General features: G+C 47.2%; 2 protein-coding genes across 14 annotated transcripts; both read left to right on the top strand.

Annotated features, from left to right (window-relative positions):
* Nucleotides 1-44433: 44433 nt before the first annotated feature.
* LOC136486094 (putative disease resistance protein RGA3) lies at nt 44434-52487 on the top strand. Of its 10 annotated transcripts, XM_066482866.1 has the most exons (9): nt 44434-44542; nt 44636-44780; nt 44935-45023; nt 47118-47359; nt 47472-47676; nt 47804-47887; nt 48016-48102; nt 48350-52162; nt 52345-52487. In XM_066482866.1, exon 8 carries the CDS (start codon nt 48387-48389, stop codon nt 52098-52100), a length of 3714 nt encoding a protein of 1237 aa, XP_066338963.1. In that variant the 5' UTR covers nt 44434-44542; nt 44636-44780; nt 44935-45023; nt 47118-47359; nt 47472-47676; nt 47804-47887; nt 48016-48102; nt 48350-48386; the 3' UTR covers nt 52101-52162; nt 52345-52487. The 10 variants fall into 10 exon arrangements, with proteins under 10 accessions (XP_066338963.1, XP_066338972.1, XP_066338969.1 ...); XM_066482875.1 differs by lacking the exon at nt 44434-44542 and having other exon boundaries at nt 44557-44780; nt 44939-45023; nt 47250-47359; XM_066482872.1 differs by lacking the exon at nt 44434-44542 and having other exon boundaries at nt 44557-44780; nt 44939-45023; nt 47244-47359.
* Nucleotides 52488-56552: 4065 nt separating this feature from the next.
* LOC136486093 (putative disease resistance protein RGA1) lies at nt 56553-64774 on the top strand. 4 transcript variants are annotated; one of them, XR_010766662.1, is made up of 7 exons: nt 56553-56731; nt 56886-56974; nt 59091-59224; nt 59321-59435; nt 59567-59650; nt 59899-63769; nt 63952-64773. XR_010766662.1 is itself a non-coding variant. In XM_066482864.1 (5 exons), exon 5 carries the CDS (start codon nt 59936-59938, stop codon nt 63701-63703), a length of 3768 nt encoding a protein of 1255 aa, XP_066338961.1. In that variant the 5' UTR covers nt 56553-56731; nt 56886-56974; nt 59091-59224; nt 59321-59650; nt 59899-59935; the 3' UTR covers nt 63704-64774. The 4 variants fall into 4 exon arrangements, 1 of the variants encoding a protein (XP_066338961.1); XR_010766661.1 differs by having other exon boundaries at nt 59564-59650; XR_010766663.1 differs by having other exon boundaries at nt 56890-56974; nt 59321-59650.
* Nucleotides 64775-71689: the final 6915 nt, after the last annotated feature.

Raw genomic sequence — 71689 nt, 5'->3', positions numbered from 1 at the left:
ATCTGATATGAACGGATCTACAAACGCTCTGAATCTAATATGTTACCACCAACATTGAGGTTCGACCGGATCGATGGCAGCTATGATGATTGTAACAAACTAAAACCAAAGAATCCGCAAACACATCCATACTTCGATAGGCTTTCTGAAAGACATGCTATACGTGAAGGCTCGGATAAATTAGCTAAAATAGCCGATTTAGGTGAAAAGGACTACAGCGTGTGAACAATCGACTATTTCACACAAACAAACCTATGGACTCCTCAGACTCAATCCGCTATCTCTAACAGTGGGGTTCGACCGAATCGATGTAGCCGTGAAAAAGACAATGAATTAAGCCCTCGAAGCACACGGATCTATTCACGCTTAACAGAATCATAGACGCACACCGTAGAAGTTAACGCACAGGCGATCGGCTATTTAGCCGATGCAAGCATGGTAAACAGCTAAGGTCACGCCTAACCAAGAACAAATCTACTAACTAGCATCCTCCAATCTACAGTGCCATCAGTGGGGATCGACCGGATCGTTACAGCCATAATGGTGAACTATAAACCAGATTCAACTAGCCAGCAAACCTCTTCAAGATTATTCATGCCTCAACCGCATACTATGCATGATCAAAATTGAAGTAAAAATAGCCGATGAAGCATAAACCATCGTTCAAGGTAGATAACATCGTGTTGTAACAAAACGAACGACGGATCTAAAGGATATGAGGCCGATCTAATTCGATCTCGACTAGGTGAATTGATGTTGCTGTAAACTAATAACAATAGAAACATCAGCAAGATCGGTAACTTAATGAATCTACCCGAAGGACGCCACCCTTAGATAGAGCCGATAACTTGACCTTAATCTAGTTCGAGTAGTGGAGGTCAATCGGATCGATGTAGCCTTACTTGAACTAGACAAGAATCGATAACTAGCTTATAACAGAGTCGCAGTGGAGGTCGACTGGATCAATGCAGCCATACGAACAGAAGTATAAGCCATGACGGTACTTACACACAAGCCGAAGGCTGGCCGGACCAATGCAGCCCTGCTCATTGAAGAATTCGTCGAGATCTACTCTACTCCTACTCCTAAGGGTGGGCAGAGCTAAAAAAGTAAGTAACTTGTATTTGATTGATTGTGTATCCTTTACAATAGCCGGGGTCCAATATTTATACCCAGAACCTACGCATGAATCCTACTTAAGCACGACTCATTATAATTTTTAGCCTAAGAGAAAACATTCCTAATTTAAGATAACTTGGACCCTAATCTTTCCCTTTTTGTAGAGTCCAACATGTTTTTCCTAGCGCTGATTGTAGCCATTATAGTTATCTGCTGGCGCTATCTGAAGAGAGCTGATTCCGGTGCTGCATTCGAATAAGCTGATACCGACCTTTATGCAATTGATTCCTTGATGACATGATCTTGGGAGCTTTTGAGTTCCTGTAATCCTTCTTTCAAATTCTGGTGTAAACACATGCCCCCCAATTTTGGGATAAAAGTAATTTTATTCCAAAATTATCACGTCTGTACCCCCGATAGGTCCTGCAGTCACGGGTAGAGAATCTTGATCTGGGGTCTACTGTTTGTCACCATCTATGTCAGCTTATGAGCCCATGCTTCAAAACTTTTACGAGAGCATCATTGCTTCACAGGCGCTTGGATCCATCTTTCCAGGCCAACTATAAAATGTCTATCCAACTCTGGCGAGGGCAATTCAACAATTCAGCTATGTTTCTCTTCTATCTACTTCCTTGAGTGCCTCTAACTCCGCCAGACCCTCCATGGTCTATCTTTTTGCCATGAAGATCTTGAGTGGTTAGAAGAATTCTTGTGCATATGGTGATTGTGTCGCTCATCTTAGCGCCTTGTCGAGCAAGAGGATCAGCTACTGTGGTTAGAAGAATTCTTGTGATATCACCTGAGTCTTCTCTCCATGCTCGTAGAGCTATTCTAGTGTTTGCAAGGGCTAAATTGTGTGGACACCTTTCCCTTGTTCGCTCCATCAAATGCCCATCGAGAAAGCCACAAACTTCTTTCCCATAGTTTCCCAGTCACCGAGAAATCAGCTAGGCATCTATTTAAGCAGGCGGCCTTTCCCCTTCTCCTGGCATAATTTTATCAATGGGCCGATGTGACTTGGTTCATGATGACCTTCGGCCTTGTGGGGATCCGGACTCCCTTCAATCCAAAGAAGCCTTGGTGGGTTGATCGTTGGTCAATGTAAACTTTTCATATCCGTCCCATGATATTTTGTGATTATGGGAAGCAATAAGTCTGAATCTGTTATCTCTTCGTTATCTGTCCCCTAAATTTTCGGAGTGTCGATCTATTTCTGTATCTGACTTCAATTCCATAACCCCAGCGAATTCTATCTTCTCACCCTTCCCAGGCTATATATACGGGTCATGGCTGTGGATCGAAAACAACCTGCTCTGTCTCAAACCTTTCATGTCTTTAGTGCGGTTTCTGCTTTCCCATAGGTTAGAGATCATGGAGAACAGCAAGAGGTCTACTGAGGAAGCCCTCAACGGAGCTGCATCATCACGCCAGCGCCTTTGTCACCAGGAGGGTGCAACTTGTGATGCCCCAACTACCTCGGGGCATAGGGCTGACTCCATTCAGCCTTCGAGGTTCTCTTCGTCAACAGCTCACCGCCAGCTCCCCTGCTATTTGAGGAGATGGATCGACAACGACGATCTGCTCGCCTCCATTGATCGGGCTGGCCAGAACCTCGCCGACTGCCTCTCCCTCGCAGAATCGGCTCTAGCCATGGTTCGGTGCCGATCACCTCCCAAGGTTGTTTCGGTGGAGGACAGGTTGGCTGAGGCTAAGGCCAGGATCATGGGTGAGATGTCTACTACAACTTTCTATTTCTTCTTAATTTTATCTTCAAGATCCTGATCATCCCCCCTTTGAATCCTTTATATCTATTAGCTCAGCTGAAAAGCCTCCAATCAGCTGTGGAGTACGTAGCGGGATTCGTCAATGCCAGAGGTGCCATCCCAGTGGTCCACTTGTATGACATCCTGAACTGTGTCAAGGAGGTCGCTCTGCATGGCATTCATCATGGTGCTGCCATGGCATTGGCGGCTGTGCAAGCCTATTCTGGCCACAAGCTTTGGCTCCTTCCCCACGGTTTTCTAGCACGCGGCACACCCTGGGGATCATGAGCGCCTGGTCGAGGATTTCTCCAGCGCTGCCAACTCTGTAGCCCTTACTTCCTAGGCTGATGATATAGTAACCAAAGTGTTTTCTGGCCTGCAGTTTGTAATAGGTGATATTAGCAAACAATTTCTCCGTCTTGAGTGATTTTCTTTTGCTTCGTACTTCATATTCCATGCATCAATCTGTTCGTGTTTGCTTTGCTCCTATAGGCGATACACATCATACTGGCTTCTACCCCTTCGGGTTTATTTTTGTACTAGAGGCGATACCCTTCTGGTATCAGCTATTAGAGCCGACGACCGAACAAATCAGTTGTCAAGTATTAATCCAAATGCTAGGGTAATATTTCTTTAGATATTTCCCATTGATTGCTCTGCCAAATTCTTTCTCTCCTCTTAGTGTTTCCAAAATATAAGCATTACTAGGCGCATAACGTTTGATCCGATAAGGTCCTTCCCAATTAGGTGACCATTTGCTGAACTTGCTGTCCTTTGACCCGATCGGCAATTTCACTTTCCAGACCAAGTCTCCTTCAGAAAATTGCTTATTCTTGACTTTTTTATTGTAATATTTTGCAACCCTTAGTTTATTGGCTTCGATATTTTCAAGGGCACGTAGCCAAAAGCAACTCAAGTCCTCTAAGTCATCTATCATAAGATTCTTGTAGACTTCGGCTGACAAATCATTTTGCAACATAACACGCCTCGATCCAGTTTGAACTTCCCAAGGAAGGACTGCATTATGGCCATCCACAAGTTCATAAGGTGACATTTTAATCGATCCATGACAGCCCATCCTATATGCCCATAATGCCTCATTAAGCGTCGAATGCCACTTCCTTGGCTGCTCCTCAATCTTTTTCTTAATCAGCTTAATCATAATTTGATTGAACGCCTCTACCTAGCCATTAGCCTGAGCATAGTAAGGAGAAGAATTTAACAGCTTAATTCCCATACTGGCAACAAAATCTCCAAACTCCTCTGACGTGAACATTGTTCCTTGATCGGTAGTGATAGTTTGAGGAATCCCAAAATGATACACAATATGCTCTTTGAGAAAATCAACCATGTTCTTTGAGGTTATGGTGTTTAAAGCAATTGCCTCAACCCACTTAGTGAAGTAATCCATTGCTACCAATATGAACTTATGTCATTTACTTGAGGGCGGAAAAATTTGGCCAATTAAATCAATTCCCCAACCTCGAAATGGCCATGGTTTGATTATTGGATTCATAGCCGATGCAGGCGATTTCTGGACATTACCAAAACGTTGACAGTCCTGGCACCCCTTATAATATTCAAAACAGTCTTTCAATATTGTTGGCCAAAAATATATAGTTCTACGAATAATCCATTTCATCTTATAAGCCGATTGATGAGGCCCACATATCCCTTCATGCACTTCGCCCATCAACACCTTAGCTTCCTCTTGATCTATGCATTTGAGCAACACTCCATCGACTCTTTGGTAATATAGCTGATCATCCAGTAACACATACTTAGTCGATTTATATCTTAGCTTTCTGGCAACTTTCTATGATGGATTCCTAAGGTAATCGGCTATTTCAACTCTCCAATCGTCATTCGAGGTTTCCCTACTCAAGACTTCTTGAAACACTCAATAACCTGACGTACTTTGAGCTAAACGATTAGCCTCTTGATTCTGTGCTCTCGGAATATGTTGAAAAGAGACATAAAGAAATTCCTTGAGCAACTTTTGGCACTCATCATAGTATCCTCTCAAAGTATCTTCTTTGCACTCATATAGGCCGATCAACTAATTAATAATTAACTATGAATCTCCAAATATTTCAATTTCTTCGGCCTTTACTTCATGAAGAAGTTGAAGTCCTTTAAGAATAGCCTGATATTCCGCTTGGTTGTTGGTAATCATTGGTTCAGTTGGAAGAGCAAACTCAAAACTTGCCCCCCGAGGTGAAATAATAACAATACCAATGCCACCACCTTGCTTGCATGATGATCCATCAAAGAATAACGTCCTAGGTACCGGCTCTACATAATCAATGCTTGGCTTATGATGCTGGGTGACAAAATCGGCCATTACTTGTCCTTTGACTGCTTTAGTCGATTCATACTTCAAGTCAAATTCCGATGATGCGAGAATCCACTTTCCCACTCTCCAATTCAGTATTGGCATTGATAACATGTGCTTAATCACATCAGCCTTGGAAATAACCGTACATTCGGCCGATAATAAGTAGTGTCACAACTTAGTGCAAGAGAAATATAAGCACAAGCATAACTTTTTGGTGGGAGAATATGTTGTCTCTAGATCCAAGAGTCTTCCACTCAGATAGAAAACAACTCGCTCTTTTCCTTCAAACTCTTACATCAAGGCCGATCCAATTGTTTTGTCATCAGCCGATATGTACAACTTAAAAGGCTTACCTTGCTATGGAGGGACCAGCACAGGTGGATATTTCATATATTCTTTTATCTCCTCAAACACCTTTTATTGTATGTCACCCCACTTCAATTCTTGATCATTTTTCAACTTCAACAAGGGAGAAAATGGTAGAACACTTTCCGATAAATTTGAAATGAATCTTCTGATAAAATTATTCTTACCAAGCAAAGATTGTAACTCTATTTTAGTAGTCGGGGGAACTGCCTCATCAATTGCTTTTATGCTTTTTTGACCAACTTCGATTCCTCTCTCGTGGACCATGAAACCCAAGAATTGTCCAACTGACACTCCAAAAGCACACTTATTAGGATTCATCTTTAGACCATGTTTTCTTGTGCATTCCAGAGTCTCCCGCAAATCATCTAGATGCTCCTTGTACCCCTTGGATTTTATCATCACATCATCAATGTACATTTCAACAATCCTGCCAATCAACTTATGAAAAATATAATTCATTGCCCTTTGATAAGTTGCACCAGCATTCTTTAGACCAAAGGTCATCACAACCCACTCAAATAAACCGATTGCGCTAGTGCACCTAAAAGCGGTTTTTGCTATGTCTTCCTTAGCCATGAAAATTTGATTATATCTCGCATTATCGTCCATGAAGCTAATAACTTTGTGCCCGGCTGCTGCATCTACCAACATATCGGCTATTGGCATCGGATAACCATCCATGGGTGTAGAGTTGTTCAGATCTCTGAAATCCATGCAAACTCTTAATTTTCCATTCTTCTTATACACAGGGACAACATTCGATATCCACTCTGCATATCGGCACGGTCGGATAAACTTTGCATCCAGTAACCTTTCAGTCTCCTTTTTTATATCATCAAGCACATTTGGGTTGAATCTCCTCAGAGCTTGTTTAAACGGCCGATATCCAGGTTTGATTGGCAATTGATGTTCAACAATTGATCGGTCTAGACCAGGCATCTCATAGTATTCCCAAGCGAAACATTCTTTAAATTCCTTTAATAAATCGACTAACTCTTGCTTATACTCAGGATCCAACTTGGCACTTACATATGTCGGCCTGGGCCTATCTCCAGAACCAATATCTACTTCTTCTAACTCATTGGCCGACGTGAAGCCATGTCCTAGTTTGCCATCTAAACCATCTATTGGATTATCCATTAAAACAAATTTTCAAAGCCGACTGCTTGGATCGGCTGTTGGCTTTTATCACTGATTTTAATGAAGCCTCCTTCCCATAACTTGCTAGAAAAACACTCAAAGTCTTCTAGCTCCCAAAAGACTGGATTGGCTGTTGCGATACTCATAGACTCATCAGCGCAAACCAGCTCAACATCATCTCCATGCCATTGAATCAAACACTGATGCATGGTCGATGGCACACAATAGTTTGCATGAATCCAATCACGACCAAGGAGTAAATTGTATGACCCTTTTCCATCGATGACGAAGAACGTGGCAAGCAGAGTCTTACTCCCGATTGTTAGTTCGACATTCATTGCCCCCCGGGTCTTAGATGCATTACCCCCAAAGTCCTTAAGCATCATATCGGTCTCAATCAGATCTCCTGTTCCCTTGCCAAGTTTACAAAAAGTGGTGTAAGGCATAAGATTGACAGAAGCACCTCCATCCACCAATGTCTTGTTCATCGGCTTCCCATCAACAAAACATTTTACATATAAAGCCTTTAAGTGCTGATGCTTGACTGGTTTATCACATATAGCCTGCTGTATAACTGTCAACTTGGCAACTATCTCCTCATACTCTGATTCATCAAAATCTGAGTAAACTTCTTGATCTGCTGGAGCTCTGAACTCTGATGGCAACAGAAAAGCCATTTGAAAATTAGCCGACGGTTGCCTCCTATCGGCTGTTTGCTTAGCATGCCATACTTGAGGTCTACCAGATGCTTGAGCCTATTCTAGTTCTCTATTCCTTAGGCGTTGCAATCTTCGTTTCTGACTTCTTGTCAGACCTCTTGGACACCATTGACCTTCCTACCAAACATATTCTCTCTCGTTGCTTTCTTCCTCATAATCAGCCCAGTCTTGGTCAACAACTCATTTTTCAAGCCAATCATGACCACTTTTATTTTTTAAGCGCCGATCCATGTTATTATGATAGTACATGTCTTGAGCATGGACACACCGGCGGCTAGTTTGAGATTGCCTAAACTCCCAATATTGTTCGCTGCACTCTGGACAGTTATTCCTGGTAGGCAACTTCAAACCTTCGTTCCAGCAATGTCTGAAGAAAGGACAATTCCAATGTGATTTGACTTGTTTTCTTTCATACCTTTCTTCTTGCTATTGACGTTGGTATTCTTGCTCTTCTAACCAACGCCGATAATCCTTTTCCTTTTGCCGCTGCCATTTATTCAACAAAATTCGAGATGTAACACGCGGCTTGGTCGCCCCATCCTTTGATGTTTCTCTGTGCTCATATCGGCTCTTTTGCTCATCACGACGCCTTCTAATTTCTCTGTACTCATCAGCCGATATTTGCATCTTGGGATTGACTGATCTAGTTTCTTTAGATCTAACTGATGTTAGTACTTTAGTCTTCCCCTTGAATAGTCTAGCATCGGCCATGTTTTGATCTCCTAGGAAAGGATTATCATCAACTTTCATCTTCCGAGGCGTATCGAACTTGAGCCTTCCTTGCTGAATAGCCCTCTGTATATGCTGCCAGAAAACTCTGCATTCATTAGTGGAATGAGAGGTAGCACAAGTTCCTAGTTTCTCAGAACTAGTTTATCATTAGTTTTCTACCTTATAGTTTCTCAGAACTAGTTGATCCTAGTTTCTCACAAGTTCCTAGTTTCTCAGAACCTCTGAAGAAACTCAGTGCCCGATTCATTAGTTTTCTGCCTTATAGTTTCTCAGAACTAGTTGATCCTAGTTTCTCACAAGTTCCTAGTTTCTCAGAACCTCTAAAGAAACTCAGTGCCCGATTCATTAGTTTTCTGCCTTATAGTTGTCAAATCGGTTATCTTCTTTTCCCCAGTCCCAGTGTAAAAATATGTATGAAACTTCTTCTTTAGGTCAGCCCAATTGGCAATGGAATTGACTGGTAGTGATGAAAACCAAGTGAAGGCTGGCCCTGACAGGGACAAGGAGAAGAAACAAACTCAATGGGCATCCTCAACTGATGGTTCGCCCAATTGTGTAAGATACAGACTGACATGTTCTATCGTGCTTGTACTGTCTTGGCCAATGAACTTAGCGAACTCTGGGAGCCTGTAATTTGTGGGAAGAGCGACCAAATCATATCATTCTGGATATGGGCGTTTGTATGAGAAGGTCAGCCCTGTTGGCTTCAGACCGAACTGATTCTTCATCATCTCGGTCACCTTCAGCAGCAACTCATCAGCATTTGAATTTGGATTTCTCTGCACCTGCTGACCCATCTGTGGATTGAAATCCCGTGTGCCTTGGTACCCTAGATTCAGAATCATTTGAAGGGTGTTATAATCTGTGCCATAGTGATACCCTTGTGGAATCTCTATCTGCTGAGTCCTTTACTGGTTTGTTGCTTGAAGTCTCTGATTATAGACATAAGGATCTATATCTCTACGGATCCTTTGAATTGAGGGTGCTATTTTTTTAGCCGACAACGGTATGTGGCCTGATGTGCCAAAATTGATCACCTGGTTCTAACCTTGCCCCATCGGCTATTGCACATGCTATACTGATAGTCTAGGATTATACTGTATCTGATTCATAGTAGTTCCTTGAGCTTGTTCAGATGAACCCTGAACTGCCTGGACATCATTATTACCAGCTAGTGCTGCTTCTTGATGGCTGGTGCTGACTTGATTAGTCCCTTGGGTCGACGGATCTAGAATGTTGTAATAAGCCGGCCCACCTTGACCAACTGGAAACCCATGAATCGCCTCTTTCATGGCGTTGTGGAATATGTCCAAGAAAGCTTTGTTATGGCTTGATATGGCATCACGAACAGATTTGTCTACAACTTCCGTAAAGAAACGCCTATCTTCATATTCAGCTATATCTGTCTGCCCGTGTAATAGAACTCTTAGTAGTGGAAATTTCTGAACAATTGTGTTGTCACGTGTTTTGGTGTAGGACAACAAACACTTGTTCTGAAACTCTTCTATAGCTTTGCTGATGACACCTTTATCTCCATCAGGTAGATCTTCATAATATAGCATAAGGATGTCGTTGTTGTTGTGAACCACCATGACGATTGTGGTGGTCCCACCGGGCGTGCCAGAAACGTGTGTCAACACGGAATTTCGTCCCATGCCGAGGACACACGAGCAAGCCGGAAGGGTCCGCTCGATGGAGCTAGAGATCCGCTTAGCTTCAGCGTAGGGATGGTCGATCCTACGTGCTCCTCCTGAGATGTGCCAGTCAATTTGACCCTGCAATTGACAATGAGAGAAAGTTTATCAGTAATTTAGGGCGGAACGTGCCGGTGTTGCCAGACAGTCCCGAATGTGCGGCTCTGAGAGCCGATATAAAAGGAGATCGACTAAATAGTCGATTCCAGCATATTCATAAGAATAAATCAGTTAAAGCCCATGGGGTTGTTTAAGAAGAATCGGTTATCATTCTGGATGAATATCATTATTTAGACAAATATTGGTCACTAGCAAAAAGATATCAACAGTAATTAGTTCATGTTAAGCCAATGACTGCAAGTAACCGAACCCCTTTTATGTAAAAGAAATAGCTCATCATCATTCAACCATTTAATAAAGATAAATCTAATGAACATATTAGATCTCATCTATCGTTATGACCAGTGGGGCATGAGGCGGAATCATGCAGGCCGTAGAAACAACAATAGACTCGACGACCCTAACTTATTACTAATATCAGTGGGGCATTAGGCAGAATCATGCAGGCCATAATACAATAATAAGATCATGGGGTTAACACATCTTTCAACCTATCCCTACTTCAACGATCTTGTGATGTGAACTATTCATGAAAACGCTCGATATCGGCTAAAACAGCCGATTTAGGCATAGCGCACAGTTAAGGTCCTGCCCTCTCAGGAACAGATCTACCAAATAACGATCCCCACTCCACGGTGCTAATAGTGGGGTGTGAGGCAGAATCACACAGGCCGTGATAACGGGCCATGGAACGGTTTTCGCTAGCCAATAGATCTACTCGAGATCAGACATGCCTTAACCGCACGCTGTGCATGATTAAGATTGATATGAAACAGCAGATAAAAACATAACTCATCGTTTAAAGTGCAGATTAGATCAGTTTAGATTAACAAACGATGGGTTAAACAAGATATAAGGCCGATCTAGATCAATCCCAATCAGGCGAAGTGATATTGCTGTAATTAAATAAACAATGGAAGCAATAAGCAATATCAGTAACTTAATGAATCTATCCAAAGGAACGCCACCCTTAGATAGAGCCGATAACTTGACCTTAATCTAGTTCGAGCAGTGGAGGTCGACCGAATCGATGTAGCCGTACTTGAACTAGATAAGAGTCGATAACTAACTATACCAGAGTCACAGTGGAGGTTGACCAGATCGATGCAGCCGTACGAACAGAGGTATAAGCCATGACGGTACTTACAGACAAGCAGTGGAGGTCGACCGGATCGATGCAGCCATACTTGCTGAAGAACTCACCGAGATCTACTCTACTCCTACTCCTAAGGGGTGGCCAGAGCCGAAAAAAGTAAATAACTTGTATTTGATTGAGTGTGTATTTTTTACAATAGCCGGGGTTTGATATTTATACCCAAAGCCTAAAAATGAATCCTACTCGAGTACGACTCAGTACAATCTTTGGTACGAAGAAAACATTCCTATTTTAAGATAACTTGGACTCTAATCTTTCCCCTTTTGTAGAGTCTGATATGTATCTTCTCGATGCCAATCATATCTCATCATCGTTATCTGCTGACGTCATTCAGAGAGAACCGATTCCAGTGTCGCATCCGAACCGACAGATATCAATCCTTACACAATCGACTCCTTGATTGGCACAATCTTGGAAGCCTACGAGTCCCCGCGCTCTTCTCCCAAATTTTTGTGTAAACAATTGTATTGTTATTGTAATAATGATCTCTCATTTTTTGTTTTGCCCGCTTGCAGGTGGTGCTCCATGACATTACCTATGCTGCATTAGGCTTGTCGGCCATTTTAGACCAAGCTACGGAGAGACTCAGGTATGACTGGGAGTATTGTACTGGGAACCTCGGCCAGCACACTACTGTAGGACGCTAGTTCTGCATAAGATTTACTAATGGGGCCAATGGTCATTTAGTAGGTTACATCTATGGACGACCATGTCACCGGTCTTTTGAGGCATGAGAGATCGCAATCGTACGAGCATTGGCCTTCATCGATAGCTGTAGTTACAGAATCTGTGACATCAATTACCATGCTTGGATACAAATGTATGGTGTTACGCATCCACCCCCTCATTAGTGTTTGTTTAGGTTTAATTTGCAAGGTTTAAGTTTAATTCGGCTTGTGTTTGTCATGTAATTCATGTGCTGTGGAACAAAAACTCTAAATTCTGATGTCGTATTGGTCTCAAACTTTTTCTCAAACTTGCACGTGCCATGGGTGAATGAAACACCAAGTTTGAGATTTCTCTGAGATGGTTTGGTACCTTCTCCGATTTAATTGAATTTCCAAGTTATATCACCGATTAATTAGAGGTTGAACTGAGGCTACCCCCGAAATGATCTGTAATGGTGCCAAACTTTTTCATAGGTACTTATGTGCCCTAGAGACCAATTTTTGGTTGAGGTGGACGCAAAATTCTAGTGTGCCCAATATGTAATTGGGCCTCTTTTGTCCCTTTTAGCATAAACAAAAATATAATAATAAAGAAAATTATAAAAAAAACCTAAGATCTTGAGTGAGGCCATAATTTGGGTGTACATGCTTGCAAAAAAATTTGAAGCCATTTGGACATAGGAGGTACCTACCTGCTTCACAAACCTATAGAAGCCGTCGCATGTTACAATGATTAAACACCTGGGTTCCCAAGGTTTTTGTGGTTCGTATGCATTTCGGTGTTGTATTGGTCTTAAACTTTTCTCAGGCTTGCACGTGCCACAAGTGAAGGAACCACCAAGTTTGGGATTTTTCTTAGATGGTTTGGTACTTTCTGCTGTTTAATTGAATTTCCGCGCGACGTCACCGATTAATTAGAGGTTGAACTGAGCCTACCCCAAAACAATCCGGAATGGTGCCAAACTTTTCTACGGGGTCTTATGTTCCCTAGGGACCCATTTTTGGTCGAGGTGGATCCAAAATTCTAGTGTGCCCAACATGTAATTAGGACTCTTTTGTCCCTTTTAGCACAAAGAAAAATATAATAATAAAGAAAATGATTAGAAAAACCTAAGATCTTGTGTGGGGCCATAATTTGGGTGTACATGCTTGCAAAAAAAATTTTGAAGCCATTTAAACATAGGCGGTACATACCTGCTTCACAAACCTATAGAAGCCATCTCATGTTACAATGACTAAACACCTAGGTTCCCAATATTTCCGTGGTTCATATGCATTTCAGTGTCGTATTGGTCTCAAACTTTTTTCTCAGGCTTGCACATGCCACGGGTGAAGGAACCTCCAAGTTTGGGATTTTTCTGAGATGGTTTGGTACTCTCTGTTGTTTAATTGAATTTTTACGTGATATCACCGATTAATTAGAGGTTGAACTGAGCCTACCTCGGAAACGATCCGGAATGATGCCAAACTCTTCCACAGGGTATCTTGTGCCCTAGGGACCAATTTTTGGTCGAGGTGGATGCAAAATTCTAGTGTGTCCAACATGTAATTGGGCCTCTTTTGTCCCATCTAGTGGAAAGAAAAATATAATAATAAAGAAATTGATCAGAAAATCCTAAGATCTTGTGTGGGGCTGTAATTTGGATCTACATTCTTACAAAAAAAATTAAGTCATTTGGACATAGGTGCAATAGGAATATAAATACGTGAATTTATTCAGTTTGAAAAAGAAAAAAGATTATATATAATCATCATTGTCGGTTTCACAAAACCGACAGTGATGGACCCAAAACTGATAGTGATGACAAGTATCACGATCGGTTCCTTGTTGAAAACCGATAGTGATATCTATATTTTTAAAATCAAAATCAAAAATCGTGCCCAGCCTTAGGTTCGAGCACGTGTCTCGGGGAACAGAGTGTGCGGCATTAACCGCTGCGGTAGTCTAGGGAGTTCATTAGGTTTTGTATTTTTTTTCTTTTTTATCCTGTTATAACGCACTATTTAAATTAGAAAATAAAAAACCAAAAAGTTTGGCCTGCCTGGACTTCGAATGCGGGTCTCGGGATTGATAGTGCGCGGCCTTAACCGCTGCGGTAGTGTAGGGATTTCGTTGTGTTTAGGGTTGTTTTGTTTTTTATCCTGTTCAAACGCACTATTAAATTATAAAATGAAAAATAAAAAGCTTGGGCCACCTGCCATTGGAACGTAGGTCTCGGGGTTCAAAGTGCGTGGCCTTAACCACTGCGGTAGTGTAGGGAGTTCGTTAGGTTTTGGTTCTTTTTGTTTTTTATCCTATTCTAACGCACTATTAAATTATAAAATAAAAAACAAAAAGGTTTGGCCTGCCTAGGATTCGAACGCAGGTCACGGGGTCGAGAGTGCGTGGCCTTAACCGCTGCGCTAGGATATAGAGTTCGTTAGTATAGGTTCTCTTTTTATTTTTAAAATTTCAAATAAACTAGCAGTGGAGTTGCACATCACTATCGGTTTGCCTTGGCACCGGCAGTGATGTGCCATGAGTATATAGCCCGACGGTGCGGGGTTAAATTTTTCTAAGTCATTTGAACCTCGCGCCATCCACTTCCTCCAAGCCGACGGAGCACCGCCCCCCCCCCCCCCCCCCGCACCGTCGTTCGCCACCCCAACGCCACCGTCCGTAGCCCTCCTCTTCTTCAACATCGACGTCAGCGCGTCCCCTCATGGCCTGCGGTAGCGAGGAAGACGTGTGATGCCGTCCTCCACCCCGACGTCCCCCACCCCGCGGTCCTCCACATCGGCGTCCCCCACCCCCGGTCCTCCACGACCCCTCCCACCATGACGTCGGCAACTCCCAACACAGCGTGGATTTGAAGGACCATGTGGATAGTGGCGTCCCCAACCAACAGGGTGAGCACCTCCCTCACTACGCCCCTTAGGTGTTCGATGGATTGCCGCTAACCGTCGCTGTCGTCCCAGCCACACCCACGTTGTTGTCCTCCTCCACGCCGACGGAGCTCCACCACCACCCGTGCCGGTGTCCGAAGTCGTCGTGCCATCCTCTTCTTCAATGCCCGATGCCGTCCCTACCACGCGAGCACCCTCTTCTTCCTCGATGACACCAGAGCACCGCCATCGCCCTCGTCTTCCTCGTCCACCCCGCGGTACTCCACAACGCAGACCATGCCCCCATTCCCACGCCTGCATCTCCCAAGACCGAGGCCCTTAGGAGCGCGCGGAGAGCTGCTACCGCCCCCACGGTGAGTGTGTCCGGCACTGTCTCTTAGGTGTTCATTGAAATGCACGTGAGGATGACAACAGCCTATTTATCCCATTTCTCTAGATTTTGTGTAGAAACACTTTAAATTTCCTTAGTAGCAATGTTCATTGATCTATGGCGAACAAATTAGCTTAAAATACTATGGTCATTTGAAGCATGGTTGAATACATACTAGTGCTCAAACATACATTGAAATGAGTTAGATGTTGAAATTCATGATTTAGTTGTGTTGGAAATTGAAGTTTGAATATTTGAATATAGTCTACAACTTTGCTCGATACACTAAACCTAGTTTGCTTGGTCTATGACATGTTTGATTGACATAGCACTATCAACCTAATTTGGTTAAATGTATAGGCAACCATGGTGTGGTATGTAGTGCATGTTGGTCGGGTGCCTGGGATCTACCTGACCTGGGAAGATTGCTATGCTCAAGTCAATCATTACCCAAGTAATTGTTACAAAAAAATACAACACAAAAGCTGAAGCTTTGAGGGCATACTATGGTCCAATGAGTGCAAACCATGGCCATCCGTCGGCACTGGAGATTGAAGAGGAGCCACCCACCGGAGATATGAAGATTAGGAGAATTGCTCCTTGGTCTTGGAAAGATGCCATGTTTTATTTATGGCTCTGATCATTGCTTTTCTAATTAGGAAGTTGATGTAGGCTTTGTTTCATCGAACAGTAGGTGGACTTTGTTCTATGAAGCCAATCAAACAATGCATTTGTTATACGTGAATTGTATGTGGACTTATTATTAGACTTTTCATTAAATCTCTATTAGTTGGGTAATATATATATGCACAAATGCTACTAGTAGTTGTACACAGCCAAAACTGACCACGATCATGTCACATCCATGACTCGTCGTCGCCCGTTAACCCATCGCCCAAAAATTGATAGGCAACAAGAAGCCACTGATATCGGTGGGACGGGAGAGCCGCATGATCTGACAAACGGTGGCGGTAACAATTAGGACGATGAGAACGAGGTACCATGGACCCCTACCACTCTTCTCGAACTGGATCAAGATGACTAAGATGACCAGGTAACTTAGGTATCATGTGACTAGGTAGCCACACACGCTAATTAACTGAGAGTCCATTAGCTTACTTGGTGTCTCCAGTAGGAGGTTCAACCGACCGAGCAGCCAGATGGTTCAGATAGCAGCAAGGCCAGAACCAAGCGAGGCGTGTCATAGCTTCCTACTAGTAGGAATGCACTGTAACACCCTCGGTGTTACACCCTAAACAAACCACTAAACCATATCATGAGCATCATGTTTATATGATAAAGCATGTGATAAAGTGTGTAGATCAATTTCTTGTAGCCTAAAATGACTAATAAAAATGTTAAATGAAAGTTGTTTCAATAGCTCATGTATATCGAGTAGGGTTGAAAACCAATTTTTATTAAGAAAACATGTTATAAAACATGTATGTGACACTTAAATAAAGTTTGAAGTACAAACTTTGTAGATGACAATGCAACTTTTGTCTTAGGAAAATAATATTGCTAGCTAGTATTTCTAATGGCTTGGAAATGGAACTTGAAATCAAATTTAGCTCAAGACTTGGAAGAATTGTAAGTTTGAAAACAGTGTGACAATGCCATGTTGGTGAATTAATTTTAGAAAATTTAGCTAAAGGTCAGTGCTATGTTTTTGTTCCTTATGGTAGTTTGATGTACCCTCTTTAGCATAGTGAAGGCAGTTTAGTTTCAACTCCATTAGTTTAGTTTGAATCAACACTTTAAAGTTCACGCATGACACAACCTCATAATGTTTGGCGCCGTGCGCGCGGTCACCGCGCGGCCACCCCACATCGTGCACATGGGCACGTCCTGTGCGGCCACCCTATGCTACCACGCTGAGTTGGTCGAGCCCGCCTAGGCTTGGCCGAGGCTGGCCGTAGCGAGCCGCTAGCCACGCGCCCTGCTGTCCTGCCTCGCGCTGCCGCCATTGGTGCCGCCATGGCCATGCTGCGCTGTCGTCGCATCCGCACCTCCCCTATGGCTCTGCACTGCTGTCCGCCCTACTGGTGGCCCTACCACTACTGCGCGTGCTTGGTGTATCCATGGCATCGACACATGGCCGTACCCGCAACCGTCTCGCCCATAAAGGTGCGGTAGCTGCTCGTGCCGTGTCGGTCGCCTACGCGTGTGTGTCCTGATCATGCCGCTCACGTCCCGCTAAGGCGAGGATGAGCCGAGCGCTGACTGTCTCTGCCACCACGACCAACCGACCCCGCTCGCCCAATTCGGCATGGTTAGATCACCTCAACTAAATTCGACTCGTCCCTGGCTTCTCCATTAAGCCACCTGACCCCCGACCCCACCCAGCCTTGAATCTTGCATGGCCAAGCTCCAATTTGGAACTTTCCCCGCCGCCGTGCTGATAAGGATACGCTGGGCCATGGCCGAGGGTAGCCCTCCATAACTTCACCCTGAGCCAATTCCTGTGCACCACTAGATTTGCCTTCATCCCCTCCTTGCCCTGCGTGGCATAGCCAAACCTCTACCGCCTCCCTGTCGTCACTAACGTGACCATGCCGCCGTGGTGCTCCGCCGCACGGCTTCGTCGCATGTGGCCAGCCATTCTCCATCATCCTCCGCTCCAACCATCACCTTGACCTGGTCCACGGTGGCCTCCTGATGCTCGCGCGCTAACCAATTAGGTCTGTAGCTGCCCCAGCTCACTGGAACAATGGTGCCGCCATCGTGGATGGCCACGCGCCACTACAGCCTTCCCTAGTGAGCCTCGCCACCCCTCACCACCACTTAGCGTAGCCACTTGGGTTGGAGATGGTGACCGACCCGTTAGGAGGGTCAGCGCAGGTCCCAGGTGGCCGGCGTAGTCACCTGGTGCCACCGCTCACCGCACCATCATGCACAGAGTTGCCGAGGGTGTCGTGGGTGAATTAGGAAAAACTCAGGGGGTTAAATGAATTCGTTAGAGAGATGAAGAAATAGTGTTAGGACTTAGGTGTAGTTCAGGAGAAGTCCGAGGGCTCTTTTGCAAAAGCGCCAGTGCGCACGGGATTCCCCCACCGCGGGCTGTCTCGCGCGTGGGTCGGCGTCGCATGGGCTGCTTCAACGGGCTGCTGCGCGCGCGCTGCGTCACGCAGGCCGCGTGTGTGGGCCTTGTGGGAGATTCATTTTTCTTTTTCCTAGGAAATTAGTAATGGTTTTCTAATTTAATTTTTGAGCTGATCTTTGGTAATTAATATAAAATCGTGTAGGTGTCCAAAAAATATGAAACAAATTTTGTTAGGTTTCTAAAATTATGGTCTATCTGTTGGTGTATTTAGTTCATACTTATATGTGTTGATACTAGGATCTATTAAATCATTTGAGAATGCTTAATATTATTAAGTTAATCATTGTAGGAATTTTTATGGTAAATTGGTGATAACTTTAGTCCTAAAATTTTTATAGTAGCTTTATTGTATTATTATGTGCTCACTGTAATTTTTGTAGCCTTAGAATATACTAAGAATTAGGGTAGTTAAATACTCTTTGTTTCAATATACATTAAATCACTAGTAGAAATAAAGATATATCCTTAATTTGTCAAGCTAAGGGTTTGTTAGTTGAACCCAACACTTTGCTTGATGAAGATGATAGTTAGCTTAGTATCTTAGTCATTAGAGCTAGCTTAGTAGCTTGGTATGCGTATTCTTGTTTTAAGAGTTGTTGTTGCCTAAATGCTAAATTGTTGCATCTTCATCGCATGCATATAGAGAACGAGTCGGCGGAGATCGTGACCACCAGCGATCATGAGTTCAAGGAGATCATCGAGGAATACGAGGAGGAGGTCCTCATGAGGGAGGAGGCCCCGAAGCCACCCCTGACTGACGTAGTTGACACCCTGTGCCTGCCCAAGGCAAGCCCCGGTGCATAACCTCTATTTTTCATATCCACCATGTATATATGTGTGTGTGTGTGTTGTGCATTTACATTGCAGGAATTTTATGGAAACCACATGCATATATATATCTACCCTATGAGTCCTACTAGTGCAGGTTCAAGTAGCTGCTATGCTTAGGTTATCGGTAGCGTGAGTAACCTGTCGTTGTTCACAATAGGTGATTATTATTACTCTCATAATAAAATGATGAAGAGAAAATGGAGACCAGGCAGGGATATGGTAATGGTATCGGTGGGTGTAACGAGTTGTCCCATAGTCATGGGGCTTAGCTTGGTTACACTATTTTCCCTGTCCGTGTCGATTGAGGACCGTCCATTGCTATGGATGGTAGTCAGGTCACAGACTTATTATCCTAAGCACATACTTGCTTATGGGAGGGGAAAGGCTCGTTGCGCTCTTGTCATGGTTTCCAACTCTTTCCGGACCGACTTATTGGAGGTGGGGAAAGGTGGAGGTCTAAGCACCATGCTGAGACTAGGTCTCAAGTGTGGGGGCTTGGAGTCTAAGTTTGGACAGGGACCTGGACCCCTCGATAGGAGTGAATTGGGTTGGTCTCGTTTGTGCCTGGGGTGCAAGCGAGGCATGTGTTTTGGGGTACCTAGCTGGGATACATTGGTTTGCAAATTGCTATTTCTGTGAGATAGTACGACTTGACTATGGTCTAGCACCATAGTAAGAACTGGAATATGAAAGATGGTAAATTGGTTCTGATTGCTCAACCCTTACTTAAAAGTAGAACAAGTGCTTACCTAGAATGGTTAGTTAATGAAGTAATCTTGATTGCTAATTAAACTTGATCTTAAGGACGTACTTCTAGTAATGCTTTTCGCAAACAAAAAGAAAATAGCAAACCCATATTGCCTATCATACCCCTTGGAGTCAGGAAACTATTCTCACTAGTCGGGTAAGTCTTGAGAGTACATTGTGTACTCAGAGTTTATTTTACCATGTTGTAGGTGTAGCTTGAGGAGTAGCTCTCGTGTGGAGGATTCTTCTGGTGGACACAGACGAATCCTTGTATCATTTTCGCTAGATGTTTATTTTCTTTCCGCTGTTTAATTATCGCTCTCTAAACCCTAGTATTGTAATAAATAATTTCCAAGAACTCTTATTATATGAAATGGACTAAGTATTGTAAGCTTGTACTTATTATTGGATTCTTGAGGTAAAATGTGGATTGATTCGAGTTCTCCCGTGGGGTGTGCTCGATGGAACTGTCCGATGTAGCTAACTTTTGGGGTGCTTAGTGTCTATTGGAAGGCGAGCGCCTCTGAAAGCATGTTATTTCAGGAGGTTCTGCCACATGAACACTGGCACATCACTGAGTTTGACCAAGTCGGGGAGCCGCTCGCACCTAAAAAAGTTGCGGCCAAATACAGGACTATCATTGGGGCACTTGTAAGGGACTACATCCCGATTAAGTACAGGAAGTGGATTGGGAAAGATGATGACCCATGGAGAGTTCCCGAAAGTGAGAAGGATGACATATGGGAGAAATGGATCCCACAGTATTTCACTTTTCCACAGGACTATGACAAGGAGCAAGTCAAGCAAAAAGCAAAAGAAATCATGGGGACATGCTTCAAGACTTTCAAGGGGATATTGTACAAGAAATTTATCCTCGAGGATAAAGAGCCAAATTGGGATGGTGGACATTTTGCCAAGCAGAAGGACTTCTGGTAGGAATTTAAGCAATACAAGCAATCTGAGGAGTACTTGAATCTGAGCAGGAAGAATAAGGAGAACTCGCTTAAAGCGATGAATGCTCATAAACTCGGCTCTCCTGGCTATGCCAGTAAGATGGATGCAATTGAAAGGGAACTTTAGGAGGTGGAACACCTTGGCGTTGAGCCTGAGACTGCCAATTAGGAGCCTAGATCGATATATTTCTATATGGCGAGGTGGGTACACCACGGCCCAGATGGGAGCTTTAGCTCCACAAATCTAGCCATGAGTAGCCTCATCCAGAGGATCTCTGAGGTAAATGATGAGGTGAGGAAAGGGACCCGTAGTACTAATAGGGAGAATGACGTGCTCACCCAAGCACACGGAAATAAGGAGCACCCTGGTCGCACTAGAGGAGCCGGTCTTGTTCCTTGGAAAATAGCATTCGAGGAAGAATCTTCCACTTATCGGAGCTGCTCGAGGTAGAGCGGCACAAAAGGCAGAGTATATGAGGGTTCTGAAAGAGATGGAAGACAAATTCAAAAAATAGATTGATGAGAGGGTTCTACAAAAAGTCAATGTACTTATGGTGCCCATGGGATCAGGAGTAGTACCACAAGAACCTATTCTGACTAGCTTTAGCCCATAGTTCAGGGGTCGCAGCTGCTGCAGATCGACCCCGCTCGACGACGAAGAGGCGAATGCGCCTCATCTGATGGACAGCATCACCGAACCCATCAATGTCAGGTTGTACATCCGTTAGCAATGGACAACTGACAAGGTGGCGGTCAGCCAGGCCTGGCCTGTGGGAGATGGGACCATTAATGGCCACCCAATTCCAATGGGGTATGCCCATGTCAGCATTGATACTATACTTGATAAGAAGTATAACAAGATGCACATTGATTACCCCGCACAGGAAGACAGGCAATGCCTTGTTCAAAACAAGGGCGCTCATGTGGCCTGGTGCAAGCGCTTCATTAAGCTTGATCACTAGTTGTCTTCGGATGATGATGAGGACGACGATGAATCTTTGCTGCCTAGAGATGATCACTCACCATCTCCCAACAGAGGAGATCACACTACATTCCCTGGTTCCTTGCCATCTCCCCCGAGAAGACAGAAGTCTCCTTCTCGTCCTCCATCTTCATCAACCCCAACAAAAGAGAAGACTCCTCCTCCTCCTCCTCCTCCCTCTTCATCACCCCCGAGAAAACATAATTCTCGTCCTCCTCCTCCTCCTCCACAACAGCCCAAAACAAGATCTAAGGCATCCTCGCAGTCGCAGAAAAGGTCCTCGGATTCGGTCGCTGATGCTCCCAAAGTGGACCAACAAAAAAAGAAAAGGACGATGAGTGGCAGCGTTACAAACTTGATGAACCAACAAAAGCCAGAAGTAGCCTCCAAGGAAGATAAAGTTAGATTCTAGAATCTATTTGCCTCACTGCCTAAGTGGAGGGTGCCGTCCGAATTCAATAGGCAAATAGAGAGTAAGCACAATCAATTAATAGTCAAAGAAATACACCATGAAGATCAAAGGAAGATAAACAAGATTGTTGAAGACAACCTCGGATTAACCAGGGATGATGCTGCAAATATCTATTATGATTCACTATATGAGACGGCAAGACCGGTAATGCAGTTTCAAAGAGGCAATTTCTTGGTGGACAAGGAGGACTATAAAAATTTGACAACATATTACATGGCCCAAGCCCTTGAGATGGGGCAGGCGAGCTTCAAATATATTATCCGCCCACCGCATGTTTTCCATTATCCTAATGAAGAGAAGCACTTTGTCGGTTGGGATCACTTATTTCATCTATTCTAGAGACGCGATCTCGATACACAAATGTTGATGCTGTGGACTATGTAAGTACCCTACTCATACAATATTATAATCAACTACTCTTTCAATACACAAGTAGTTAATGACTGCACATTCCCCATGAATTATGTAGGTGTGTAGCAAAACATTGCTTCAAAACAAAGTATGCTCATATGTCTTTCCTGGACCCTGAGCTAGTCAACGAGAGAACATGTGGAGGCATGCATGGAAATAAAGTGGATGATCTGACGGAGACACTGACAAAAATTGTATCAAGGTGTGGGACTCGAAGAAAAAGCCACTTTCTTTGCTCGATCCCCTAGTCGAAGTGCATAATGCGTAAGCGAACCTAATAACATATTATTTTCTAATCGCACATAGCATATTCTAATATTGCCCCTTTTCACACTTTATAATGTGGCACAGTGTCCAAGCAAGAATGGTCGGTGGGACGAAGGTCCCATTCTAGGTTGCACCAATGCAATTGGAGACCCTAGGCTAGCCGGCGGGAAACAATGAATGCGGGTTCTACATAATGTGAGCAATGCTTCGCTACCTCGGCGTAAAATCAGAGGCAGTAGATGCTTTGGTATGTATAATCCCCATTTCATTTATATCTATTAATTCAACAAAATGATCCCCCTTTCGAAACCGGTTTTTTTGAATGACAGCGCAAGAAATTTAAATACAATAGGCTATTAGAAATGGAGGTCATAGCACTGTCATCGGAGCTAGCAGCCTTCATCGTATCAGAGTGCTTGGAAAAAAAGGAACATTCTCCTTTGCACAGTCCGTGAAATATAAGGCGCAGTACGGGCCAGAGCGACTCGCTAGACTATTGTAATTTCTTTTTTATTTCAAGGGATCGAGAGCTTCATAAGTACATTTGAACTATAACTGTAACATTTATAATGTTTAATGTCGAAGGACCTGTCGTCTACGTAGTGAATATAAAGCGAAGACTGATTCCACCCAAAAAAATAAAATAAAATAAAATAAATTATAAAATAGTAAAATACGAAAAGGAATTCACTGCCGGTTAACACAAAACCGACAGTGATGGTAAAGAGGGCACTGCCGGTTCATGGCACGAACCGGCAGTGTTGGTTGAGCCATCACTGTTGGCTTGAAATCCAAACCGGCAGCGTTGCTGAAGACAACACTGTCAGTTTGAGCCACCAGCCAGTAGTGATGGTTCGACCAACACAGCCGGCTTGAGCCATGAACCGACAGTGATGGCTTGCTCAACACTGCTGGCTTGAGACACAAGCTGACAGTATAGGCTTGCTCAACACTGTAGGTTTGAGCCAAGAACCGACACACTTGAAGCAAACATCACTGTCGGTTGGGTCTACAAACCGGCAATGTTGTTCAACTGGAAACTACTGGGTTGAGTCAGGAACCGACACTGTTGCTTGTAGATTAGTGTCGGTTTTTAGGAATCGGCAGTGTTGTCAACCTCCATCACTACCGGTATGCCACTGTCGGTGCAAAATCCGGCAGTGAAGGGGGTTTTGAACCAACAGTGATGATAAGATCTAGGGTAGTGAGCACTTCAGTTGGAGAGTTCATCAACTTCTAGCCACCATTATCCTTGTGCAGATTCACTAGTGAACCTATTTCATGATTCATCTAATTTCATTGGTGGTGTTCGAGGTACATGTGCAGTATTGATTTGCAACGGCAATTTTCAGGTTTTATATATATTTGGTAGTGACTGTAAGGACATGCTCACTACACGGTGCAACTGACAGACACCCATTGTCGGTACAGAAAGTGACCAACTAGTGAATATTTGTAGTTTTGTTGTACGTTGTGATCGGAGGTGGCCTAGCACTCAATGACACAGGATTTAGACTGGTTCAAGCAACGTGCCCTACGTCCAGTGTGGGTCTATTGGTGACTTTATTCCTGAGTCCAGGTGCTCGAAGTCTGTAGTGGGGTTACAAACGAGAAGGAGAAAGGAGGGGTGTACGAGTGACCTAGTCGGGTCCGACCGGAAGGGCCGAGGGCGATCGGAACTCCACTATGAGCTAGGTGTTCAAGCGTGTGCTTGAGGGGTCTCTGAGCTATCGATCTAGTGAGCCTGAGCTTGAAGAAGCGGACCTCTGGGAAATCGATCCCCTTTGTTGGAGGGAGCGCATCCCCTTTTATAGATAAAGGGGGTGGCTTTACAGGTGAGAGGGAGAGAGTTTGGATGTTTCTAAGTCTTATTGCCCATGCCGAATGAGGGTAGTGATGATGGTTGGCACGCATAACACTGTTGATGTCGCTGTAGAATGTCAGGTGCACATGGGGGGTTGCGTTGGCTTCTTCAGGAAGGGTGAACGTCGGTACCTGTGAAATGTTGTTAGTATATGAGGAGCCCCACCACGTGTACCAGGTATGGTGAATCCTGGTGCCCACTATCGATGCCTAGAGGCATGTGGGGGGCCTTTTTGCCGTATGGCAGCCCCAACGGCTTCTACAATACTGTAGACATAAATGTCGGCGCCTACAATACTGTAGACACAAATGTCGGTACCTCCCATACTGTTTGTGTCAGGTCGGTTGTGGAGCACTGTTCCCACAGGCATATAGGGTATGGTCCTGGTACCGTGTTTTGACTTTGTGCGCTGCTTTCTCCGTTCGCCCCTAGTCCCTTCCGAGTGGGAATCCCCGGTCGGATGGCTCTAGTCGGTACTAGCCATGCCAGTCGGAGAAGAGCGGTAAGCAGGCTTCATACGAGCCTTCGGTCAGAGACGCGGGATCAGAGTAGGAAGCAGCATTTTGGGCCAGGCCTTCCGATCAGGGAGTCCGCCCGGAGGCGGCCGGCGCCCGAGGCGAGCGCTCCGGTCGGAGAGGTGGGCCGAAGAAGTTGTCGAGCGGGCATTCGTTCTTTCAGTGGACCTTCTGGTCGGCGACCGGTCTGTCCCCCCGGCCCGTTGTTTTTTAGACTTTTTGGGCCGGCCTATGAGCTACAGGCTGTTCTCCTGGGCCGAGCCTGGGCGTCGAAGTCGGTCCCCGAGGGACCCTGGGTTTATGAACCCGACAGGAGCCCCCGAGCCCCCAGGTGATTTGAGCTGAATCATCCGGGGTATTTTTGTCTTGCTACCAGGTGCGCGCGAGCGCACCCGCGGGTGTAGCCCCCGAGCCCCCGGGCGGTTCGGGCAGAACCGGCTGGGGGGTTTTCTGTGTTGTGTCGGCGGGTGCGCGCGAGCGCACCCACGGGTGTAGCCTCCGAGCCCCCAGACGGTTCGGGCAGAACAGGCTGGGGGTGTTATTTTATCGAGCGTGTGTGTATGTTTAGTTTTGAGACGTTTTGTTTAATCAAGGTGTCGTTGCGTAGCCAAGGCGTTTTTTAGGTGTAGGGTTTGAGACGATCTTGGCGTCGGTGCGTGCCGTTGATTGGGTGAGAAGGTTAGTTCGGATAAACCGCTGGCATCGGTGCGTGCCACGGACAATGATGGCTCGGTCGTGTCAGCGCTTACTGATCTTTGGCGTCGATGCACGCTGTGGGATCGAGCGGGGTAGGATCGTGAACGGACCCAGGTGTCGATGCGTGCCGTGGATCACGGGAGTTATTTTAGTTAGTTCAGGAATCGGACGAGCCAAAACTCGTGGACCCTGAGTGAAGCCATTCGCGAGTTTAGGAGTCGCGGTCCCAGGAGCTGTAGCCGGATGTCAAAGATCCTGTCGACGCGAATTCGGGGTCACGGTCCCAAGAGCCGTAGCCAGATGTCAAAAGATCCTATCAACGCATATTCGGGGTCTCAGTCCCAAGGTTTTTTCGAGCGTAGTGAAGCCGTCTGAAGCCAAAGCATAGTTAGTTGGTTAAAGATCGGACGAGGCGATGCTCGTGGACCCTGGCGTCGGTGCGCGCTGCGGGATCGGGCGAGTCGGAGTCGTGGATCTAGCGATTTCGAGGTCGCCGTCCTTTGGCATTTTTCTTGAGCCCCCGAGCCCTGTTGGGCCTTCATGGGGGTTGATGTGAGCATTGTGCGTTACCCCATCCTCGGTTCCTCACGACTGGAGGGGCTAAGTTTCGTCGCCTGTCCTGATCGCTCGGGCTCGAAGACTAGCTCGGTGAGTTCGCTAACGGGTGTGATCAAGTGGAATCCGGGTCTGTCGTTCGTGACGGGGTCAGCATAGCCCTCTTATGACATTCCACTACTCCTTTACCTGCAACCCGACAGATGCCTAGGTCGTTCCAGAGACCGACCTGGGTGGCCTAATGGCCTCCCCTTCGATGGAGATTCTGTGGGTATGGCGAGAGGTTCAGGATCGAACAAGAAGGTTGAGATGACCTAGTCTGCCAGACCGAGCGAGGGCTGCACGGTGCTCATCTATGGTTTTCTCCCCTAGTTTTGTTGGTTGCCCATATCGAATGAGGCAACCCCGCTTCATGACACAACACAGAGCGTTCTGATGCATTTCGCAGCACGTGCGATGCTTTAGTTCTCGAGCCCCCAGGCGGTTCATGCCCTAACCGTCCGAGGGGTTCAGGCATATGGAATCAGTGCACGTATGGATGTATGAATGTTTTAAAGAAACAAACGGGGTTTTGATAGTGTTTACCTTGGCGACTGGAGTGACGGAGCTCGGAGAGCTTCAGTCAGAGACGTTCGACCAGGACCCGTGCTCGTCGCTTAGGACAGAGTCAGCATGGCCCATATGGGGCATCCCTTAGCTTCCTACTTCTGTCTTGGTGTGGATACTGAGCGACTCGATCGACTCAGGGGGCCGGTCGGTCTTCTGGCGGAGATTTCGTTTTAGGTCTCACCTGGCCTGGGGGAGGCGGGAAGCCGCTCGCGTGCGGTGGCGCTTTGGTTTTCATGCCCTGTCGTGCGATAGTGGTGGGGCATACCCTGGCCACGCTACGCCCTGCCCGGTGGCGTTCTGTCTGACCTGGCGTTACTCCATCGGTCAGTGCGTGTCCCATCATTTCCCATTCGTATGGGGATAGGCGGAGAGTTTCATGCTCGCTTACCTTTTTCCTTTAAATAGGGGGAGGGAGAGGGTTCTCCATCACGGTGCTTTGCCTGTTCTCCAACTATTGTCCCTCTTCTTTCTTCCTTATCACCGAGGGTGCCTGAATGCCGCGGTGGTTCCTAAGTGAGAGAGAGTGAGCGAGGGGGAGGACTTACAGATCCTTCTGTGAACCCAGAGCGTGATGTCGAACTAGAGGTGATGCTGGTCTACGAGGCCTTCTTCGAGATGGAGCCGTGTGTAGATTCTCTCCGGTGGATCTGTACCGGACGAGCCTTGTCGGAGGGGAGGTTACTCATGATTGCGCTGGTGGAGAGTTTCGTGCCTACAACTGCTCAAGTCGGCTAGTTCATAAAGTTTGATGAGATTTCTTTCGGCCATGGTGACCATACCTCGGGAGCGGCGCCCCTAACCAGGAGCTGTCTCGGCTGCATGAGAAGGCCAGGAGCTCCATGTTCTTCTGTTGAGCATCCATAGGTGCGACGCCCTTGAGGTACCCGTTGTGTTTTTCCAAAGTTTTGAAGGGGCGGGACCGAGCGGTTTTCTGGCGTTTCAGGCGAAGTCGTCGAGTAGCCGTAGTAGTATTTGTAATAGAAAATGTAATAGTTAAGTTTTGTGGGTAAGTCCCCATGTAAATGGTTTCTTTGTATCAATGAATACACCCGTACAGCCTCTGTGATGAAAGCGCCATATCTGTTTCCTTGTTTTTGTCCTAACATGACCTTTGTTTTTACCCCTTTCTTTCTCGTACCTGCCTGTTCGTCCCGTAGGGTGCGATTTTGGGAGCCCGGGGCGTGGCCCTCGAGGCTCGGTTGTTCGTATCCGTAGGGAAAGACGGGGTGCGTTCGGTTTGGGAGTAAGAACAAGGTTACGTATGGAAATCAAAGAAATGAAATGTGTTCCCGTTTCGGGGAGAAAAGGTTGTATACCATGTGATAGTAAAGAAAAAGAGAGGTGATACTCAATATTTGTATACTTATGGAGCCCCCGAGCGACCCGGGTTGAAAGTGTTCGGGCGGGGGCGCTCTTATAGGAGCATGTGTTTTAAGCGAAAGTGTTTAGACTAAATCTAAGGGAAGAAACGACGTAGCTGTTCAATGTTCCAAGTGTTGTTGAGAGCATTGCCGTTGTTGTCCTTCAGTCGGTAGGTGCCCGGTCGGATTACTTCGGTTACCGTGTAGGGTCCTTCCTAGGGCGGAGAAAGCTTGTGTTTTTCCTTTGTCGATTGGGTCCTTCGGAGCACGAGATCGCCGACTTCGAGTATCCTTCCTTTGATCTTCCTTTCGTGGTACCTGTGGAGGGTTTGTTGGTAGTGAGCGGAGCGGACGACGGTTGTCTCACGGGCCTCTTCGAGCAGGTCGACTGCGTCTTGTTGAGCTTCCGTGGCTCAGTCGTAGTCGAAAGCTTTTACTCTTGGTGCGCCATGGTCGAGGTCGGAGGGCAACACGGCTTCTGCACCGTAAGCCAGGAAAAAGGGCGTGAATCCCGTGGATCAGTTTGGGGTCATTCTTAGGCTCCAGAGGATCACTGGGACCTCTGTAACCCATCGCCCGACATATTTGTTGAGCCGGTCGAAGACGCATGATTTGAGTCCCTAGAGGACCATGCCATTGGCGCGTTCGACCTGACCGTTAGTTCATGGATATCCGACCGAATCCCAGTCGATTCTGATGCTGTACCCATCGCTGAAGTCTAGGAACTTCTTTCCGGTGAAGTTAGTCCCGTGGTCCGTGATGATACAGTTAGGAACACCGAATCGGTAGATGATGTCGAGGAAGAATTTGACCGCCTCTTCCGAGCGGAGATTGGTGATGGGCTTGGCCTCTATCCATTTGGTAAACTTGTCGACTGCTACGAGCAGGTGAGTGAAACCGCCTGGGCCTTTTTTGAGAGGTCCTGCCATGTCGAGGCCCCAGACCACGAATGGCCAGGTTATTGAGATGGTTTGGAGTTCTTGTGCTGGTAGTTGGGTTTGCCGAGCGTAGAACTGGCATCCTTCGCACCTGCGGACGATCTCCTCTACGTCTCGTAGCGCGGTGGGCCAATAAAAACCTTGGCAAAAGGTTTTTCCGACCAGAGACCTTGGGGCCGCATGATGCCCACAGATCCCGGCATGGACCTCGAGGAGGATCTGCTTTCCCCGACTGGTGGGGACGCACTTCATGAGCACTCCTGACGGACTCCATTTGTAGAGTTCGCTACCGACCGCGACGAAGGTCTTGGTGCATCGAGCGATTCATCGGGCTTCACTCTTTTAGGTGGGAGAACCTCCTCGAGGAGGTAGGCGAGCAGTGGTGCTCGCTAGTCGGTTTGATCGAGTGCCAATACGGCGACGTCCGCGGGTGCGTCGTCCTAGAGGTACCAGGATCGGAGCCCTCGAGCGCCAGCTTGGCGTCGGGGTCGGAGCCCCCGAGCGCCGACCGGGTGTCGAGGTCGCAGCCTTCGAGAGCCGGCTGCCCGTTGGGGCGTGTTTGGTCTGGACCTTCCGAGATGCGGGCTGACGACTTGTGGACGTCGTTGATGAAGACCCCGCTTGGGGATGGATCCCGCCTGGCGGCTAGTTTTGCATGGAAATCGGCGGCGGCATTGTCCCTTCGAGGGACGTGATGCAGTTCGATTCCCTAGAATTTGTCCTCAAGCTTGCGCACCTCTTGGCAGTATGCTGTGATGAGGGGGCTTTTGCAGGAGGACTCCTTCATGACATGATCAACGACTAGTTCCGAGTCGCCGTGGACGTAGAGTCGCGTAGCCCCGAGCTCGATGGCGATGCGTAGTCCGTTGATAAGCACCTCGTATTCCATGGCGTTGTTTGAAGCCGAGAAGTGGAGGTGGATGGCATAGCAGAGCCTACTCCCGTCTGGGGAGATAAGAACCACTCCAGCCCCCGAGCCTGGGGCCATTACGGACCCGTCGAAGTACATAGTCCAGTACTCATGGGAGACGTCCGGGGTCGGTAGCTAGACCTCCGTCCACTCAGCGACAAAGTCCGTGAGAGCCTAGGACTTAATTGCGGTGTGGGGGGTAGACCTGATGTCATGGCCCATGAGTTCAAGGGCCCACTTAGAGATTCATCCCGCGGCGTCGCGGTTGCGGATGATGTCTCCGAGTGGGTATGAAGTGACGACTATGACCTCGTGGTCGGTGAAGTAGTGTAGGAGCTTCCTAGTGGCCACTAGCACGGCGTATAGGAGTTTCTGCACCTGGGGGTACCGGACCTTGGGGTCGGTAAGTACTTCTCCGACGAAGTATACGGGTCGCTGTACGTTGAGATGGTGTCCTGGTTCCTCCCTTTCGACGACCAGGGCGGCACTCACCACATGGTTACTTGCCGCGACGTAGAGGAGGGGTTTTCCCCGTTCGGGAGCGACGGGCTGACATCAGGGATGTTTTGAGGCTTTCGAGAGCCTACTGGGCTTCCTCAGTCCACACGAAGGCGTCCGTCTTTTTGAGGAGCTTATAGAGTGGCATCCCCCGTTCGCCGAGCCGGGAGATGAAGCGACCAAGGGCCGCCAGGCAGCCGGTGAGCCTTTGTACGCCCTTTACGTTGCGTATGGGGCCCATGTTGGAGATGGCTGCGATCTTTTTGGGGTTGGCCTCGATGCCACGCTCGGATACAATGTATCCAAGCAGCTTCCCCTTTGGAACCCCGAAAATGCATTTTTCGGGATTCAGCTTGATGTTGAACCTTCAGAGGTTCGTGAACGTTGCGGCCAAGTCTACGATCATGTCGCAAGCTCGAGCCGTTTTGACCACTATGTCATCAACATAGACGGCGATTGTTGGTTTCGGCCGTTCAGCCTGATCAGGCTGATCAGGCAGGTCGATTTGGTTGGCGAAGCATTGCTGCATGCACCTTTGGTAGGTGGCGCCAGCGTTCTTCATACCAAAAGGCATGGTCACGTAGCAGTACGAACCATACGGAGTGATAAACGAGGTCGCGAGCTGATCAGAATCTTTCATTACGATCTGGTGATAGCCGGAGTAGGCATCCAGAAAGGAGAGGATCTCACAACCTGAGGTGGAGTCAATTATCTGGTCTATGCGTGGTAAAGGAAAGTTTTCCTTTGGGCACGCTTTATTAAGTCCCGTATAATCGACGCACATTCTCCACTTCCCTGTCTTTTTTCTGACAAGGACGGGATTAGCGAGCCAGTCGGAGTGGAAAACCTCCCTGATGAATCCGGCTGTCAGGAGCTTGGCGATCCCTTCGCCTATGGCCCTACGTCTCTCATCGTCGAAATGACACAGGCGTTGCTTGGCGGGCTTTGAGCCCGGGATAAGGCGTAGTGCATGCTCGGCGACCTCCCGCGGTATCCCCGGCATGTCAGAGGGCTGCCATGCGAAGACATCACGATTGTCGCGCAGGAAGTCGATGAGCTCGCATTCCTATTTGGCCAGGAGCTGGGTCCTGATTCATACCGTTTTGGCTGGATCAGCGGGGTCGACACCCATCGCCTAGGTTTCCTCGAGCAGGTGGAAGGCCGTCGAGGCCGGTTTGCTGCAGTCTAGGACTGCTAGGGTTGACGATTCCCCGAGCCATGGGAGCTCGGATGAGTTGACGACCGCGGTGGCGAGCTCGTAGTGCTCGCGGTCGCACGCGAAGGCATGCGAAAAGGCGCTACTTACGGTGATGACGCCGTTCGGCCCCGGCATCTTCAGCTTGAGGTAGGTGTAGTTGGGAATGGCCATGAACTTTGCGTAGCATGGCCATCCCAAGATGGCGTGGTAGAACCCTGGAAAGTGCACCACCTCGAAGGTGAGGACCTCCGAGCAGAAGTTGGCCCGACTGCCGAACATGACGGGCAGATCGATCTATCCGAGCAGGTATGCCTATGCTCCCGGGACCACCCCGTGGAAGGGAGAGCCCACCGGGCGGAGCTCCGACCAGGGGATGCGCATGGCATCGAGGGTGTCAATGTACAGGATGTTGAGGTCGCTCCCTTCGTCCATCAACACCTTGGTGAGGCGCTTATTGAGGATAATGGGGTCGACGACGAGCGGGTAGCGTCCTGGTCTTGCGATGCAGGAGGGATGGTCCCTCTGATCAAAGGTGATCGGGGACACCGACCAGCTGAGGAAGGAGGGGACGGCCGTCTCGGCGGCGCAAGCCTCCCTGTAGCGTACCTTATGCTGGCGTTTAGTCCAAATGGCATTGGACCCTCCAAAGATCATGATGCACTCCTCGGGCTCGAGGAAACCGTCTCCGTCCTTGCCTGTCGTGCCTCCTCTCTTGGCTATCGGGTCCTTGCCGTCTCCCTCCTTTGACCCACCGACCTGTCAAAGGAAGCGTTTGAGGAGCTCGCACTCCTTATAGAGGTGTTTGACAGGGTAGGCATGGTTGGGGCACGGACCATCCATGAGTTTGTTGAAGTGGTCAGGCAGTCCCTGTTGGGGCTGCCTGGGCATGCGATCAGCCACGGCGACCAGTGCGGCATTGTCTGACCGGCGCCGATCCTTCTTGTTCTTCTTGCCCCTCTAAGTGGAGGGGCCTTCGTCTGGATCCGCGCGCTTGGGCTTGCCTTGGTCCCGGCCTCCGTTGAAGACCGCTCTGACTGCCTCCTCGCCGGAGGCATGGTTGGTGGCAACGTCGAGCAGATCACGGGTGGTGCGGGGTTTTAGGTAGCCAAGCTTGTGGATCAGGGACTCACAGTTAGTCTCAGAAAGGAATGCGCTGATGACGTCCACGTCAACGACATCAGTGAGGGAGTTGCATCGTTGAGAGAACCTGCGGATGTAATCCCACAGGGACTCGCTGGGCTCCTGCTGATAGCTCTTGAGGTCCCAGGAGTTCCCCGGGCGGACATACGTCCCCTGGAAATTCCCGACGAAGACCCCCTTGAGGTCCGCCCAGTCGCGGATGCTGTCGTGTGGAAGGAATTCAAGCCATGCCCGAACATGTTCCCCCACGCAAATGGGAAGGTATTGGATGATGAAATAGTCATCGTCCACTCCTCTAGCTCGATAGGCAAGCCGAAAGTCTTTGAGCCAAATGTCTGGGTTTGTCTCCCCAGTGTATTTGGTGATGTTGGAGGGAGGTCAGAAACATTGTGGGAACGGTGCCCTCAGGGCTGGGGCTCCGGTCATCCGGCCAGCGACTGCGCCTGGGGCGTGTTTCACCGCTTCCCTCAATGGTTTGGCCGGGATCTATGTCGCCCGCCACCGTGTGGCGGTCGTTGTTGCCGCGTCGGGCCCGATGCCGGTCACTGATGACGCTACGAGCGTGCTGGTGCGGGTCGGGCCGCTCGCGTGCCGGTGGTCGATGTGGAGCAGGCGCCTGGTCGGACCGTGGCGCGGCTGCCGCACCCCGAGCTGAGCCTGATGGCTGTGGCGGCGAGCGCACAGAGCGATCCGGTTGGCGCGTCCCCGTCCCCCCGGTGGGGAGAGAGGGCGCGGGTCGGAGTCACGACGCGGAGCTTTCCACCTGCTGGACGACGGCGGCCTCTACTAGAACCTGGAGGTTCTGGTAGATGGCTTGTTCCTGGGTGTCGACGGGCTCGGGAACACCACGCAGGAGCATTGCCACGGCAGCGATGTTCTGGCCGGCTCGGGCGAATTGCGGGATGTCATTTCCCTCGTTCAAAATGTCGCGCTGGACCTGTCGAGCGTGTCCCTGGGCGCCGCCCGCCGGGCCATGCGCATGGGGCGCAACATGCCGTGGTGATCATGCCAGCGTAGGTGGCGGGTTCTGTCGTCGTTGTCGTAGTTCCTCGGCATGTGCTTGCGCAGACGCGAGGGCCTCCGCACGCGTGTCCGGAGGGTGTGAGTTTGCGTGGACTCGGCAACCACCGGTGGTTGTGCTGGATGATCCGCCATGGTGCATTCCCAGGATGGATGGTGGCGGGACGCCACATCACCGATGCTGGAACCATCGCTCTCGCCCTCGTTATCTAGGAGTTCGTGGGAGGCGGCAGGAGCGGAGCCTGCCATTCCTACGAATTTGGACGTGAGGGGGGATGGCGCCAGCGTTCTTTGGAGCCCCCGAGCGTAAGCATCCACGGAGGACACGAGGCCGTGGGGGAACCAAACGTACGGTGTTCGTGGCATGGGTGGTGCGGTTGGTGGGAGGTAGTAAATAAAGGGCGAATAAAGGTACGCGTATTACTTACAGTGGGGTTTGAGCAGGGAGTTTGCTCGGAATGAAGCGCAGATGCCGTGCCATTGAGGTCGCGCGTCCCGGAGTTGACGGAGAACGTCACTCCAATGGGTGCCGGGTCGCGAGTTTCCTCGTAGAGGTGGAGTACGCCGAGCCGGTCGGCGACGAAGTCCAGGCTTCCGAAGAGGAAGGCCTGGGATGGCTTGAAAACAAGTGGAACCCGCATGCCCGTAGGCGAGAGTGCGGGATACTCTAGTGAGCCGAGGCGAATTGCATCGCCCGAGCCCCCCGCGGTGGGGGTGGCGGAAAAATAGGTCATCCGATGACCAAAAAGTGTTGAACGTACAACGTCTTCCCCACGGACGGCGCCAACTGTCGGTACAGAAAGTGACCAACTACTGAATATTTGTAGTTTTGCTGTACGTTGTGATCGGAGGTGGCCTAGCACTCAATGACACAGGATTTAGACTGGTTCAGGCAACGTGCCCTACATCCAGTGTGGGTCTGTTGGTGACTTTATTCCTGAGCCCAGGTGCTCGAAGTCTATAGTGGGGTTACAAACGAGAAGGAGAAAGGATGGGTGTACGAGTGGCCCAGTCAGGTCCGACCGGAAGGGCCGAGGGCGACCGGAACTCCGCTATGAGCTAGGTGTTCAAGCGTGTGCTTGAGGGGTTTCTGAGCTATCGATCTAGTGAGCCTGAGCTTGAAGAAGCGGACCTCTGGGAAATCGATCCCCTTTGTTGGAGGGAGCGCATCCCCTTTTATAGATAAATGGGGTGGCTTTATAGGTGAGAGGGAGAGAGTTCGGATGTTTCTAAGTCTTATTGCCCACGCCGAATGAGGGTAGTGATGATGGTTGGCACGCATAACACCGTTGATGTCGCTGTAGAATGTCAGGTGCACATGGGGGGTTGCGTTGGCTTCTTCAGGAAGGGTGGACGTCGGTACCTGTGAAATGTTGTTAGTATATGAGGAGCCCCACCACGTGTACCAGGTATGGTGAATCCTGGTGCCCACTATCGATGCCTACAGGCATGTGGGGGGCCTTTTTGCCGTATGGGAGCCCCAACGGCGCCTACAATACTGTAGACATAAATGTCGGCGCCTACAATACTATAAACACAAATGTTGGTACCTCCCATACTGTTTGTGTCAGGTCGGTTGTGGAGCACTGTTCTCGCAGGCGTACAGGGTATGGTCCTGGTACCGTGTTTTGACTTTGTGCGCTGCTTTCTCCATTCGCCCCTGGTCCCTTCCGAGTGGTAATCCTCGGTCGGATGGCTCCAGTCGGTACTGGCCATGCTAGTCGGAGAAGAGCGATAAGCTGGCTTCCTACGAGCCTCTGGTCGGAGACGCGGGGTCGGAGTAGGAAGCAGCGTTTTGGGCCAGGCCTTCCGATCGGGGAGTCCGCCCGGAGGCGGCTGGCGCCCGAGGCGAGCGCTCCGGTCGGAGAGGTGGGCCGAAGAAGTTGTTGAGCGGGAGTTCGTTCTTTCGGTGGACCTTCCGGTCGGCGACCGGTCTGTCCCCCCTGCCCGTTGGTTTTTAGACTTTTTAGGCCGGCCTATGAGCTACAGGCTGTTCTCCTGGGCCGAGCCCGGGCGTCGAAGTCGGTCCCCGAGGGACCCCGGGTTTTTGAACCCGACACCCATTGTTGTTATTTGTCAGACCTGCACACCAATAGGTCAACTGATTGCAGCAAGCAAAGCACATTTAAAACAGGTTATTTCTCGTTCCATAATTTCCTTTTCTTTTCTTTTTGGTAACATACAAAAGCATCCTTGTACCTTCACAGAAAAGGTCATAACTTATAGCGTGTGCATGTGTGAGTAGGCTATGCTAAATTGAACTCTGGTTTCTAGTACATGCATAGAGATGGTCCTAACTTCAGATGTGATGTGAGAATGTGTCACAATCTTCTGTTGTATATAAAATTTATTCTGGAGAATGCTTCACATGACACATTTGTGTGCTAGTTGTCATGTTCAGAAAAGGAATATTGAGCAGTTTTAATGTTTAGAAAAAAAATATAAAGTAGTTCAAATCTGTAAGCACCACACGTAGTTATGATTGGTTTGCTTTAGTAATGGCTCTGCAGCTGATGCAAATGCTACAAAACAAGAGAAAATTTTGCAGTGCTTCCTTTCTTGAATAATTTGAATGAGGATGTAGTGTTGACTTTTAAGTACTTTCCTGTTATTGCAGGTCCACTGCACTTGGCAGTCCATGATTAGCCTCAGTCAAGGTGAAAGACCTGCATGGTTGAAAAAAAGTAAATAAAGATCTTAAGGCTATATGATGTAAACAAATTCGTTTAAGTCTTTGTGCTCTTGTAGCCCATACCAGTGGAGAACCATTTTTTTTAAGACGTCACCAGGGGGGCCGAAAAGACCCCACCTAAATAATTTTTCCCTGATACCGGCGAAGCCGTGAATGGAGGGTGCCGAGCATCTAATATAGAGATGACCCTTAAAGGTCAGAGAAGTACATGATATGTATCCATGTAAGCAGCCCAAAATGCTACGGCCTACAGGGGCATCCTCGAGCTCTGCTTTGCAATGAACAAATGCTTTAGTTACTTACGCTGCACTACTTGCATGTTGCCTGTACTCAGGCCAGCGGCTGCAAATTTCCTTTGCTACTTACCTGAGCCGTGAAGTAAAAATTAAATTGTTGCACTGCACCGTTCATTCTCCACCGGGTATGGAGCATTCAGTTGTATTAAGCGGACGACTCTGCTTTGTCAGGCACACCCAGCGTTTTGATCAGAATATGCAGCGTTTGTTTGATCTCCTATGCATATGAAAAATTCAGTTTTCAGAATTTTGTTCTACTGTACAGTTAATATGTGGAACTACTAGGAGTGATGCACGATGCGTTTTTCTTCCTTGCATGATTTCAGCCTTGTATCTTGAGTTTTACTCGGCTTGTCCTTGCATGATTTCAATCTGGTCCACCAGGCTCGTTTGGCTGTAGGTGCGCTGCATTGCCATTTGTCAAACTGATAACACACCTTTGCAGGCTTGCACAAAGTGTGCACTGTGCTACTAGCTGCCAGTGGACACCTCGGAAATATTCCAGCGCCATGGGAGTGCGAGGGAACCGCTGCCTGGCCGTATCCATTGGCTATGGCGTGCCGCCCTGCCGCTGGGCCTGCGCGTGCGCATGGTGACGCAGCCGCGCGCGGCGGGCAACGGACGTGCCCGCGGGCCTTCATTTAGTTTGGTCAGTCTTAGTGGGAGTTTATGTCCCGGTTTCTAACACTCTCATGTATTGCAAACAATGCAGAAGAGTTTCATCTCCGTAAAACTCTCTTTATTCCCACGAAACTTTTATATCTTTTTCTTCGTAAATACAGTGCCATGTCAGCAAACTTAATGTCCATGAAACTCTATCAAATTCCCATTGAGCTTGTCCTTAACAATCTCATACTCTAGCTTCTTTTAACAATGTTAATTAATATAAAGGATCCCAAAAGAGCATAACCAGCCTCATAGTCACCTAGCCTAATTTAATCTCAACGGACACGTCACAACTTTTCCAAAACAATGCAAAGAAAAGTGACACGTCATCGAAACACGCTTGAGACGTTTAACAACCTCAATCATGTTGTGCAAGTGGGCAGACAAATAGCAGTTGAATACAAGTTTTGGTGGTAGGCATACCCGATCGATACCGCTTTCCTCTTGTGCAGTGTGCCCTAATCGAATTCTAAATTAATCTACGCCAGGCCTTATTCCATGGTCCAAGAACAAGTGGATCAATTTTTATTGTGGCTCAAGTTTTGAGCTCCAATCTTCTTTATTTGTAAATTAAATTATGTATGCCTGGCCCATCACGATGCAACAAATCATCAAGTCTTCGTCAACAAAACCTACTCTGTCATTATCTATAATATCGGCCAAGTGGGCATGTGCACATTATTTCTGACTAGGCATCACATGCTGGCCACATGATTAGATTCCCCGACAAAACACCAGAAAGGGCGCATCTTACTGTTGTATACGTTGGGGAACCTGGCTCAATTCCATCATGCGAGCGTTTTTAGTTGGCACGCCCGTAAGCTGCTGTCACAGTTTTTGTGCGATCCATTACGGCCCATTTAAGTTTGACGGCTCAAACTTCCAGGGTACGAACAGACTCGAACAAAGAAATTAAACTACTCATCATTGATCATCGGTCTCGTTGCAAGCTGGTATTGCTGGATATCTTCTTTGCAAGTAAAGAGCTACTCCGTACTTGGCATGGTTGAAGTGATTTTTATTGGAAGATTCTTCTATTTATTTCTTTCCAAACATTGCACCAGAGGTATATGATGATTCCATCTCCCGCCAACAGCGGCCGAGTCCGAAGGCGCGACGGGCAGGTTCCAGGGCCATAAAACGCAAGCCCCCGGCGCGGCGAGAGGCACAAACACACGACAAATCCAGCACTGTCGAGGCATATTAAAACGAAATATTGACAAATAGACACATGCATGTGGTGGCATCAAAATTGCAGCTTTCTGAACATGAACGCGACAATTGCTAGTTTCCAAGTTGCTTGGGCGTACGCGTACCCTACAAGCAAGCTGATGCTGATGTGAATAGTTGATGAATCCGGTGGCCTGAAACTGTCGATTAGGCAGCGCACAGCCAAGGAGTGTCTGTTATCGAACAATACAAAGAGGTCCCAATCATGTCAGCAGTGTTCTGGCCCAGCTGCCTGCCGTGCTCCGTGCTCGTGGTGCCCGACTGCCCGGTGCCCCCTTCCGTGCCCGAGCGCGCACGCACGGGGAAAGGACAAGCATCAAGCAGGCACTGGCCGAGCTGCCGGTGGCCGGTGCCGGGTGGGACTGGGGCGGCGGGCGATAGGATGAATCCGATCGAGATCATATCGGACGCTACGTCAGATTTGCATATCACTGCAGCTGCGGATCGACCCCGCTTGACGAAGAAGAGGCGAATGTGTCTCATCCGGTGGATGACATCACTGAACCCGTCAATATCAGGTTGTACATCCGTCAGGAATGACAAAGGACAAGGTGGCGCTCGGCCAGGCCTGGCTTGCGGGAGACTTGACAATTAATGGTCGTCCAATTCCACTGGGATACGCTCGCGTCACCATTGACAGAATACTTGATAAGAAGTATAACAAGATACCCATTGAGTACCCCGTAGCGGAAGACAGGCCGAAACTTGGTCAAAACAATGGCTCTCAAGTGGCCTAGCGTAAGCCTGGACGAAAAACTCGAAGCTCGTTAGCTCGCTCGGCTCGTGGCTGGCTCGGCTCGGCTCAGCTCGGCTCGTTACGATAACGAGCCGAGCCGAGCCAAGATTTTAGCTCGTTAGCTATAACAAGCCAACTCGAGCCAGCTCGCGAGCCGCTCGCGAGCTAAACGAGCCAACCTTTCAGGAAAAAAGTATCAAAACTTATATTAGTTTTTGTATTACTTCATGTCTTGCACTTTATAATTGACTGGTAACTGGTCTAGACCCTATAAATTAACTGGTAATTGATCTAGATGCATTTCTTTTGTATTATTATTATTCTCAAACTTTAGATAAATGTAAATATTATATTTTGTGTATTTTTTATACCTGGCTCGCGAGCTTAACGAGCCAACTCGAGCTTTTTAACGAGCCGAGCCGAGCTGGCTTTCTGGCTCGTTAGGATAACGAGCCGAGCCGAGCTAGCTCGTTATCTTAACGAGCCAGAACGAGCCGAGCCCTAACGAGCTGAGCCGGCTCGTTATCCAGCCTTAGCCTAACGCAAGCGCTTCATTAAGCTTGACCATCAATTGTCTTCTGATGATGAGGGCGACTGCGAGTCTTCGCCCACCCACGATGATCACTCACCATCTCCCAACAGAGATCACTCCCCTCCTCATCCGGAGCCATCACCCCCGAGAAGATAGAGGTCTCCTTCTATTCCTCCTCGTCCGACTCCATCTTCATCAGCCCCGAGAAAAGAGACTCCTCCTCCTCCTCCATCTTCATCAGCGCCGGGAAAACAGAATTCTCATTGTCATCCTCCTCCTCCACCTCAGCCCAAAACAAGATCAAGGACATCCTCGCAGTCGCAGAAAAGGTCCTTGGATTCGGTCACTAATGCTCCCAAAGTGGACCAACGGAAGAGAAAAAGGCCATTCAGTGGCAGCATTACCACCTTGATGAAAGAAAAATTTATAGCACACATCTCGAAGAAAGATTGTGTTAGTTTCTTCAATCTCTGTGCCTCACTGCCTTCGTATTTGTTGAAGTCCGAATTCGAAAGGCAAACACAGAATAAATACGCTACAACAAGAGATGAAGAAATACACAATAAAGATTTAAATAACATACAGAAGTACGTCGAAGACAACCTAGGATTAACCATGGAAGAGGCCGCGACCATCTATTATGATGTATAAGGAACGGCAACACTGGCAATGAAGTATGAAAGGGACAATCTTTTGGTTCTCGATCATGAGTATAAAAATCTGACAACATATATGCGACAGTTACATGAATATTACATGGCTCAAGCAACAGAGACGGACGACTTTGGTTTTGAGGTTATTATCCGTTCGCCACATGTTTTCCATTATCCTGAAGAAGAGAAGTTCGATGTCAAGTGGGAGTGCTTGTTCCAGCTATACCAGAAACGCTCTCTCGATGTTCAAATGTTGACGCTGTGGACTATGTAAGTACCTACACGCACGATTTTACAATTAACTACTCTCTCGAGACACAAATTGTTAACTTTTGAGCACTTCACATGATTTTATGTAGGTGTATAGCAAAATTTTGCATTCTAAAAAGCAAATGAGATTACATAGGCTTCTTGGACCCCTTGCGAGTCAATGAGATGACATGTCTAGGCCTTTATGGATGTGACGTGGAAGACCTAAAATAGAGATTGATTGTTGTTTTCGACGAATTCACGATGAAGAAGAAAACCCACATACTTCTAGCCTACAACCGCGAGTATGTGTTCTCGGCTTTTAATTTTATGCTTCTTTTTTCGTTAAGATTATTCAATAATTAGGATTCTGTGATTGTAACAACCATTTCATCTTCATTTGTGTCAATCTTGTCAAAAATCTGATCGATGTGTGGGACTCGAAGAAAAAACCGTTTGATCATCTAGATGCACCGGTGGTAGTGCTGAATTAGTAAGCGATCCTAATAACATATTATCTTCTAATCACACATACCGCTTTCTAATGTTTTTCCCTTTAATGTTGCTCAGTGTCCGAAGAAGACATATCGGTGGGACGCCGGTCCCATTCAAGATTGTCGAAATAGAGGGGAAGTACCTGTCACAGCCGGCGGGAAACAATGAATGCGGGTTTTATGTAATGTGGGCAATGCTTCGCTACATCGGCAGGAAATCGGAAGAAGCCGATAAGTTGGTGTGTATAATCCACATTTCATTTATGTCTGTTAATAATTCAACAAAATGATTTACTGTTCCTCTTTGGATATCATCTTTTTTGAACAACAGCGCAAGAAATATAACCACCAAAGGCTGTTAGACATGGAGATCGTCGCACTGCAATCGGAGCTCGCAAAATTCATCTTAGCCGAGGTATTGAAAAAAGATAGAGTATTTTCTATTGCACAATCCGTGAGGTACAAGGACCAGTATGGCCCAGAGCTCGCAAGATTATTATAAGAAGTCCGAGAAGCATGTGTGAAGTCCAAGAACATTTCTTTTTTATTTTTAGGGATCGAGATGTGGATAAGAACATTTGAATTGTAATTGTAATATTTGTAATGTTTAATATTGATGGACCTGTCGTCTACGTAGCGTATATAAAGCGAAACCCGATTCCACGAAAAAATATAAATTAAAATAAATTATAAAACGATAAAATACAAACATGCCATCACCGTCGATTAGCAACAAACCGGCAGTGTTGTCGTAACCGTCACTGTCGGCTCAACATTGCCGGCTTGAACCATGAACCGACACTGATAGTTACGACAACACTACCAGTTTGATTCATGAACCGACACTGATATTTACTACAACACTGCCGGTTTGATGCATGAACCGACAGTGTAGGCTTGCTCAACACTGCTGGCTTGAGCCAAGAACCGACACTCTTGAAGCAACCGTCACTGTCGGTTGGCACTACAAACCAGCAGTGTTGTTCAACTGTACACTGCCGGGTGGAGCCAGGAACCGACACTGTTCCTGTAGATCAGTGTCTGTTTTTAAGGACCGACAGTGATGTCAACTCCCCATCACTGCTGGTATGCCACTGTCGGTTCAAAATCCGACAATGAAGTGGGTTTTTGAACCGACAGTGATGTCCAAATCTGGAGTAGTGAGAGCGAGAGAAGATGCATGCATCGACTTGCTTGATTGGTTGCATCTTGCACGCCACTGCTTGGAGCCACAGGGGAGTAGCAAACTATTCGTCTCGGATGCCACCGTAGCGTCTCCATCGGCGGAAACTCGTCCGCCGGCGTGGGCACGGCAGGAGCCAGCAGGTCAATGCGTGCGGCCTGACCATGCCGGGCACTGTCCACAGCAGTATGCAAGCCTGCACGTGGAACGCCTCCGAATGTGGAAACTAAACAAGAAAACTAATTTAGAAAAAATATTTACTCCGCAGAAGAGAGACTTAATAAGGCCCCGTTCGCTGGTCTGAAACTTGGCTGTAACTAGCTGAAAAACACTGTTCCGGCTAAATTGTTGTAAGAGAAAAACACTGTTCCGACTGAAAAAAGAAGCCGAACAAGCTGAATATAAGGTAAGCCGAACATGGCATTAGATTGTATTTATTCTCGTACAATAGAGCAATTGGATAAAGAAGCGCTAGGTAGAGTTTTTATAATAAAAAATTAGCTGAATTAGTAGCATGTTTAGAGATAATCATTTAGACCAATATCATTGTATCAACTTCTTGTTCTTCTAAAACTAATTAGCAAATGTATCCATGAATTACAAAGGAACATAATACGTCTTTAAATAAAACTCGATGGTATCATTGGACGTGAGTTATTTTAGCTCATATAAGCATAGGTCATGTGTCCGGATCACATACGAAACATGAAGAGCATGAGAGCATTTTAGTAAGTAAAAGATGAATAGAAGAATCACTTTGGTTTTTAATATTATATTATTATCATTGATACGCATTAAGCATTAATTGGTGTATATAAGATCAGGTAATTACAGCGACCTTAGCCTCTTCACAAAGTTTATTTCACCATGCTCCTATGCGAGCACCTTTAGGAGTATAACATAACGGAACAAGTATATACATAATATTAGGAGGAAGCTCATTCATTTAGGTTTGAGTTCTCGACTTCATGTTGAAACTTGAATGCAGCACTCCACCTGGCGGCGAGAGCATGCAGCGGCAACAGCGACGGCACAGCAACCCAACAGTGGCCAGTGCGCGCAACCCGTTCGACGGTAGGTGCGCCATCTCGTCATCGCCGAAAAGCGTGTGCAATCTTGGCTCGCTGGTCTCCATGCACGGTACGTGCATTGCATCACAACTCCGCGGTAGCTTCCCGGAAGGTTCCACTTTGCTTGTTGGGCCCCTCCATCCTGTGGCATGAACCATTCATGGAAGACCACTTTTTTTCTCCAAGTTCTGGCAACCCCTGTTCGGCATGCACAATTGCACAACCGCACACTAGTACTATGCTCTTTCTTGGCACGCGTTTCCACCTCAAAGTCATTTTTTCTTTTCTTTTCACTCTATCTTTGCACTTCATCGAAGACTCCCTATTCGCTTGAACTTATTAGCCCGGCTTATCAATTATAATACAGTATTTTTCTCTCACAACAAATCAGTATCGGTCCATCACTCTCGGCTCTGCTTGTCTCTTTGTTCCCTAGAACAGTGCAGCACGTCAACTTTTGCAATGACAAACACCTTATTCCGGAATAATCATATTCCAATATTTTTAAGATAATGACAAACATCACAACTCCGCGGCAGCTTCCCGGAAGGTTCCTCTTTGCTTTAGGGAATCTATATATGCGATGCACTTTGCCGGGTAATTTACTTTAGCCGTCCACATCTGCTTTTGCTTGTACTCCTAGAGACGACTACACCTTGCTTTAGCAGTTGCTGCCCTCCCTTGCTTCAGAACCTAGCAGTGCAGAAGCAGAACCCTGCCCTCGACTCGAGGTCAGGAGATAAGTTGATGCGCCTGCGTTGTGCAAACCAAGGCCGGCGCCCAAACTTTCCGTCTTGCTGTACACACAAGCAACGGCAACACATCTGAGCTGCAGGTATTTTGCTCTACTACTCTGCCACCTCTTCGATCATTCAGTCGTCGACCACCCTATATATTTCCTTGTACTCCTTCGCCTGCTATATATACTTTCTGCTTGCACCTGTAATTTCTTGGGTAAATAACATGAGCTTTCTTCTAACTGGTCTCAGCTAGGTACTGAACTGAAGGCCGAACACTCCCTAGTCATAGATCATGGCAACTACAAGGATGCTGTCCTATTGATTCTTCTCTTCTTGTGGTATGTTCATCTTACCCTGGTTCACTGGTTTTCATGTTTCTTATCTCTATTCGACCGACTCAAGGGAGGAGGCTACCTTCCTTGGCTTAGGGGCACTAAAACTTGATCTGCTCTGAGGGCTCTTGTTTTGACACAACCTCTGGGTTTTCTCAAGCTTCTCAGGTTCTGCCAAGTGTACATGATATACATTCATCTCTGCTTTGCCGGGCAATTCAGAATTATATATAGATGTAATTTATGGGTTTTAAATTATTTTTCATAATAATAGATGTTTTAATTTAGTTGTAGATTTATGGGGAAATTTTAGTTTCTCTAATAATGACATAAGTGGATTTTTTTGAAGTGTCACCGGGGGACAATCCCCACTTGAATAGTTTTGATATAATGTCAACAGCCTCGTTTCTGGGGAACGAGGCAAAACCCTTTAGTCCGGTTAATTATCAAAAACCGGACTAAAACCATACAATGGCCCTAGCACAAGGGCGAGGTTGTGGCATATCCACTAATAAGGAAAATAAAACAACAACAACAAATGCCCCGGCCCTAGGGAACGGTGGCACAAACACAAAAATACCAGGAAGAAGAGAAAAGCAACACCACCATACCACCAAGGCACATGAGCTCTTAGGCGATGCCTCAGCGAGGTAAATGAATTCAAAACAAAATCATCATCGGCCAAGCAGGAGCTTAGCAAGGCTTTCGCCCAAGTCTGGTGCCGAGAAGAACTACACATTGACCTGGCTGACCAAGGAGAGAAGGTCGCAAGAGGTTCCTTAGCGACGACTTCAAGAAGGAAATCCACTCGAGGCCGATCGTTGTCGTTGGTCCAGCGTAGAGTTGGGCTGGCCAGAACCCCGACACGCATGGTATGGCGGGTGCACTGGGGGCGGGGCGCCGGCCGCCACCACATGGGGAAGGCAATATCGGGGCTCGTGGACACAACCGCGGCAGGTCATGGTGAGCTGCGCAGGGGGAGTGGCGTTGGCCACCGCAACATGGGGATGACGGATCCGGGCCCGGGGCGTCGGCACGCAGTGCGCCGCGCTGGGGATCAGTGGCGCCGGCCGCTGCCACACAAGGACAGCACATCCATTTCTGGGAAGTCCATAAAGGGGGCTTGGGGACATGACCGCGTCGACTCACGGTGCGCCGCAGGACGGAGGGGTGCCAGTGGCCACACAAGGGTGGAGTATCCAGGCCCGAGAAGCCTAGAAGAGGGGGGGCTTAGTATTGTGACCGTGGTGGGTCACGATGCTCCACGCTGGGGTTAGTGGCGCCGGCCGCCGCCACACGGGGATGGTGGACCGTGACCGGGAAGCTCAGAAGGGGGGCTCAGGGACGTGACCGCGTCGGCTCACGGTGCGACGCGCTGGAGGAGGTGCGTCGGCCGCCACACGTGGACAGCAGATCCAGGCCCAGGAAGCCTAGAATGGGGCTCAGTGACGCGACCGCGGGGGGTCACGGTGCGCCACGCTGGGGGTAGAGGCGCCGGCCATCGCCACACGAGGACGACAGATCCAGGCCCAGGGCGTTGGGTCGCGATGCACCACGTTGGAGGGAGGGCTGCCATCAGCCGCCACCACATGGGGATTCTGTTGAGAGAAATGAATGCTAAAAAGAAGAAGGTATCTCAAGAAAACAAATTAAGGGGAGAATGTTGGAATTAATTTATTTTCTTGAGATGAGAAAAAAAATAAATTGATTAGTGGATGCTATGCACTGGTTGATCCTTGAAGTTTCTAACAAAGTCCGAAGAAGTGAAACCAGACGCAAGTATGAGTTGAAAAGATGCAAGTCAAAAGCAAATTGAGTTTTGCTAGTTAAGAGGTGCTTGATACTACTAAAAGCTACTGGATTGTTCATGCACCATGAAATGTGATAGCCTTGAGCTGTGTATGTGTGTGAGAGAAGAGATAATGAAGATATTAGTTTGAAGAATAACACATCCCACTGATTTTGCCGTATTCAATTCCTAACACAAATGCCTGTATTTACCCATCCTTGACAAATTGACAATGTTTGAAAGCATAACATTTTGTTCGATATTTTGATTTGTTCCAAAACAGAGGGGTAAAATCTAATTTCTCCTTTCAGTTGTGTGGGTCCTCTACATTATTGTGACTATGGTCCATGTGGGTCCTTGAGCCCATTTGGCCATATAGATCTCTCCATGATTCCATCCATCATGCTTATCTCCTTGTTACGACTGGCCATGGTCAGCAGCAGTTGATAGCTTACCTTCACAAGGAAGCTGCCACAACTCACAATTAAGCAGAGGCAACCCCGGAAGCTTTGGTGTGTATACATAGCAAAGGCAGCGGATCCCTGAGCTCCAGGTATGTGTAGCATCCCATTTTATTTTGTTTCTTGCTCCGTGCACATCCATTCATTTCATCTCTGATACCTGCCTTAAGCTTTCTGCGCTACTCCTTGTGTCTTTGTTTCTAGCTGTTGATTAGTTCGCTACGAAGCATCACAAGCCAGCAGAAGATCCCAAGTACTCTCATCACTGGCCGTCAAGATCTAGGCTCCATCCCGCACTGTGCAACACAAATTTGGAGGTCTGGTACTCTGGTGCGCACGTTGTAGAGGAGAAAAAGGAAGACCACATTTGGAGATGTCATAGCAACAGCAGCAAATCCCTGAGCTCCAGGTATTTAGTTTATTTCTGATAAATAATATACATCCTATTTGATTTTCATGCTTGCTCTAGTCAAGAATTTGTTTATTTCGTCCCTGATGCCTGTACTTTTTCCATCACATAAATCTGTATACTAAAGGTACTTAATACTGGAGTACTCATCGGTCATGGATCATAATCTGGGCAAAGGACTGCTATTTATTTGTCAGTTCTAGAGGCAGTGGTATGTTAATGTTGGCATCGTTGAATAGTTCATGTTCATGTACTTTGTATCTTGTACTCTCCTATATCCTGCTCTCTAATTTTCGGACATAGATGACACTTCTTATGTCGAGTTCACTGTTATGTTAGAAGGAATTCTACATTGTTTGTAAAGGAGCACTTCAGCAACCCGAAGACCGAAAGGCGGGATGCGTACTTGAGCACCTGTTTACCCAGGTAAGATATCTCAAATATACCGGCTACTATTTCGTACACTTCTATCAGATTATTATTTGAATGAAATCTTCTCTGACATTGGCGTTGGTACTGTTCATGCATTAATGCAGCAGAAAAAACTAATACTCACATCACAGCACAATAGGAATGATGTAGTTTCATCATGCATGTGGAGCCATATTTGGTACAGCTCATTTTTTAATTCTGGCCTCATGTTTGGCTGCTCACTGCGAATTCATTTTTGCAGGAAATTAATATCTGGCACAGGAGAATCTATAAGAAAAATGACCGGGGTAGAAGCTGCTGCCATATCTGCTTTAGTATCTGGAACCTTGAAGGTTGTGGGCAACAAATTAGCTCCACTACTAATCAAAGAGTACAGCTGTATAGTGGGTGTCAAGGAAGATCTCCAGGAGCTCCATGATCTTGTTGAGGGGATCAACTTTTGGCTGGAAAAAACAGCAGAAAATTCTATTGGAAGTACACAATCATTTGCTTGGCTGAAAAAGTTGAAAGATATTTCTTATGATGTTGATGATGTTGTTGATGAGTTCCAGCTAAAGGCTGAAAAACATGACTCCAATGGTGACAGTGGTATTGTGTCCAAATACCTGTGCACAATACCAAAATCATTTGTTTTTCAATGCAACTCATCCAGCAAGATCAAGGCAATCAAGAAGAGATTTGCTGCAATCGTGAAGCAAAGAACTGACTACCTAGCAATAACAAATAGTGTGGATCCTCCTGTTCGACTTACGAACATGAGAACAAAGGATGTGACAACATTGCCTAATGTTGACGAGGCATTAGTAGTTGGAAGAGATAGAGATAAGCAGGAGATAATATCCATGCTTGAAGAGAATGATGATCAACAGAAAATTAAGATAGTTTCGGTCATCGGGCTTGGTGGGTCAGGGAAGACTACCTTGGCTAAACTGGTTTTCAATGATGGTAACATTATAGAGAGGCATTTATTTGAAGTTAGACTATGGGTTCATGTGTCAAAAGAATTTGTTGTCAATGATCTCATCAAAAAATTGTTTGAAGCTTTTTCTGACAATAATCCAGGAACCCATGCCTTGCCTTATATGAACCAAACTATCTCGGACAAGTTGAAGGGCAAAAGGTTTCTTCTTGTATTGGATGATGTTTGGACCAACTCACGAGATGAGTGGGAAGAATTCATGGTATGTCTAAAGGTTGGCGCACCTAAAAGCAGGATTTTACTTACTACTCGGAACAGAGAAGTTGCGGTAATAGTGGGATCCACCAACCAATTTTACTTACCATTCTTGTCTCCAGATGACAGCTGGAAACTATTCCAACAAAGCTTGGTAACACCTCCTACTGGTTGGGATTTTGAAGAGGTTGGGAAAGCGATTGTGGACAAATGTGGTGGGGTGCCACTAGCAATTAAAGTACTTGCAGGTGCTCTCCATGGGAAGGAGCGGATAGAAGAGTGGCAGGATGTGAGAGAGAAAAATTTATTGAATGTTGATGGTAAAGAAGATAGAGTAGCCTCATGCTTAAGGTTAAGCTATTCCCATCTGCCATTTAATCTCAAGCAGTGTTTTAAAATATGTTCATTGTTTCCTAAAGGTCATAGGATTGATATAGAACAATTGATTGACCTATGGATTGCTCATGATATGATCGCTGTAGAGGATGGTGTTGATTGCTTGGACTTGGAGGATGTTGGCCACAACCACTTTGAGTCTCTTCTGCAAGTGTATTTCCTACAAAACGTCGACGTAACAGCTGGGAGAATGACATGTGGGATGCATGATTTGGTTCATGATCTTGCCTTGTCCATCTTGGGTGATGAAATTTCACTTGACATGCCAAACGAGGCAAGCAGCAGTACCACAAAGAGCTATAGATATTTTTCTTTGATTAAACAGACAGAACATATGGCACCTAAATTTTTTTTTAGAAAAGCACGTGCTGTATATATGCCTAAGTATGAAGATTACATATATGCCATGGCATTGAAGCATGCAAAGCACTTGCGCAGTGTTACGGTGGGATATCTCAATGCAGAAGGAGCTAACACCATATCTCAAGTTAAGTATCTGAAATATCTTGCCGTTTCAGAACTAGATTGTGAAAAACTTCCTGAGACTATGTCAGATGTTTGGAGCCTGCAAGCACTTCATGTAGCACGCAGCTATTCACTTGTTGAGATACCCAAATCCATTTGTAAGATGAAAATGTTAAGAACACTAAACTTGTCGGACTGTACAAAGCTAAAGAGTTTGCCAGATTCTATTGGTGATTGTCATATGATTTCAAGTATTGATCTTTACAGTTGCATTAAGCTTACAGTGTTGCCAGACTCTATTGGTAAGTTGCAGAAGTTAAGAACATTGAACCTATCATTGTGTACAGAGCTGAAATGCTTGCCAGATTCCATTGGCAGAAACAAAATGCTAAGATTGTTGAGACTAGGGTACAGCAAAGTTGTGAGGCTACCATCAAGTATGACAAAACTGGAAAATCTGGAGTGTTTGGACCTTCATGACTGTCGTGAGCTAGTAGAGCTGCCTGAAGGCATCGGCAACTTGGATAAACTTCAAGTTTTGTACCTAAATTATTGTACAAAATTGGTAGGAATGCCTGTAGGCATTGGACAGCTCAGTCGACTACGAAAGTTGGGCTTATTTGCTATTGGTAAGGGAGAAAAGTTTGCGGGAATATCAGAGCTTGCAAATGTATCTAGGATTGGTGAGCAACTAACAATCAGAGGTATTCAACATGTGATGGATACGAATGATGCACACGTGGCATGCTTGAAACAGATGACAAACTTACAGAGGTTGTACCTAGAGTGGATGGCAGATTACACAAAAGAGGTAAACACTGAGTTGGAGCAGGCTGTCCTTGATGGTCTGGAACCACCACCTGGTATTAAAATGCTGGACATTCATGGGTATTCAGGTAGACAATATGCAGGGTGGATGCAAAGTCAAGTTGGTGGTGGAGTACAGGGCCCTTCTCCCTTCCCATTTTTGAGGGAGATGTGGCTATGTGATTTGCCGAACTTGAAGCATCTAGATGGGCTTGTCGAGCTACCTTGTTTGGAGGTGCTTTGGCTGGTAAGGATGCCTTCTCTTGAGAGCATAAGTGGAGGCCCATTTCCTTCACTGGTGAAGTTGGAGATGCGTGAACTGCCTCGTTTGAGAGAGGTGTGGATGGTACCAGAGACGACCATGCCCGATGTAGATGATGGGGGAGGCTGCTACAACTACAATTTAACACCTCACTTGGGACAAGTCCGAGTTGGTAGCTGCTTAACAGAGTTAGAGTTTAGTGATTGTCCTAAGTTGGAGGTGATGCCGCGCCTTCCTCCGTCGCTGCAGCGCTTGAGCTTGGAGGGCAGTGAGAAGGTGCTGCAGTCACCAGGCCAATGCCAGGTGTCTTCTTCGTCCCCCAGTTTTAACAAACTGAAGAAGCTTCTACTATGGAATGTGACAGGATTAGGATCTGGGCATGGGTGGGAACTGCTGCAACATATGGCGGCACTCGAGTCACTGGAGATTCGTGTCTTCTCTGGAGTGCAAACCGAGGTGCCTGAGAGCTTGTGGAGCCTCACATCCCTCCGGTCCCTGAAAGTGGACGGTTGGTCTAATATCCGCACGCTGCCCGAGTCGATGGGAAAACTCACATCCCTCCAGGAGCTCCTGATAGGATGGTGCGAAGCACTTCACCAGTTGCCCGACTGCCTCGGAGAACTCTGCTCTCTCCGCAAACTCGAGATTCATGATTTGAGGCGGCTGACTTGCCTTCCACAATCCATCTGCCGCCTCACCACCTCTCTTCAAGAGCTCACAATCCTCCACTGCCCGGGCATCAAATCCTTGCCGGAGGGGATAAAGGACCTCACGGCTCTGAAGCAATTGATGATCTCTTTCTGCCCTGATCTGGAGAGGCGCTGCAAGAGAGGAACAGGGGAGGACTGGCACCTCATCTCCAACATCCCTGATGTCGGTGTTGACTGATGAATGAGGTGTGGCCGTGTGGGGAGGATTTGGCCAGCGACTGCATGCTACTGCTTAATCGGGTGAGTTTGTTGTGCTATTTTTACCTGTATCTATGAGCAGTCCCCCTGTTTTCATGTGTACATTCACTTGAGAGCCAATTTCCTAATTATTATTTTTTATTAAAATGTGGTTTGATTTGTGGAATACTTTGGACGGGGATGTTGTTTTGACATTTATGGATTTGCCTATTGTTGCATTGCAGCCCACTGCACCTGGGAGCTGGGAGTCCTCGGTTTCAAATGATATGAATTCTCTACGCGCCTGTGTAGTGTAATGCTTCGATCTTCGTCACATAAGTATGGGATTTCACAGAAGAACAGACGTTTGTGTTCTGTTGTTCAGTTAACATGATGGGCCAGATTTGTCATTTGTCATTTGTCAAACTGATAACACACCTCACGTCCCTCAAGGAGCTCAGCATAGAAAATTGCCATGCGCTTGTCCAATTGCCCCAAGGTCTGGGAGAGCTCTGCTCTCTAAGCAAGTTGGACATTTGGCTCGTGCCTGGCCTGACTTGCCTTCCTCAATCCTTGCGCCGCCTCATGTCCCTACAGGAACTCGAGATTAGAGGGTGCATAGAGCTTGGCGAACTGCCCGAATGCCTGGGTGAGCTCCACGGCCTACGCACGTTAACTGTTTGGCGATTGGACAGCATGACCTGTCTTCCCCAATCTTTATGCCGCCTCGCCACCTCCCTTAAAGAGCTTCAGATCTTAGCTTGCCCAGGCCTCACATCATTGCCGGGGTGGATAAAGGGCCTCACCGCTCTGCGGCTATTGGACATCGAGTGGTGCCCCGATCTAGAGAGGCGCTGCGAGAGAGGAAAGGGGGAGGATTGGCACCTCATCTCCCACATCCCCCTCATCTACGGATTGGTTGGATAGGCAGATGATTAGGGGTCTGTCTGTCTGTTAGCGGTTCAGTTGGTGAGTTTATGAACCTCTAGCCTTGATTCATCCTTGTGCAGATTCAATGGTGAACCTATTTTTCTGATTCATCTAAATTCATTGTTGGTGTTCAAGGTACCTGTGCAGTTTGCTTCCCTGGGCGTGTACGAAGACCGTATTACTTATGGGTATCCAAATATCAACAGGATTGATTTGCAACGGCAATTTTGAGGTTATATATATATTTGTCAAGGACTCCAAGGACATGCTCGCTACATGGTGGTAACTGGCAGACATCCACTGTTGTTATTTGTCAAACCTGCACACCAATAGCCTCAACTGATTGCAGCAAGCAAAGCACATTTAAAACAGGTTATTTCTCATTCCATAATTTCCTTCTTTTCTTTTTTGGAATATACAAAAGCATCCTTGTACATGCACACAAATGGTCCTAACTTATAGCGGGTGCATGTGTGAGTAGGCTAAAATGCTGAATTGAACTCTGGTTTCAAGTACATGCACATAGATGGTCCTAATTAACTCCTGATGTGATGTTTGAATGTGTCACAATCTTCTGTTGTCAAATTTATTCTGGAGAATGCTTCACATGACACAGTTGTGTGCTAGTTGTCATGCTTAGAAAAGGAATATTGAGCAGTTTTCATGTTTAGAAAAGGAACATTGAAAAAAAAAGTTATCATATTTAGAAAAAAGAATATAAAGCAGTTCTAATCTGTAAGCACTACATGTAGTTATGATTGGTTTGCTTCAGTAATGGCTTTGCAGCTGATGGAGATGCTACCAAAAAAAAAAAAGACAAAATTTTGCAGTGCTTCGTTTCTTGAATAATTTGAATGAGGATGTAGTTTTGACTTTTAGGTACTTCCCTATTATTGCAGGGACACTGCACTTGGCTATCCTTGGTTAGCCTCAGTCAAGGTGGAAGGCCTGCATGCATGGGTGAAAAAAGCAAATGAACATCTGAGGCTATAAGATATAAACAAATTCGTTTCAGTATTTCTGCTCTTGGAACCCATGCAAGGAGGACCATTTATACGAAGTCGATATATATATATATATCAAAGTAAGCAGGCCAAAAGGCTACGGCCTAAGGGGGCATCCTCGAGCTCTGCTTTGCCATGAAGAAATGCGTTACTTACTTACTCTGCACTACTTGCATGTTGCCTGTACTCATGCCAGCGGCTGCAAATTTCCTTTGCTACTTACCTGAGCCGTGAAGTAAAAAGTAAATTGTTGCACTGCGCCGTCTATTCTCCACGATGCGTGGAGCATTCAGTTGTATTAAGCGGACGACTCTGCTTTGTCGACACACCCAGCGTTTTGACTTTTGATCAGAATATGCAGCGTTTGTTTTGATCTCCTTTACATATCAAAAATTCTGTTCTACTGTACAGTTAATATGTGGAGCTACTGCGAGTGATGCACGATGCGTTTTTCTTCCTTGCATGATTTCAGCCTTGTATCTTGAGTCTGACTCTGCTTGTCCTGGCATGATTTCAATCAGGTCCACCCGCAGTCTCGTTTGTTTTTTATGCATTTTGGTGTCTAGGACTGTAGTCTGTAGGTGCACGGCATTATGGAGCGCTGCATTGTCATTAGTAAACGTTTTTCGAAACAAAGTCATTTGTCAAACTGATAACACCTTTGCAGGCTTGCACAAAGTATGCACTGTGCTACTAGCTGCTAGCGGACACCTTGGAAATATTCCAGCGCCATGGAAGTGGGAGGGAACCGCTGCCTGCCTGGCTATGGCGTGGCCCCCTGCCGCTGGGTCTGCACGTGCGCATGGTGACGCGGCCGCAGCGGGCAACGGAAGTGCGCGCGGGCCGTGCTGAGCACTCCACCCGGCGGCGAGAGCATGCAGCGGCAACGGCGGCGGCACAGCAACCCGACAGTAGCCAGTGCGCGCAACCCGTTCGACGGTAGGTGCGCCATCTCGTCATCGCCGAAAGCAGCAGCCTTCAGTGTTGCTTTGACATCCAACAAAGCAAAGCGTGTGCAATCTTGGCTCGCTGGTCTCAATGCACGGTACATGCATTGCATAACAAGCAATGTTTTAAATAGCAGGCTAAGGTGTTTAGCGGTATATCTCTAAAACAGCTAATAGCGGAGCTATATCAGGCTATAGCGGAATATAGCGGCTAAATTATACATGAACTCAAATAGCGGCACCCTACCTCAAAAGGCTATAGCGGGCTATAGCGATGGCTATAGCGGGAGATTTTAAACTATGATCACAACTCCGCGGCAGCTTCCCGGAAGGTTCCCCTTTGCTTGTTGGGCCCCTCCATCCTGTGGCATGAACCATTCATGGAAGACCACATTTTTTTCTCCAAGTTCTGGCAACCCCTGTTCGGCATGCACACTTGCACAACTGCACGCGTTTCCAGCTCAAAGTCCTTTTTTTCTTTTCACACTATCTTGGCACTTCACCAAAGACTCAGAGTCGGTCAATCACTCTTGGCTCTGCTTCTCTCTTTATTCCGTAGAACAGTGCAGCACGTCAACTTTTGCAATGACAACACTTTACTCTGTTATAATTATATTCCGATATTTTTTTAAATAATGGAAGAAATATACGGTTTCATACTCACTCATAAGTGAGGATTTCATACTACATTATTACAAAAAAGTTCTCACACTCATGTTTGAAGTTGACTCACAAAAATGAGAACAATTCAGTTCACAATCCTAGACATAACGGGTTATCCATAGAGGCAGGAAAAAAAGCTAAGGCCGATGTCTTCAAGGTCTGACAAATCTTGTCATGTATTATTTCTTTTTGTCACTTCGCTGCAACGGACCCTAAAACCAGAACCAATGTGTTCCCATAAATAAGACGTGCAAAAACATTTTTAGACTACACTTGTCAAAAACACTATTATTTCTAGTGAGCCTGACCAATAGAAGGGCAGCTGCCTCAGCTAGTAATAACAAACTTAAATGTTTTTCACACTGCTTATACCAATTCCGACATATTGTAACCTCTCTAGTAGAAATCCTGCCTCTTATCAGGCCCTTGCATAAAAGTTTTAAAGTCAGACACTCAGGTGTCTATACAAGTATATAAGCTTAAAACACATAAACCTTTGCTTCCTAATCAAAGGGCAGTCACACGACGTGAGGCACCTACCTGGATTGATGTTACGTTCAGACCACGCAATAGTTTACAAGCTCTTATGATGAGAGATCCAATTACAACAGTGTGAAGATTGACAAGCGCTCATGGCTAAATTTTAGAAACGACAGCGTTGACTCTCTTTGTATCCTTCGATAAATAAAATTGGGTCTTGAGTTGTTTTGTCTTAAATTTCTTTGTTTGTCTTAAAGTGTTGGGTTGTAAAAAAAAGTTGGTTCGTTCCTCTTTAATATAAAGGGATAAAAGCCAGAAACTTCTTTTTATTATCTACTAAAAAAAAGGTGTTCCAGTGATATGACTTTGCCGGGTAATTTACTTTAGCCGTCGACATCTGCTTTTGCTTGTACTCCTAGAGACGACTACACCTTGCTTTAGCAGTTGCTACCCTCCCTTACTTTAGAACCTAGCAGTGCAGAAGCAGAACCCTGCCCTCGAGGTCTCAGGAGATAAGTTGATGCGCCTGCGTTGTGCAAACCAAGGCCGGCGCCCAAACTTTCCGTCTTGCTGTACACACAAGCAACGGCAACACATCTGAGCTCCAGGTATTTTGCTCTACTACTCTGCCACCTCTTCGATCATTCAGTCGTCGTCCACCCTATATATTTCCTTGTACTCCTTCGCCTGCTATATATACTTTCTGCTTGCACCTGTAATTTCTTGGGTAAATAACATGAGCTTTCTTCTAACTGGTCTCAGCTAGGTACTGAACTGAAGGCCGAACACTCCCTAGTCATAGATCATTGCAACTACAAGGATGCTGTCCTATTGATTCTTCTCTACTTGTGGTATGTTCATCTTACCCTGGTTCACTGGTTTTCATGTTTCTTATTTCTATTCGACCGACTCGAGGGAGGAGGCTACCTTCCTTGGCTTAGGGGCACTAAAACTTGATCTGCTCTGAGGGCTCTTGTTTTGACACATCCTCTGGGTTTTCTCAAGCTTCTCAGGTTCTGCCAAGTGTACATGATATACATTCATCTCTGCTTTGCCGGGTAATTTAGAATTATATATAGATGTAATTTATGGGTTTTAAATTATTTTTCATAATAATAGATGTTTTAATTTAGTTGTAGATTTAAGGGGAAATTTTAGTTTCTCTAATAATGACATAAGAGGATTTTTTTGAAGTGTCACGGGGGGGGGGGGGACAATCCCCACTTGAATAGTTTTGATATATTGTCAACAGCCTCGTTTCTAGGGAACGAGGCAAAACCCTTTCGTCCGGTTAATTATCGAAAACCAGACTAAAACCATACAACGGCCCTAGCACAAGGGCGAGGTTGTGGCATATCCACTAATAAGGAAAATAAAACAACAACAACAACAACAACAACAACAAATGCTCCTGCCCCAGGGAACGGTGGCACAAACACAAAAATACCAGGAAGAAGAGAAAAGCAACACCACCATTACCACCAAGGCACATGAGCTCTTAGGCGATGCCTCAGCGAGGTAAATGAATTCAAAACATAATCATCATCGGCCAAGCAGGAGCTTAGCAAGGCTTTCGCCCAAGTCTTGTGCCGAGGAGAACTACACATTGACCTGGCTGACCGAGGAGAGAAGGCCACAAGAGGTTCCTTAGCGACGACTTCAAGAAGGAAATCCACTCGAGGGCGATCGTCGTCGTTGGTCCAGCGTAGAGCTGGGCTGGCCAGAACCCCGACACGCATGGTATGGCGAGTGCACTAGGGGCGGGGGCGTCGGCCGCCGACACATGGGGAAGGCAATGTCGGGGCTCGTGGACACAACCGCGGCAGGTCATGGTGCGCTGCGCAGGGGGAGTGGCGTCGGCCGCTGCAACATGGGGACGACAGATCTGGGCCCGGGGCGTTGGCACGTGGTGCGCTGTGCTGGGGGATCAGTGGCACCGGCCGCCGCCACACAAGGACAGCAGATCCATTTCTGGGAAGTCCAGAAAGGGGGCTCGAGGACATGATCGTGTCGACTCACAGTGCGCCGCAGGAGGGAGGGGTGCCGGTGGCCACACGAGGGTGGAGTATCTAGGCCCGAGAAGCCTAGAAGAGGGGGGCTTAGTATTGTGACCGTGGTGGGTCACGATGCGCCACGCTGGGGTTAGTGGCACCGGCCGCCGCCACACGGGGATGGCGGACCATGACCGGGAAGCTTAGAAGGGGGGCTCAGGGACGTGACCACGTCGACTCACGGTGCGCCGCGCTAGAGGAGGTGCGTCGGCCGCCACACGTGGACGGCAGATCCAGGCCCAAGAAGCCTAGAATGGGGCTCAGTGACGCGACTACGGGGGGTCACGGTGCGCCACGCTGGGGGTTGAGGCGCCGGCCATCGCCACATGAGGACGATAGATCCAGGCCCAAGGCATTGGGTCGCGATGCACCACGTTGGAGGGAGGGCCGCCACCAGCCGCCGCCACACGGGGATTCTGTTGAGAGAAATGATTGCTAGAAAGAAGAAGATATCTTAAGAAAACAAATTAAGGGGAGAATGTTGTAATTAATTTATTTTCTTGAGATGAGAAAAAATAAATTGATTAGTGGATGCTATACACTGGTTGATCTTTGAAGTTTCTAACAAAGTCCGAAGAAGTGAAACTAGACGCAAGTATGAGTTGAAAAGATGCAAGTCAAAAGCAAATTGAGTTTTGCTAGTCAAGAGGTGCTTGATACTACTAAAAGCTACTGGATTGTTCATGCACCATGAAATGTGATAGCCTTGAGCTGTGTATGTGTGTGAGAGAAGAGATAATGAAGATATTAGTTTGAAGAATAACACGTCCCACTGATTTTGCCGTATTCAATTCCTAACACAAATGCCTGTATTTACCCATCCTTGACAAATTGACAAGGTTTGAAAGCATAACATTTTGTTCGATATTTTGATTTGTTCCAAAACGGAGGGGTAAAATCTAATTTCTCCTTTCAGTTGTGTGGGTCCTCTACATTATTGTGACTATGGTCCATGTGGGTCTGGTACTCTGGTGCGCACGTTGCAGAGGAGAAAAAAGAAGGCCACATTTGGAGATGGCATAGCAACAGCAGCAAATCCCTTAGCTCCAGGTATTTAGTTTATTTCTGATAAATAATATACATCCTATTTGATTTTCATGCTTGCTCTAGTCAAGAATTTGTTTATTTTGTCTCTGATGCCTGTAGTTTTTCCGGCACATAAATCTGTATACTAAAGGTACTTAATACTGGAGCACTCATCAGTCATAGATCATAATCTGGGCAAAGGACTGCTATTTATTTGTCAGTTCTAGAGGCAGTGGTATGTTAATGTTGGCATCGTTGAATAGTTCATGTTCATGTACTTTGTATCTTGTACTCTCCTATATCCTGCTCTCTAATTTTCGGACATAGAAGACACTTCTTATGTCGAGTTCACTGTTATGTTAGAAGGAATTCTACATTGTTTGTAAAGGAGCACTTCAGCAACACGAAGACCGAAAGGCGGGATGCGTACTTGAGCACCTGTTTACCCAGGTAAGATATCTCAAATATACCGGCTACTATTTTGTACACTTCTATCAGATTATTATTTGAATGAAATCTTCTCTGACATTGGCATTGGTACTGTTCATGCATTAATTCAGCAGAAAAAAACTAATACTCACATCAAAGCACAATAGGAATGATGTAGTTTCATCATGCATGTGGAGCCATATTTGGTACAGCTTATTTTTGAATTCTGGCCTCATGTTTGGCTGCTCACTGCGAATTCATTTTTGCAGGAAATTAATATTTGGCACAGGAGAATCTATAAGAAAAATGACCGGGGTAGAAGCTGCTGCCATATCTGCTTTAGTATCTGGAACCTTGAAGGTTGTGGGCAATAAATTAGCTCCACTACTAATCAAAGAGTACAGCTCTATAGTGGGTGTCAAGGAAGATCTCCACGAGCTCCATGATCTTGTTGAGGGGATCAACTTTTGGCTCGAAAAAACAGCAGAAAATTCTATTGGAAGTACACAATCATTTGCTTGGCTGAAAAAGTTGAAAGATATTTCTTATGATGTTGATGATGTTGTTGATGAGTTCCAGCTAAAGGCTGAAAAACATGACTCCAATGGTGACAGTGGTATTGTGTCCAAATACCTGTGCACAATACCAAAATCATTTGTTTTTCAATGCAACTCAGCCAACAAGATCAAGGCAATCAAGAAGAGATTTGCTGCAATCGTGAAGCAAAGAACTGACTACCTAGCAATAACAAATAGTGTGGATCCTCCTGTTCGACTTACGAACATGAGAACAAAGGAGGTGACATCATTGCCTAATGTTGACGAGGCATTAGTAGTTGGAAGAGATAAAGATAAGCAGGAGATAATATCCATGCTTGAAGAGAATGGTGATCAACAGAAAATTAAGATAGTTTCGGTCATCGGGCTTGGTGGGTCAGGGAAGACTACCTTGGCTAAACTGGTTTTCAATGATGGTAACATTATAGAGAGGCATTTATTTGAAGTTAGACTATGGGTTCATGTGTCAAAAGAATTTGTTGTCAATGATCTCATCAAAAAATTGTTTGAAGCTTTTTCTGACAATAATCCAGGAACCCATGCCTTGCCTTATATGAACCAAACTATCTCGGACAAGTTGAAGGGCAAAAGGTTTCTTCTTGTATTGGATGATGTTTGGACCAACTCACGAGATGAGTGGGAAGAATTCATGGTATGTCTAAAGGTTGGCGCACCTAAAAGCAGGATTTTACTTACTACTCGGAACAGAGAAGTTGCGGTAATAGTGGGATCCACCAACCAATTTTACTTACCATTCTTGTCTCCAGATGACAGCTGGAAACTATTCCAACAAAGCTTGGTAACACCTCCTACTGGTTGGGATTTTGAAGAGGTTGGGAAAGCGATTGTGGACAAATGTGGTGGGGTGCCACTAGCAATTAAAGTACTTGCAGGTGCTCTCCATGGGAAGGAGCGGATAGAAGAGTGGCAGGATGTGAGAGAGAGAAATTTATTGAATGTTGATGGTAAAGAAGATAGAGTAGCTGCATGCTTAAGGTTAAGCTATTCCCATCTGCCATTTAATCTCAAGCAGTGTTTTAAAATATGTTCATTGTTTCCTAAAGGTCATAGGATTGATAAAGAGCAATTGATTGACCTATGGATTGCTCATGATATGATCGCCGTAGAGGATGGTGTTGATTGCTTGGACTTGGAGCATGTTGGCCATAACCACTTTGAGTCTCTTATGCAAGTGTATTTCCTACAAAATGTCAGGGAAATAGATGGGAGAGTGACATGTGGGATGCATGATTTGGTTCATGATCTTGCCTTGTCCATCTTGGGTGATGAAATTTCACTTGACATGCCAAACGAGGCAAGCAGCAGTACCACAAAGAGCTATAGATATTTTTCTTTGATTAAACAGACAGAACATATGGCACCTAAATTTTTTTTTAGAAAAGCACGTGCTGTATATATGCGTAAGTATGAACATTACATATATGCCATGGCATTGAAGCATGCAAAGCACTTGCGCAGTGTTATGGCGGGATATCTCAATGCAGAAGGAGCTAACACCATATCTCAAGTTAAGTATCTGAAATATCTTGCCGTTTCAGAACTAGATTGTGAAAAACTTCCTGAGACTTTGTCAGATGTTTGGAGCCTGCAAGCACTTCATGTAACACGAAGCTATTCACTTCTCGAGATACCCAAATCCATTTGTAAGATGAAAATGTTAAGAACACTAAGCTTGTCGAACTGTATAAAGCTAAAGAGTTTGCCAGATTCTATTGGTGATTGTCATATGATTTCAAGTATTGATCTTTGCAGTTGCAGTAAGCTTACAGTGTTGCCAGACTCTTTTGGTAAGTTGCAGAAGTTAAGAACATTGAACCTATCACGGTGTAGAGAGCTGAAATGCTTGCCAGATTCCATCGGCAGAAACAAAATGCTAAGATTGTTGAGACTAAGTTCCAGCAAAATTGAGAGGCTACCATCAAGTATGACAAAACTGGAAAATCTGGAGTGTTTGGACCTTCAGGATTGTTGTGAGCTAGTAGAGCTGCCTGAAGGCATCGGCAACTTGGATAAGCTTCAAGTTTTGAACCTAAATTATTGTACAAAATTGGTAGGAATGCCTGTAGGCATTGGACAGCTCAGTCGACTACAAAAGTTGGGCTTATTTGCTATTGGTAAGGGAGAAAAGTTTGCTGGAATGTCAGAGCTTGCAAATGTATCTAGGTTTGGTGAGGAACTAACAATCATAGGTATTCAACATGTGATCGATACTAATGATGCACACGTGGTATGCTTGAAACAGAAGACAAACTTACAGAGGTTGGGCCTAGAGTGGATGGCAGATTACACAAAAGAGGTAAACACTGAGTTGGAGCAGGCTGTCCTTGATGGTCTGGAACCACCACCTGGTATTAAAATGCTGTTCATTCATGGGTATTCAGGTAGGCAATATGCAGGGTGGATGCAAAATCAAGTTGGTGGTGGAGTACAGGGCCCTGCTCCCTTCCCATTTTTGAGGGTGATGTTGCTATGTGATTTGCCGAACTTGAAGCATCTAGATGGGCTTGTCGAGCTACCTTGTTTGGAGGAGCTTTGGCTGCTAAGGATGCCTTCTCTTGAGAGCATAAGTGGAGGCCCATTTCCTTCGCTGGTGAAGTTGAAGATGGATTATCTGTATTGTCTGGGAGAGGTGTGGATGGTAACAGAGACGACCATGCCCGATGTAGAAGATGGGGGAGGCTGCTACAATTTAACACCTCACTTGGGACAAGTCCGAGTTGGTAGCTGCTTAACAGAGTTAGAGATCAATTGTTGTCCAAAGTTGGAGGTGATGCCGCGCCTTCCTCCGTCGCTGCAGCGCTTGATCTTGCAGGGCAGTGAGCAGGTGCTGCAGTCACCAGGCCAATGCCAGGGGTCTTCTTCGTCCCCCAGTTTTAACAAACTGAAGAAGCTTCAACTCAGGAATGTGACAGGATTAGGATCTGGGCATGGGTGGGAACTGCTGCAACACATGACGGCACTCGAGTCATTGGAGATTATTTTCTTCTCTGGAGTGCAAACCGAGCTGCCTGAGAGCTTGTGGAGCCTCACATCCCTGAAAGTGTACGGCTGGTCTAATATCCGCATGCTACCCGAGTCGCTAGGGAAACTCCGGTCTCTACAGAAGTTGACCATCAAATTCTGCGATAGCCTGATCAGCCTCCCCCAATCAATGGGAAAACTCACATCCCTCCAGTTGCTCAAGATAGGATGGTGCGAAGCACTTCACCAGTTGCCCGACTGCTTTGGAGAACTCTGCTCTCTACGCAAACTCAAGATTATAGGCTTGCCAGAGCAGACTTGCCTTCCACAATCCATCTGCCGCCTCACCACCTCTCTTCAAGGGCTCATAATCCATGACTGCCCGGGCATCAAATCCTTGCCGGAGGGGATAAAGGTCCTCACGGCTCTGAAGCAATTGATGATCTGTTTGTGCCCTGATCTGGAGAGGCGCTGCAAGAGAGGAACAGGGGAGGATTGGCACCTCATCTCCCACATCCCTGATGTCTGGTTTTGACGGATGAATGAGGTGTGGCCGTGTGGGGAGGATTTGGCCAGCGACTGCATGCTACTGCTTAATCGGGTGAGTTTGTTGTGCTATTTTTACCTGTATCTATGAGCAGTCCCCCTGTTTTCATGTGTACATTCACTAGAGAGCCAATTTCCTAATTATTATTTTTTATTAAAATGTGGTTTGATTTGTGGAATACTTTGGACGAGGATGTAGTTTTGACATTTATGGATTTGCCTATTATTGCATTGCAGCCCACTGCACCTGGGAGCTGGGAGTCCTTGGTTTCAAATGATATGAATTCTCTACGCGCCTGTGTAGTGTAATGCTTCGATGTTCGTCACATAGGAGTATGGGATTTCACAGAAGAACAGACGTTTGTGTTCTGTTGTTCAGTTAACATGATGGGCCTGCTTTGTCGTCTCGTCAGTCACAGTTCTTGGCAGCCAGAAGCTGAGGTAGCGCGCAGCCAGTGAGGTGGAACTATATATATTGCGACTTGCGAGTGATGCGCGATGATGGGTTTTTCTTCTGTGGCACTGTCAGTGCGAATGTGATGGAAATATGCTGAAGCAACCTACAAATATTGCAACTTAGGAGCAAGATGGCAAATCGTATGACTGTGGTTTGGGAGTTGCATGGCCTGTCCTGATCAGAATACAGGTGTAGATGTGATGATTTGGAAATGCTTTTGTGACAGTTTGAAACCGTAAAATTTCTTGTGTTGGAGGACGCTTCTGATGATGGTGTTGCGCACTGCATCTTGCTTGCTGCTATGGCCTATGGTGGAGATCGAACGCATGCTTTAATGCCAGATTGCATTACAGGGTACAGAAATCACATGAGTTGCGCCTGGGCCGGGCAGGAGGTAGTCTCCGGTGGCTTTCCGGCCGGTTCTTTCCTCTTCCCTGGTGTGTGAAACAGTCAGCAGTGCGCAGCCACCCGTCAGACAAATCTGTTAGATAATCTGCTGCTCCACTGTGTGAACGCACGGTAGGGAAAGACGACGTCGAAAAGGCTCCCTGCTGTGGTACTGTAGCCACAGCAGGGGCAGGCGCCGAACGGTTCTTCTGCCGCACTATAGCCAAAGTCAACCCTGCTATCACATCTAGTCACTGTAGCAGCATGGCAGCTGTAATAGGGTTAGATGGGTAGAGTTGTATATATAGTTTGCTACTGCAACTCAGTAAAGAGAGCGAGTTCAGTCAGAGCTCCGGCCAACGTTGGTGCTTGTGCTGAGTGTGTGTGCTCTGTTCTCCCTCCCTTCTTCTACATCTAGCCATAGTGGGTGGTCCGACAACGATAGTCGTGATTGGCAACGTCGGTGAGTGGTCGACTCACCCGTGCCGAAGATCCTGTGGGCTAACAAGTGGTATCAAAGCCGTACAAGCGTCGTTGCCAAACTAACCGCTGGCGATGACGGACGGTTTGGAGATGGGCGACAGCAGCGGCGCTGCTGTGGTTGTCCAGCCACGACAGGAGGTCGTTGTGTGCACGGTACGGGAGTTTAGCGGCACCAGTTGGCCGACGCTGACTCGCACCAACTATGGCGAGTGGTCGGTGACCAAGAAGGTAAAGCTCAGAGCCCGACGGCTCTAGAATGCTTTGACAAGTGCATTGACAACGAAGAAGACGACATGTCAGCGTTGGAGGCTATCCTCGTTGCTGTACCGGTGGAGTACAGGGAGCCGTTGGGGGCGAAAAGTTCTGCTAAGGGGGCGTGGAGGGCCATTGCGGTGATGCGCGTCGGTTCCAACCATGCAAAGAAGGTGACGGCCCAACTTCTGAAGCAAGAGTACGCCAACCTCAAGTTCAAGGATGGTGAATCGGTGGAGGACTTCTCCCTCCGCCTGCAGACGCTCATCAGCAAGCTGAGGAGCCATGGCGTCACCAACGACGAAGAGGAGGCGGTCTCCAAGTACCTCCACTCCGTGCCGATGAAGTACATCCAGATCGCTCTCTCCAGAGAGACGATGCAGGACTTATCCACCCTCACCATTGAAGATGTGACAGGCCATCTGCGGGTGGTGGACGAGCGCATGGAGCAGGCCACAGCAACGAAGGACAACGGCAAGTTGCTGCTGACATAGGAGGAGTGGGCTGCCCGGAGGAACTCTGGGGTAGCCTTCTCCAGCCACGGTGGCGATGGCAAACACCGCGGCAAGGCTTCTTCGGAGAAGAAGAAGAAGGTTGACCCAAACATCTGTCAGCGCTGCGGGAAGACGGGTCATTGGGCAAAGGAGTGTCTAAATCGCAAACAGGAGAAGAAGGCTGAGGCTCATCTGGCGCAGACTGATGATGATGATGAGGCCACTATCATGATGGCGACGTTCTGTACACTGCACGACATTGAGGCCGAGGAGAAGGGAGAGGTGATGACAGTGGAAGGGTCTGGGAAGGCCCTGAAGGTTGTCAACCTCGACGAACCACGCGCCCAAGTCCACCTCGGACGTGTGGGCGGCGAGCAGGAGCAGCGGTGGTATCTGGACTCCGGCGCCAGCAATCACATGACCGGCTCCAAGGCAGCCTTCTCCGAGCTCGACGACGACGTGACCGACACGGTGAAGTTTGGTGACGGCTCAAGGGTGACGATCCGAGGGCATGGCACCATCATCTTCAGGTGCCAGAACGGCGAGCACTGCACGCTAACGGATGTATATTACATCTCGCAGCTGCGTTCAAGCATCATCGGCATTGGCTAGCTAGATGAGCGTGGTAGCAAGGTACTGATCAAGGACAGTGTCCTTAGGATCAGAGACTGAGAGTAGCGCCTTCTTGCCAAGGTGAAGAGGTCCCGGAACCGGCTATACCTGCTCGACTTGAAGGTGGAGCAGCCGGTGTGCCTGGCAGCACGGCACAATGAGGAGCCGTGGCAGTGGCATGCCCGGTTTGGCCATCTCAGCTTCGACGTGCTTAGTCTGCTGGGCAAGATGGTCCGAGGGCTGCCTCACATCGAGCACGTAGGCGAGCTATGTGACAGCTGCCTGGTCGAGAAGCAGAGGAGGCTGTCATTCCCAAAGGCGGCCAAGTATCGCGCGATGGACGCTCTTGAGCTCGTCCACGGTGATCTCTGCAGGCCAATCACGCCAGCCACAAACGGTGGTCGGTGGTACTTCCTCCTGCTCGTGGATGATTGCAGTCGCTATATATGGCTGCAACTCCTGACGAGCAAGGACGAGGCGACGGCGGTGATCAAGAAGTTCAAGGCGCGCACAGAGGCGGAGAGCGGCAAGAAGTTGCGCGTGCTGTGGACTGATCAGTGTGGCGAATTCACTTTGGTGGAGTTCGCTACGTACTACGCGGATCAAGGTGTGGTGCGACACCACACCGCGCCGTACTCACCATAGCAGAATGGCGTGGTGGAGCGGCGAAACCGGACGATGGTCAGCATGGCTCGATCCATGATGAAGGCCAAGGGCATGCCAGTAAGGTTCTGTGGTGAGGCGGTGACCACGGTGGTGTTCATCCTAAACCGCGCGTCCACCAAGGCCCTAAAGGGCAAGATGCCGTTCGAAGCTTGGTATGGGCGCAAGCCGAGCGTGTCCTTTCTCCGGACATTCGGCTACATCAGCCATGTCAGGAAGACGCAGCCGGTCCTCACCAAGCTGGAGGACAGGGGCACACTGATGGTGTTCCTAGGCTACACGGAAGGTACCAAGGCATACCAGCTCTACGACCCACGTAGAGGCAAGGTGCTTGTCTCACGTGACGTCGTGTTCGACGAGAAGGCAGCCTAGGACTAGAACAGTCTGGGCACGAGGGAAGCTGGCCGCTTAACCAGCACCTTCGTCATCGAGCACTTGGTCATCCACGGTGGTGGAGATGCTGGAGATGAGGTGCAGACTACTCCAGCAACAGAGCTGAGCACTCCGGGAGGGGTGTCGAGCACTCTGGGAGGGGTGCCAAGCACTCCAGAAGTGGAGCCAAGCGGTCCTACAGTGGTGTCGACCACTCTAGGATGGGTGTTGAACACTCCCATAGTGTCGACTACTCCTGCAGTGGTGCCGACCACTCCAAGACTGGTGCCAAGCACTCCAGGAGGGGTGTCGACCACTCCAGGAGTGGTGACGAGCAGTCCAGGAGTAGTGTCGAGCACTACATCCGGGGTGCCGAGCACTCCAGGTGCTGTGCCGATCACTTTGATGGAACAGGGAACTCCATCAACTCTAATCTAGATCGCCTCACCTCCAAGTGACATCACTGAGTTCGTGGATGCCTTCCATGACGGTAAGGAGGTGTGATTCCGTAGGCTAGACGATATCGTCGGCAGCACAGGGCCCTTAGGCCTAGCGGGTAGGCTGCTCAATGACCTAGAGCTGCTTCTTGTCAGTGCAGAGGAACCACCCACGTTCGTGCTGGCCGAGTGCGATGCAAATTGGCGACATGCGATGCTAGAGGAGATGAAGGCGATCGAGGAAAATGAGACTTGGGAGCTCGTCGATCCACCTCCAGGATACCGTCCGATCGGCCTGAATTGGGTTTACAAAGTCAAGCGGGACGAGCACAGCGCCATTGTCAAGCACAAGGCGCGCCTCGTCGCCCGAGGCTTTGTCCAGCGTGAGGGCATCGACTTCGAGGAAGTCTTTGCGCTGGTAGCGTGCATAGAGTCTGTCCGATTGCTACTGGCTTTGGCAGCAGCGAAGGACTGGCGTGCCCATCACCTTGACGTAAAATCGGCCTTCCTCAATGGCGAGCTGGCGGAGACGGTCTTCGTTAGACAACCTCCGGGTTTCGTCGTCAAGGGAGCGAAGCACAGGGTGCTCCGACTACGTAAGGCGCACTATGGGCTGCGGCAGGCCCCACGAGCGTGGAACGCCAAGCTTGACTCCACGCTGGGTGAGCTTGGGTTCACATGGTGCGCAACTGAGCACGCGCTCTACAGGCGGCCAGGGGGAAGGAGGAGCTCATCGGCGACGTGTATGTGGATGACTTGATCATCACCGGCGAGCATGTGGAGGACATCAATAGCTTCAAGCGCGAGATGGCAGCTCGTTTTTGAATGAGCGATCTCGGCGTGCTCTCCTACTACCTCAACATCGAGGTGAGATAGGGGAAGGAGGCGCTCACGCTCGGTCAGAGCGCGTACGCCTAGAAGCTGTTAGAGTGGAGCAGCATGGCTAAGTGCAAGCCGTGCATAACTTCGATGGAGGAGTGGCTGAACCTAACGAAAGCTAGTACTGCGGTGAAGGTAGATACAACACTCTTTCGGAGCATCATCAGCGGTTTGTGCTATCTAGTCCACACGAGGCCGGACATTGCGTTCGTCGTGGGCTATGTCAGCCGCTTCATGGAAGATCTCAAAGAGGATCACTGGGCTGCAGTGAAGTGGCTACTGGGCTACATCAAGGGGATGGTGGATCAGGGGATCGTCTTTCCCAAGACCGGCGGAAGTAGGCTGCAGCTCACTGTGTTCAGCAATGTAGACATGGCGGGGGACATCGACGGACAACGGAGCACCTCTGGCATGCTCGTTTTCCTTGGGTCGGCTCCAATCTTATGGCAGTCACTGAAACAGAAGGTGGTGGCTCTGTCTACGTGTGAGGCAGAGTACGTGGCGGCGGCCACAGTGGCGTGCCAAGCTATGTGGCTACGCCGGCTGCTAGGCGAGCTGACCGGTGTGGAAGCTCACCCACCAGCACGGATGGTGGACAACCAGCCCGCCATCGTGCTCGTGAAGAATCCGGTTCTCCACGACCGGAGCAAGCACATCGATATCAAGTTCCACTTCCTCAGGGACTGTATTAATGGAGGGCAGATCGTCATCGAGTTCGTCGAAACTGGTTGGCAACTCGTGAACATCCTCACCAAGCCGCTAGGCTGTCTTTGGTTCACGGAGCTGAAGGAGATGATTGGCATGGAGGGGGGTCAAGGGTTAGCAGCAGGATTAGGGGAAGAATTATTAGGTAATCTGCTGCTTCCTTATGTGAACGCACGGTAGGGGAAGACGGCGCCAAAAAAGCTCTCTGCTATGGTACGTAGCCACAGCAGGGGCAGGCGCCGAACGGCTCTCCTGCCATACTGTAGCCACAGCAGGGGCAGACGTCAAAGTCAGCCCTGGTGTCATATCTAGTCACTGTAGCAGCATGGCGGCTGTAATAGGATTAGATGGGTAGATTTGTATATATAGTTTACCACTGTAACTCAGTAAACAGAATGAATTTAGTTTTGCCATCTCCTCTGTAGAGCTCCGGCCAACGCTGGTGCTTGTGCTGAGTGTGTGTGCTCTGTTCTTCCTCCCTTCTTCTACCTCTAGCCATAGTGGGTGGTCGGACAACGATAGTCATGGTCGGCAACGCCGGTGAGTGGTCGACTCCCCGTGCCGGAGATCCTGTGGGCTAACAGAATCACCGCGTGAAGTGGGAACTTGAACTTGTTCTGTCAGTCGCCACTGCACGTGTGCCAGAACTCCGCGATATCTTCCTCGATATTTTTGAACAGGTCATTTTCTTCTTCTTTTTTTGTGTTGAAGAGAATGAATTCTTGATTGCTTAATCTATTTGGGTCCTTCCATCTTAAGCGTGGGATGAATCATGGAGGCGCGCCTCTCTAGATCTCTGCGAAAATTCTGGCAATCCCTGCTCTGCGCGTGCACAGTGACTACTCGGTACGCACTTGTGCCTTGTTTAGATTGCAAGTTTTTTTACTCTCTCTCCATCACATCAAATCTTTGACACATGCATGGAGTATTAAATATAGATAAAAAAATAACTAATTACACAGTTTGATTGTAAATTACGAGACGAATCTTTTGAGCCTAGTTAGACCATGATTGGATAATAATTGTCAAATACAAACGAAAGTGCTACAATGCCAAATACTGATTTCTAACCCCAATCTAAACAAGGCCTTGGTACGCGTTTGTCTTGGCACTTGACTAAGACTTGTCAGTCAACCACTCTTGGCTGCTTCTCTTCTCTCTTGTCCCGAGAGGAGCAAAATTTCAGTGACATGAGGCAGGATTGCTGCCGCTGCTGCCTCTATCATGGTTTTACTCCACCTGTTTTAGTTCCTTCCACCAATCTAGTAAGTGTTTCAGATTCAAATGTCATGTTCGCTTGGCTGATAAGCCATGGCTGAAAGTACTGTTGGCTGATTTGGTATGAGAGAAAAATACTATTCGTTGGCTGAAAAAATACGGCTTATAAGCCAAGTGAACCGGGCGAAACTTGTCATTATCTTTTTTTCGGAAAGGTCGACTTGTCATTATCTGATCAACACATTCTTTAGCTGTCAAGATATCAGATACACATTTACCTGCAGCCTCGTTTAACCCCTTGTATTGACGCTTGAGCAAGACAGAGAGTCGGTCAATGACCTTGGCAGCTTCTGATCTTTCGACCAATCTAAGTGTTTCAGATTCAAACCTGTCATTATCTGATCAACACATTCTTTAGTTGCTGCCAAGATATCAGATACACATTTACAAAAAAATTTAATAAATAATTACAGATCTAAATGTTGTTTTTATAAAATTGCAAAACTAGCATCCTGTCAGCTATCCAGCGGCCGAGAGGGTACCTATTGGCTACTGGATGGCCGACAACCTACGTGGCAAGCAAAAAAAATTAGAGCAGGATCTAATCTGCAATCAGTTAGCCGACGGAAGACCTATCGGTAATCCAGCAGTCGAAAGGTGTTTGTTCTCCTCCCTCTCCCCTAGCGTTTGTGTCCGTGTATTGGGATAGGGAAATGTTGGAGATGATTTTTTTTCAATTCTGTCAAAAATCATAGATTGGGAGACCGTTTGGGGTACTCTTGGATATGCTTTAAGATCAAACGAAAGAAATCTCAAGGTGGGGGAACGTCTCCCCTCCGGTTGACAATCAAAACAACTGTATTGGTCATCACTTTTTAAGATTATTGGTCCTAAGGGCACGACAATGTTATTACTAAATACGATTTTTCTAGTGTTAACTGAATATATGCCATTACAGCTGTCAAGCTTCTAAGATATACCTTTATTATTCGTCATACTGTAACCATGCCATAATA

Source organism: Miscanthus floridulus, chromosome 10 (assembly GCF_019320115.1).
Source record: "Miscanthus floridulus cultivar M001 chromosome 10, ASM1932011v1, whole genome shotgun sequence".
Classification (NCBI taxonomy): Eukaryota; Viridiplantae; Streptophyta; class Magnoliopsida; order Poales; family Poaceae; genus Miscanthus; species Miscanthus floridulus.
Note: the sequence above shows the minus strand (reverse complement) of the source record. Positions and strands in the feature narration are given on the sequence as shown.

Bases quoted from the DNA above. Each gene is read 5' to 3' on its own strand.
- LOC136486094 (XM_066482866.1), top strand. From the start codon at position 48,387: ATGACCGGGGTAGAAGCTGCTGCCATATCTGCTTTAGTATCTGGAACC.
- LOC136486093 (XM_066482864.1), top strand. From the start codon at position 59,936: ATGACCGGGGTAGAAGCTGCTGCCATATCTGCTTTAGTATCTGGAACC.